Genomic DNA, 70,352 nt, shown 5'->3' on the forward strand with positions numbered 1-70,352 from the left:
CATCTTTTGTTACCATAATAGAACAAAGGCAACCAAAGAAGGAGAAAAAAAAAGAGACGAAAAGACAGAAGCAAAGAGACAAGATGCCTTGTGTCTTTCACATATAGAAAGCAAAAGAAGCTACCGCTAGACGCAGGAACGGACGCATTCCAAGATGGCTTTTTTACGCCTCTCCGTCCTCCTCTTCGCCTCGCTCCTCGGAGCTGTCGCATCTAGGAAGGTCCCATTGTCGGTGTACTACGAGGCGATGTGCCCCTTCTGCTCCAACTTCATCGTCAATCGCCTCCCAAAGTTGTTCGAGAGCGGCTTAATCTCCGCCGTCGACCTCGAGCTCCTACCCTATGGCAATGCCAGGCTCGATTCCAACGGCTCCATCTCCTGCCAGGTCCACGCTCTCACTCTTGTACTCACAATTATCTTCTTGTTGGAGGATCGATGTTCAATGCTCCTAAAGCTCTTATTTCTCCGTCACTGCGCTAGTATTACGCCTAAATCTAAACATAATGTTGTTCATGCTGTATGAAAATTACAATACTCTGTTCTTGAAGGGCCTAGTGAAATGCCAAGTCCTTTTCTCCAAGCATAAAGTTTACTGTTACATTTTGGCTTAAAAGGAAATGTCTAATATTTTTTAATTTATTGTCTTTTAAAATTGATTATTATTACCCTTATTTGTTTGCTAACCCTTCTTGCAGCATGGCCAATATGAGTGCCTACTGAACACTGTTGAAGCATGTGCTATAAGAATCTCACCCAGTGTGGTAAGGAAGACCAATTTCTAACATTCTACTCTTAGTTTTTTTCCCTTATTCTTCAATATATAGCTTCAATCTATCACAAGTGATAAAAATCCTTTCTTTTGTGTTTTTGGGGTTTGAAGATAATGAAGGCAACAAATGAATTGTCTAGGAAACCCATACATTTTCAATCAACTCGCGCATCTAATTTGTACCTAAAATTCGGCGAAGAAAAATATACGGATCCTTCCATAGGAGAAATTGAATTTTACCTCATTGCTCTATAATACTATGATGAAAATGTATTTCTTGGTAGCAACTATTATCGTCTAGGAAACTTGGATGCTGCCAAAGGAAAAGGATGTCTATAAGGTCCTGTGTCTCTACTATTTCTTATTTACAACTAATTTTATCTGAGTTCTCTCTTTAATTTACCTTGAGATTGTCCTGAATGCCATCACGCAGATTTATGGTTCAGTTTCATGTTCCTAATGACATCAAAAAATATTGTTCAGCTAGAACATTTCAGTTTCATTTACTGCGTAGAGCGCTCAGTAAAAGATGGTCGATATATGAACTGGGAAGCTTGTTTCCAGAAGACGGGTTTCGACTCAAAATCTGTCATTGATTGCTACAATAGTGGATGTGGGATCAAGGTTGGTTTCACCATGCTTCTCATTATAATTGTTTATGATCATTTCTTATCTTTGTTGAACAAAGCACAGAATGCTTACCGACAATCTTGCAATTCCTATCATCCAACCATTTTGAAATATGTCTCTTGTAATTGGATCTCATTTCAAAGCTTGTCCAAACACATTTATGGATTTTTCATAGTTTCAGCTAAAAAGACATCATGGAGTTTATTCAAGCATGTCATGCAACATTCTTTATCTATGCCATCTGAAACTGGAAGTCCTGCAGTAAAGAGAATGTACCTAATGCAACTTAATCTTTCTACCGATGATTAATATCATACCTTAGTGTCAGTTGACTCATTATTGAAGATGTTATTAGTCGAAGAGAATCTCCGAGTATATGCTTCAATATAATATGGAATTGATGTACGATTGTAGAAACCAAGAGATGGATTATATTCAGTAATAAGGTGAAAGAGATGCCATTTCTGTTCTAGAGAAATTCTCAAGCAGAGTTTAGACACAGCAATAATGAAGTTTTGATAATGGCACAATAAAGCCAGTGATAACTTTGACCTCAATCAGTAAAGCTCTAAAATTAGTTGATAGTGCACACAAGTGACAATCTCTTCGACCTCAGAGCAATCAATATATTAATAAAAGAGTGTAAAGAATGAAAGAATGAAGAGAGAGAACTAATTTCTTAAGTTGGCTTCTTCATGGATAGTGATTACATCAGCCCCACAACCACTAAAAAAATAGGAAAACACACAAAATCCTAGAGGGAAGACAATCTCATATAGGTAAATAGATAGTTAGAAAGCACAGTTTGGTTCCTTGCTAGATTTTAGTAACCTGAAAATAATGTGTTAAATTATTCCATAGTTGCGCATTCTACTCCTGTGCTAGTGTAACAAGATAGTTCATCTGGTACAATTGTTACGTTAATGGTTTGCCTTTATGCAAAAAATGCTTACAAGAATTATCGATACATTCAAGACTGATGTAGAGTTTCATAGGAGGTATATATTTCATCCACTAAATAAAAAATCAAAAGATTTGCTTTAGTTATACATTCATGAGCAAATTTGCTTGCAATATTCACTTAAATTCTGAACATGTACTCTCTTGAGTAAATAGTCACAATTACCCTGATATCTCAGCATTATATATACATGGTTTTCCAAACCATACACCTCTGAAGCTCTGGATATAATCAACTGATACTTTTCTCTTTATGTACTGATTATTTAAAACTATGTTTGCTTTTGTATGAAACAAGTTTTGATAGATGAAACTTTTCTGCAGCTTGAACTACAATATAAAACAAAGACAGAGGCACTTCAGCCCCCTCACCTTTATGTGCCTTGGGTAGTAGTTAATGGAAAGCCACTTTATGAGGTTTGTCTGCTAAATTCTGAAACAATGGACTATCTATTAGTTGGCAATAAAAAGAGTTTTCCTGCATCAAATTGTTGGTGTGATTAGTTTGAATATCCAGCACCATGAAAAATGCCATACAACAATATAAGACTTATCTATATTTCAGTGAAATGACAGTTAGAATGATATTACCAATTTAACTTCATCTTGCGTGTGACCTCTGCATACTATGCAAAATTTATGGAACAAATAATTATGGCTTAAAATCTTATAAACCCTGTAAGCATGCAAATATTTTCCTTAAAAATGCAATTTTTATCCTTTCAGTGGAATTCAGAAAGACAGAAACAACTTTAAGTCCCAAGGCAGGACCATTTGAGCAGCAGATTAAGTAGATAATAGAATACAAAGTTCAACTGCATGATTACATTTAGTACTTGATTTCCTCTATCAATCACGTATTTTATATATATATATATATAGATATATCGTCAACTGTATACTTATTCTCATTGCAGGACTATGAAAATTTTGAGCACTACATCTGCAAGGCTTATGGTGGAGCACCTCCTAAAGCTTGCGAAGGCCTTCTAACCATTTCCAAGAACACAATTAGTAAAGAAGAGGAGCCATTTTGCCTGGTTGAGGGAAGGAATAGCTCGTCGAAAACTAAAAGGAGGCACCAAAAGGAAGATCTTCACAGTTGACTCATGGCTTCTTGCTAGTCCTCTGGCGATAGAACAAGTCAACTATTCTTCATAGAGGATGACTACTTTGTTGCCACACAGCAATGCTAGATGGTGTTTGGCACTTTGTTGGGAGATAGCTACCAACTAGTCATTGAGGATTCAACTTGTTGAAGATGCTTTAAGTTCAAGATTTATTTTGACATTTTAGATGATTAGTGTGTTGTTAGAGCCTCTGAACATGTTTTTAGCTTAGATTGAATAATATAATTTCACTAATTATTCGTGTGTCGATGTTTTCCTTGATAAACTTCAATATCATGATTGGTCATCTACATTAAGTTTTCATCTCTCAAAATATAACGATTGAGTTTGAAGCTTTCAACCTCAATCCACTAACAAGCCGACTAATTCACCCAACGAGGTTAGGTGAACTTGCTCTTTGAATACGATTTAAATTGATGTACTTAAAAGAGTGCAACCAAATAAATATAGACCAATCAAAGAGTCGACTTTATAAGAGTCAACCATGAATTCACAAGAACAGCCGGGTCTCTCCTAAACAATAATAACCAACTCAATCAACTTCCAAATAACAATCTTAAAAATAAAATAAAATATTCGGCAATTGACCAAGGACACATCTAAAGTTGTGAAATTTTAAAAAGGCACAACTAATTCTAAAGGACACACTTGTTTGCATTTTACCTCTATCGCTAACAACTATAGTGCTGTATCCAAAAGAACTGCATCAATGTAGTATTAATTTTTAAAAATCAACATTACAGTAGTATTTGATCCTATCTAAAATCAGTGACGTTTGAAATACCAGTGAGCTGGCCTGGAGGTTGACAAGAAGAGGACTTCGAGCTAGGAATGCCTGTAAGGACATGAAGAAGGGAGGAAGAAGAACGTCAATAAGCGGGCCAAGGGGTCTCTGATGCAGTCACTCTAACGTTCAAGTCAGTGCAAGAGTGGAGGAAATGATAAATGAGCAGCGGAGGAGTGTTGAGTTTCTACATAGAGAAAAACATACCTGCTTCTGCGAGGAGGGACCTTTTTATAACACTTTGTAATTCCCGTATTAATTAGATATCATGTCTATAATAAAGAATATATCACGTCTCAGATGTCAGAGGGTTATATTGCTCATATCTTGTACGGAGATCAAGTGAGAGTTATGCTATGCCACATATACCATTCCATGTGTTTGGACAATTCACGTGTTCTGACAACTTATGTGTTCTAACAACCTACATGTTCTGACAACTCATATGTTCTGACAATCCATATAGGGCACATGTGCTGCTAGTCAGCCAGAATGATTGACGAATCGGCCTTGGAAGATTGGTTAGCTCTGGCAGGTCGGCCTTGGAAGATTGGTCAGTTGTCCCTGGCGAGTCAACTCAGCCGAGAAGACTGATTGGTCGGCTCTGGCGGGTCAGTCCTAGTGAGTTAACCTTGGAAGACTGGTCGGTCGGATCTAGCAAGTCGGCCTTGGAAGATTAGCTGGTCGACCCTGGCGGGTCAATTTTAGAAGACTGGTCGGTGGGTTCTGGCAAGTCAGCCTTGGGAGACTGCTAATCAGCTCTAGCGGGTCCGCTCAATAGAAAAGAGGTGATCCCATTGACCCTTCTCGACTTTAACCCAATTCAATATCTGATTGATTCTCGTTTGTATTTGTAACAACTTTCAATATTCCCTGTGTCAATATTGTATTTTAAAAATAATACTATATAAATCCTAAAAGCAGTACGATTGTAGTATAGATTTTTAAAAATCAACTTTTGTAATCCAACATCACAATAGTCATGTATTTTTTTAAGAATTCCGTAACTTGCTCTTGGTCCATTGTTAACATTTAGGTGGTGTTTGGTACATGAGTATAGGAATAGGGAATTGGATTTATTCTCAAACCTTGTATTTGACTGATGGGAATGAAATTAAGATTTTAGAATAAAATCTAAAAACTTAGGTATTGATGAAACTCACCTTCCCCCTTGGGTTTTGATAGAAATGGGAATGAGAATTAAGGTGACGTTTGGTTCTTTCCTAGGAATCAGAATGAGAATGGAAATCATAGTATTATAGAATAGGAATGGGTATGAACATGGATATCACTCTTAAAAATAATATTTGGTTAGTTGAATATTTTCTATCTGAATGAACTTAAATTCCTTTTTAACCTTTAAAGAAAAATAAGAGAAACAATTAGATGTGAGAGAAAATTTAATATGAGAGAAAAATATAATGAGAGAGAATGATGAGAGAGAAAGGGTGATGGGAAAAAATGAAGAGAAGGAAAGTGTGATAAGAAAAAATAAGGAGAATGTGTGTGATGGGAGAGATTGAGGAGAGAGAAAATGTAATGAGAGAGAAAGTGAAGAGAGGGAAAGTGTAATGAGAGAAAATGAAAAAGAGTGTGATGCGAGAGAATGAAAATAGTGAAAGTGTAATGAGAGAAAATGAGGAGAGAGAGTGTGATGAGAGAGACTAAGGAGAGAGAAAGTATAATCAGAGAGAAAGTATGATAAGAAAAAATAAGGAAAGAGTATGTAATGGGATAGAAAGCATGTGGCAAAAGGTGATTCACTCGCCCTTGCCAACCCGTCCCTATACCAAAAGGGAGGAGGTAAATCACGGATGGCTACTAGCCATTAGTGATGGGATAGAAAGTATGATAAGAGAGGATGAGGAGAGAGAAAGTGTAATGGAAAAGAATAAACAGAGAGAAAGTGTGATGGAAAAAATGAAGAGAGAGAAAGTGCGATGAGAAAAAATGTGTGATGAGAGAGAATGAGGAGAGAGAAAGTATAATGAAAGAGAAGGCATAATGAGAGAATGAGAAGAAAAAAGTATCATAAGAGAGAATAAGGAGAAAGAAAATAATATGAAAAAAAAAAAACAAATATATTAAGAGTATTTTTGTCTAAAACTTTGGTAGTGTTTGGTACATGGGTATGGAAATGGGAAATTGGATTCATTCAAAAACCTTGTATTTAGTTGATGAGAATGGAATCAAAATTTTGGAATGAAACCAAAAACTTAGATATTGATTAAACTCATTTCTCCCTTGGGTTTTGATGAGAATAGGAATGAGAATTAAGTTTTGGACGAAAATACCCATAAAATATTTGTTCATTTTTTTTATATTTCTTTCTCTCTCTTTATTTTTTCTCATTAAACTTTTTCTCTTCTCATTCTCTAATCACACTTTCTCTCTCATTATACTTTCTCTTTCCTTATTCTTTCTCATCACGTATTCTCTCCCGTTACACGCTCTTCACTCATTTTCTCTCATCGCACTTTCTTTTTTTTCATTCTCTTTCATCACATTTTATCTTTTATCATATTTTCTCTCTCCTCATCTTCTCTCATCATAATTTCTCTTTCTTCATACTTTTTCTCTCTTCATCCTCTATCACCATGCTTTCTATCCCATCACACACTCTTTCCTTATTTTTTCTCATTATATTTTCTCTCTCATCACACACTCTCTCTCCTCATTTTCTCTCATCACACTTTCCTTCTCTACACTTTCTCTCTCATCACACACACTCTCTCTCCTTAATCTTCCATCACACTTTTTTTTCTCATTTTCTCTCATTACACTTTCTCTCTCTTCATTCTCTTTCATTATATTTTTCTCTCATATTAAATTTTCTCTTACATGTATTGTTTTCTCTTATTTTCCTAAATGGGTAAAAATAAAAATAAAAAGTTCTTTCCAATAGAAAATATTACTAATCAAATATTATTTTAAGAATGATATTCATATTTATACCATAATATTATGATTTTTAAAAAGAACCCAACGTTATAAAAAAAACAAGTCAACTTTTAACAAAACTTAAAAAAAAAAACTCAGATAAAAGTAAGGAAGTATAATATACCTGACGGCATAGTAACATTAAACAAGTCATTCACTGTTTGACTGCGTCTAGTCTCTGATTTCGCTCGTCACTTCCTAGAACTTGCCTATAATTTTCTACGCATAACTCATCGATCGAGAAAGCAACGAAAAGGATAACATAAGAGTTATCGCGGAGAGGCGATCAAACCAAACCCCTGGCGCGTGATCCCAATAGGAACGAACATTTCAACGTCGCCTTCGCATGCTTTCGTTGGCCTGGAAAATCCTTCCCTTTGCACTCGTTTGATTGCTTGTTTCCAGCAGAATTTTGTGTAACGAAATCCGAGTAGAAGCTGGACGGTTGGTGGGTAGATTCTACGGTAAAGGCGCGACCTTTTGGCTTGAGGTTGGTAACCCTATTGTTTTGTTGGTTTTATTCTTGATTCTTGCAATCCAGTCGCAAGAGTCGGATAGGGTTGGCTGCTTTGGGCGAGAAGTGGAGGAAAAGGAGCCGTTTTTATTGCTGAAGATGGAGGTTTGGATGCTGTGTGTGATCTCCGTCTTGTTGTGGGTTTCGTCGGCACAGCTCGGCGCTTCTCTCAATCAAGAAGGTACCTTTCTATATCAGTAGTTTGGTCGGAGGACACTGGGCCTGGGTTTGATTCGGAGTTTTATTGTGTCCGTTGATTCTTGAGAGAGTCTATGCTTAATTATTTGTAATTTATATACAGGGATAGCTCTCCTGGCGTTTAAAGGGAGGATAGAGGCTGATCCTCATGGTGCTTTGTCGAATTGGGATGAAGGCGCCGATAACCCTTGCTTGTGGTTTGGCGTGGAGTGCTCAGATGATGGAGAAGTCGTTGTTTTGTAAGTCATCCATATTTTTTCCAAAGAAGAAATTTACTTTTTATTGCTTGTTTGGAATCAAATTGTAAACATGGAGAGGGAAACAACAAAGGTGATTTATATGATACAAGAATTGCAGTGTAATTTTTCATTGATAAATAAGAAGTATATGGAGAAGGACTAACAAAGGTATGCAACCTTAGTACTTTCAATCTTAATCATCGTCATACTCATTTGCCCAATGGCTATTTAGCTTAGTTGCTGTTTTGGCACACAAGGCATGACTATCTCTGCTTGCTTGTGTGCATAGGACACAATTATGGCTCTTGTGGGCTCCTCATCACCTTGTGCCTATAGCTCTCATGCACGCTGCCTCCTTCCATTCTCTATGTTTCCGGCTTTTGCTTGCTTGCATTGCACAGGGCACGTTTGTCACATCTGCTCGTGCATCATTTCTTACTTGCATGTTCTGCCTTCCTCTAAGAGATTTATATGTTCACTGGCCTCCAATCTTAGCAAACTTTTATCTAGTAGCTAAGATTGCTTTAGTTCTCAGTAATCACTTCACTAGTTGGATATCAAGCATGCCTTGATCCACAACGTCCTTATGGATGAAGCAATTATAAGTAGAGGAGACTACCAAGGGTGTTAATCCCTAATGTTTTTTTTATACTAATAATAACATCTTTTAAATATGCTACTTTTCCCATCTTTAATTTTATATGTTAAGAAACACCAATTAGAAATTGAAAGTAAAAAATGATATTTCATTGAGAATTTTTCTATATCCATGCATTTAGGCTGTTGTAGACTAACAATCTAGATAACGCCAATGAAATGACTTTTTGAAGTTGAAGGGCAATGATCTTATTTAATTAGCACTTTCAATTTTCTGTTTTGATGTTTCCTTGTTCCAGTGATCATTTAGCTTAATATTTTCTAAAATTGAGCGTCATTGTTGCAGGAAACTGAGAGATCTCCATCTCAAAGGGACAATCACACCTGAAATTGGAATGCTCACCCATGCCAGAGCAATGTAAGAATTTTGCAGATGGGAAAAATATTTGTAGTAAACTCTATTTGTTTTGTCATCAAACTTAACTAGTTCATCAGCTTTAATTGATTATTTATCTTCTAGTTATGTTTTTGTGATCATGTAATTCTTATATCTCTTCTTTACCTTGTGAAAACTAAAAATTGTTTGTTAGAGAATAATCAAAACTGTGGATCTTTTTTCCATAGAAATTCCCAGAAAGTTCTAGACATCTAATAAAGTTTTATGAATTCAAATTTAATTAGTTAAGCAGTGTTCTTGTGGAATTGAGATTTTGTAATTGATTATGTTTAACAAACAACATTATATACTCCATAAGATTAGGCATCACAACTCTACTCTATAGCATGAACTTGTTTGGTCTCAAAACAAAGGATTTTGAAATGACCAAAAAGGATGAATATAATCTGGAGAAACACTTGAGAAATGCTTTATGGAATAGCTCAGTGTTTCATGTCGATATGAGAAAGTATAGACCAAGAAAGCATGTGCAAGCTTAAAATACTAAGAAATATGAAAGCACTTGAAAGGTAATCTATTTCTTGAGAAGAATACCATCCTTGCTGACAAAAAAATTTGAAGGAAAAACATACTTGTATCAACTTTGCAACAGATATAGTAGTTAGTTATTAGGTAGTCACTTTGACATAAGTGAGCCAGATGAACATCTAATTCATTATATCATAATAAATTGTAGAACATAAAATATCTTAATAGCATAGTTTATTGATGCTGCATCCTTAATGATATTCATGGAAATAACTTTAGCAAGTATGGTAATATACAACATTCTTTAAATTACTCGGGAATAACTTAACGAGTGTCTACAATTCAAGGCACATATATGGATAACCAGCAATGGTTTTTTCTCCATGCCATAATGAACTATGCCGAACAGTTGAATTATTCATGCTGCATGTAAAACTTGTTTGTTCTTTCTAGTAACTTTTTGCTCTTGCTAACCAGTAACACTATTCTAGTGCGGACAGTGGGAGTATTTCACTTCATAAAAGCTTGCAATTATTGATGTATAGCCTTTCTAATAAGAAGTGAAGGCATTGCTTCTCAATTATTCTTTTCGAACATTATCCTTACTCATCTCTTTTTTATGTAGCATTTTACATAATAATTCCTTGTATGGGATGATTCCTGTGGAGATTGGGAGATTAAAGAATTTGGAATTGTTGGACTTGAGTCATAATAATTTTAGTGGACCACTTCCTTCTGAACTTGTCAAAATTTCATCCCTACAAATTCTGTAAGTACAAGAGTCCACCTAATTTAGCATTGATTTTGGTTTCCAAATAGTAGATCTGTGATCATTATCTTGGTAACTTACAGTTTACTCAGAAGCAATGCATTTTCTTGTTACCTGTCTGAAGGCAGCATGCTTTTGGAGACACAAATTGATGAAGTGCTGGTCTCTTCAAATAGACAAGTTACAAGGTAATTGCTCAATTATAGAATTAGTTTTGTATATTGAATAGCTAAAACAATCATTGCAGCTTAAATGATGAATTAGCTCTTTGGCATTTCATCTTTTGATTATTTTTTTTCATTCTGAAATAGTTAATATACTCTAATGATGTTGGTAACTAATCACTTCATATTATACTAGGTTTGTCTTCTTAATTACTTTGGATTTTGTAACTTTGAAGGTTTCCATTTTAATCGTTGGGTTATGGATAGGATACATCTAGCTTGAACTTTACATGTTTTGACTAATATAGCAGGATTTATTCATTAACAAATCTAAACATGTACTTTTGACTTCTAACAATGTCAAGTTGTAGTTGACTGTTAGTTGGTATAACTACATGGATAACATGACACTTTCTAATGGGTCAACATGCCACATCATACTTGGAGTTAATTATCATAATTATGAGTTAACAGAACCTCTAAACTATAGGTTAAATATTCAAACACTAAAATATGCCGTCTTGCATGCTCATTCACTAGAATATTGAATGAGTTGTGTCATTTTACTATTAATTTTGACAATTAATAGGAATGTTGAGAAGTTGACAATGGGCTAAAAAAAATATTTTAAAGAATGTTTATATCATCAACTATTTAGCATTCTTTCATTACTTTGGTTTGATGAGTGTTCTTGCATTAAATATGCTTGCAAGCTTGAAGTAGACGTTCTCCTTGAAATGCTAAACACTCTCAAGCTTCAGTTATAGCTGCTTCTGCCACTAATTTTTGCTCAAGGAGCAAGATTAGATTGAAAATAAAACTGAATTTTATTTCTAAAAGATTGTTACATTTTAATTTAGACTTTAGATATATATATCAAATAAGTCTTTTTTTATCTTTAAGTAGGAACGTTGAAAATGCAACTATCAGGAGGCTTCTCCAAGACGCCAGAACAAATAGCATTCATCCCACACAGACATCTCCTCCATCACCAGCGCCATCACCTACAACCCAGTCAAACGACGGAAACATTCATCTGCCAGCATCTCCAACCTCAAGTTCAACAGACGATAAATCGACCGCCCAGAAATTCTTGATTGTTTCTCTGTTGATTGTTGGAGCAATAGTGTCCCTTGTTTCCATGGCTGCGGTATATTTTCTATGTTATCGCGCAAACAAGGCTGTCACTGTGATGCCATGGACAACTGGATTAAGTGGGCAATTGCAGAAAGCATTTGTTACAGGCATGTTTATTTTTACAATATATCGATTTTGTAGTTGCCATTTTTATTCATTATCGTATTTGTCGATGGCAGGTGTACCTTCTCTGAAACGTTCAGAACTTGAAACAGCATGTGAACAATTCAGCAACATAATTGATTCATCATCTAATTGCACATTGTGCAAAGGAACACTTTCAAGTGGAGTTGAAATTGCAGTGACAATTGCTATCACTTCGGCAGAAGATTGGAAGGAACGTTATGAAGTAAACTTCAGGAATAAGGTACCTTGCGTCTTCTTCTTTCGGCGGACAGTTAATTGATGATGAGTCTAGATCGATTGTAATTGTTCTATTTTCAGATCGATACATTGTCCAAAATTAATCACAAGAACTTCATGAACCTCATCGGTTATTGTGAAGAAGAAAAGCCTTTCACTAGGATGATGGTGTTTGAGTATGCTTCAAATGGGACAGTCTTTGAGCATTTGCACAGTGAGTATCAATATTCGCCAGTTTTAATTAATTGTCATAAGAGAGATACTCTAAATCCATAAATTACAATCACAGAGATCATTAGTCATATTCGATAAATTGCTCTCAATTTCTTTTTATCATTTTGATTTATCAATAAGAAATCAGGAGTATAGAGGAAATACTTGAATTCACAGCAGAATTGAGTTTAGTAATTTAGAGAGAATTTCTTTTCGCCGTATAAACCTTCGGGAAATTTTATATGACATTCAAATAATTTGCAGTTAAAGAAGCAGAGCAACTAGACTGGGCCGCTCGTCTGCGTGTAATCATGGGCATCGCGTATTGCCTCCAGCACATGGAACAGCTGAATCCTCCTCTAGTCATTCGAAATTTGAGCTCGTCATCCATCTATCTTACCGAAGATTGCGCAGCAAAGATTTCTGATCTTGAATTTTGGAACGAAGAAAAAGAAGCAGAGCTAGCATATGAAACCGCAAAACAGAACATTGTCTACAAGTTCGGAATTGTTCTACTGGAAATCATTTCTGGAAGGCTTCCTTTTTCAGAAGATGATGGTCTACTTGTGCTCTGGGCTTCAAGTTACTTGAATGGGAAAAGACCCCTCATGGACATGGTGGACCGGACTCTCACGGCTGTTGGCATCGAACATATCACTGAACTGGCAGACGTGATACGATCCTGCATAAATGTTTCCCCTGAGAAGAAACCAACAATGACCGAGGTTGTGGAACGCTTAAGAGGGATTACATCGATTACGCCCGATGAAGCTTACCCAAGAGTGTCACCGCTATGGTGGGCAGAACTAGAAATCATATCTCAGTAGGATATATGGAGATACACTAAGCGGTTTGCCAAGATTTCCTTTTATCATTATTGTAAATGTTTTTTCTGAAAATGTACCACAATCGAAGAAAAATGTATTTGTTTTGAGTTTGTTGGTTTGAAAATAGAAAATGCAAGATTTTGTATGTATATTAGCTCTAAAAATGCACTGTCAACTGGCATAAAAGTGTTGCCAATGTACAAAAAATGTTTGTATGATTGTTTTGTATATTTCCTTAATGAACATGAGTTCTGCTTAAAAGTTCTACAAGTTTACTGCCCTTCTCTCAGTAGTTTATAATTAGTGTAAGTAGTCATTTGGGTAGCATTTCAGACAATTTTCCTTGTTAATTTTTGACTATGCGCTGAGTGATGAATTCAGCTATTTGGATATTTTTTCATGAACTCTATCTTGTATGTCTTAAGTGATATGTCAATATTGTTGATGATAATTATTTAATGTTAACATTCGACACCCTTTAACATATTTAAATAGAGATAATATTTTTTTTTTATTTTATAATCTTGCAAAAAATAGGATAAGATTACATACAATAGATCCTTCTCCGAGACTCCGCATGACGAGAGCTTCGTGTATCGAGTTGTCTTTTTTTTTTATTAACTATAATGTTATCTTTTTCCTTCTTCCACCTCTAGTTTTCCACCAACATCATACATCAAAACGTCAGTAAAATGCCAAAATAGTACTGAATCAAAGATCAAAACACCAATATGGCCCGAGAATTCAAACCCTGATTAGTGGTTGCTGTCAAATCTTTGGGATGAGTATTGTTTCAGGGTGGCCAAAACATTGAAACAAACTTTGGGATGAGTATTGTTTCAGGGTCAACAAAATATTGAAACAAAAGAAATGAGTATATTCTATTCATGAGTACAACCTATGCAAAGGGTAAAGAGAAATAGATGGATCAACCAGAAATGTGAATATATGTCACAAATAATAGTTAAGAGATCATATAAATCTGCTATCGGTAAAAATCTCAAAGGAAAAGTTGATTCATGCACCAAAATATAACTGCGTTCATTCATATTGCTACATTTATTTTGATAACAACTGCTACATAGAAGATAGCTTCTGTATAAGACTACAAAAACTACATAATACCTTTGACCAAAAAAAACACATAATATCGCAAGTCATCAAGATGACCTGAGATGAATTTATATAACATACAGCTAAAACCAACCAGCAGTTCCGTTGAACAGAACTGATATACAGTGGAAACTACAAGGAAAATATGAGTAACTAATAAGAATATAGCTCATTGGAGTAGAGACACTCATCCACAAGTTGACGGAGGCTAGGGTTTTCCAAAGCTGCAGAGACTCTCTCCTTGTCATTCAGCTGCTTATTAACTGCATTACCAAGGACTCCATGCTTAGTTTCTTTACAATTACAATAAATGCAACTGATTACAGTCTTTGTTTATTATACATATGGTTTGTAGGGGTATCTAGTGAATTCTGGTTGCAAAATGACTTATGGAATGTCAGATTGGGGTTCCATCTCTATCCTTGGCTATTTTTCATATCAAATTTGGGAATTGTTATGCCATCTAGAGTTTAAAAATGTATTCTTATCCAATGTAATGTAGGATTTAGGTAACCATTGAAGTGAAATTTATGCCATTAATATAGCTTTTTATCATCAACTTGAGAATATTAAAATAGATGTGTGCATCTATTAGAACTCATAAAATAAAACAAGAATACTGTTATCCCTAGATTGGACAATGGTTGGAACCTTTAATGTAGGTGTAGCTTGAAAGTTAAAAATAAAAATAGAATGTGAATTACATAAACATGTTCAAAAGTAACAGTGAGATCCAATACTTAGGTAAAAAGGGTAAAGAGAAGAAATCAATATAATTAGAAGAGATCTAAATGACTTGAGACATATAATGTTGACTTAATTAGAGCACAATGGCATTACAATATACTTACACCTTACTGTTTGATTTGATAGCTCATTGTCATTGTTGTATGTCAGTATTCTTTCACTTTAGCTTCTAAATATATAGAACTATCATGTAGTCTTTTAATGTTATGTACACAAATTTTCCATTGAAATTCATAATTTTTCCAGATTGGAACCATTACAAATCTCACAAAACCTATCAATCTTAGATTTGGGCTCTATGAGATGCATAAACATCAAGTATCCCTTCACATTTGTTAAGTTTCTTTGAAACCTTTAACGTTCAAAATTATCTATTTTTTCCATACTTTGACTTCACCATATCTATTTAGTTTCCTCTAAGCAGATAGCAAGGATTTTTTTTTGGCTATTTTTCTATCTCTATGTAGTATTTGCGTTCTTTGATTTAGTAATGAAACGACATTGCCCTAAAAGATGCAAATAATACTGATACTTCACAAAAAAAAAAAAATCTATAGACAGATAAGAAACTTTTGCATTCACCTGCTTCTTCATTTGCAAGAGAACCAGGAGATACAGTGATGTCAACCTGAAATTTCATTGAACTTGATAGTTAGTCATATATAAAAAACTATGTGCATAGTGATAGTTCATGTAAGTCAGGTGTGAAATAACTGGAAGATAAGATCTAAATAAATTGTAACTTACTTTTGTAGCTTGTTTGCTATTGTAGGCAGAATAATCGGTTAATCTAACATCAAAAACTTTGTTCGATATTGCTAGCTATACTTCTAAGTTTATCACAAAGTTCAACAATCAAATTTCACAACCTTGGTCGTATTTATAACAATAATTCATGAGCAAAATAAACTCTCTCTACACGTTGCACGACAGTGGTCCAGGCGCCGGAATGAATCCAGGCGCCTGGATTCATGCAGTAACATTTTTTCTTTTTCTTTTTTGTTTTTTTATTTTATTTTGGGGTGTGTGTATCAAACTCATTATAACTCAGCTCCTAAATCCTAAAATCTTGAACCCTATGTGTGTGTGTGTGTGCGCGTACATATATATATATATAGGGTTCAAGATTTTAAGATTTAGGAGTTGAGTTATAATGAGTTTGAGTCAATAAAATTTTCCCTCTAAGATTCAGGCTTCTCTCTTGGTATAGTATTCAAAATTAAAAAATTTAGATACTCACGGGGTATATTATATGTATTTAGGGTTTAAGATTATAGGATTTAGGGGATAGGTTATAATGGGTTTAAGTTAATAAGATTTTCCTTCTAGGGTTCAGGCTTTCCTCTTGAGTGGTTATAGTATTCAAGATTAAAAAATTTAGATGCTCACGGGGGTATAGTGTTCCTCTTGAAGGAAATGTTAATTTAAAAAAAAATAAATTAATTAAATCCAAGAGTTGGATCTGTGGCGCGCACAGTCATGCAGCATTTCGTCCACAGCAGGGCTTCCCTCTCTCTATATATATAATCCTAATTTAGTGAAAATAACATCGTTTACCATAGAAAACGAGACAATAAATCAAAGTGCCACGAATCTTTCTATCTCAAACTTGAGTTGTGTAAATATTTCTTTCAGTACCTGTGTTTATTTTCCCTTGTTCCACTACTTCAGTAAATCAATAAGAAAGTTTGAATTGCATTCTAATTACATAAACACAGAATATCAGATGAATTGCATTCTGATTCTATTTCTGTAAACTAAGAAAAACATATCAAGCATTCCACAACTGTAAATAGTGCCGATAATTAAACCTAGAGTGAATAGGTAAAAATAATAACTAACCTTAAAATGTGGGGGAAAGCACTGCATTAACTTAACCCTTAAACACAGACCAATGACTGTTGCCATACTGCAGTGTTTAACTGTTGGAGTGAAGGTTATCCTACACAAATCAAAGAAATTAGTTAGTGAAGATTAATATAAATGTTGGAGACAGTACTCAGAACATAATATACACTAGATATGATTATAGAGTTGTGATGATGATCAGAGAATGAAGATTCCTCTAAAAACCAGCAGAAGCCACCTTACTTCCAGTGCAAAAGAAAGACAACTCATCTTATTAGTTTCAAGATCCTTTTTTTTATCTTATTGCAAAGAGTCTTATCAATTTGTCGATTAACACAAGGCCATGAAAGAATCCACCTTATTTAAACTTTCAATAAATTCTCAGATATCATAGTGGATACTTTTGAGCCATAAATATAACAGCATCAGGATTGGATAAAAAAGAACAATTGACACCCACTTGATGCGGCCGAGCTTCTCATCAACGGCGATGGACTCTTCCGAGAGAACACTGAGCTGCTCCAAAGAATAAGGATGCTCCGGATCCTTGATATCCCTCACCGAATCTAATCGCTGAAGTCAAGAAACGACTCCAAAGTAGCATTATTCTTCAAGAACAAAATAAATCGGCAATGAATCCACGAAAACAATTGACTAAACATATATGGATTAACACAGAACAAATCCAAAAAAAAAAAACCTTGACGGCTAAAACTCATCGACAAAGAGAAGGAACTCACGCACAATAAAAAAGGGCAAGAGACACAAGTAATAAATGGTTCGTCCGTACTATCAAAGGCATAGGAGGACCCGGGAGTGAAGATCCATGAAATCCCTCAACCGATTGTCATAGAAAACAGAAAGAGACGCCGAACAGAACAATCAATGAATTGAAAACAAGTGCATTGAAGGAACGCAGGAGATCGATGACAAATACATGGAGGGCATCAGGCCGTTGGAGCAGTGATCCCCCCTTCCTCTTGGCAAAATATATATATATATATATATAAATATAAAAAAAAAATCAAACTTTCCCTAAAAAGTGGCATCACAAACCGAAATCGAGCAATTATATCAACAGATCGGAGAAGAAGGCGAGCCAAGGAAAGCACGATGGCAGGATACCAAAAACATCGAGGGCATCGAGGGCATCGTCGGAGTGTATATCCTCCGAGCGAATAATCCTCTCCCTCTTGGCGTGCACCACAGGGTTGGCGTTGATCATCCCCAGCGTCATGGCTCCGTCGGACCGTCGCTGAAGACTGCAGTCGCCACTCTTTCCTTGTCTCGCGCTCTTCTTCGCTCGCTACTTTCCTTTGACTGCCTCCGCCAACCGAACGATTCGACTCGTTCAGATAATATTATTGGAAAATACCTAAATATACAATTTACTATATATTTTTTTAATAAATATAATACTAATTAAATTGTTATAACAATATATATATATATATATAAGATGAAAAATAATATATAAAAAAACTATTTTAATGTTTTTTAAAATAACCCCTTGTTTTTTGTTTTATTTTATTGTTTTGACATTGAAAATTATATGAGCCATAAAATATAAATTGATTTGTTTGATTTAATAAGGCCTACGCATGTGGGAAGAGATACTGAAATTTTATCAAAATATCCTCCGAAAGTTCACTATTGTCAAAACGCACCCCCACGGGCTGGATCAGCTGGAAGAGCGTGACGCTTACAACAGAGGTTCAGGGATCGAGGGTCGTCAGTTGCACACGGACGTAAAACCTCAGTCTGCTGCGCTTTAAATTCCACTCGACCCCCAGTCACCCCTCCTGCTCAGCTTAATCGTGATTTATCCCCTCTAGATATCTGTGAGGTCGGACCCAGAGGACCGCTAAGGTGACGGTTCCACCTTTTGCAACTAATGTCAAAACGCCATTAATATTCTTATTTTATTATTAAAATGTCTCTTTTGCATTGTAACAATAAGTGCTTATGTTGCCCCCACGGGCTGGATCAGCTGGTTAGATGTCTACAACTTGTCAATGAAGTCGTGGGATCGAAGGTCGCCAGTTGCACTCGGAGATAAAACCCTGGTCTACTGCGCCAAAAATTCTTTCAACCCCCAGTCACCTATCCTGCCCAACATTAACCGTGATTTACTCTCTCTAAAATTTTGTGGGACCGGGGCTAAGAGCCGCTAGGATGACGATTCTACCTTTTTGCCAATAAGTGCTTATGTTTATCCATACGACCCTTAGGGTGCGTTTGGTTCAAGTTATCATGTATAACCTTGGTTATGTGATTATTAAGTAATCACATAACCAAGATTATGAGGAATAAAACATAACCAAATGTTGTTTGGTTCAACCTAAGTAATACAACAAAAATTTGTTTGTTTGAAGGTTTTAATGAATACACTAGTTTAATATTTCACCGTATTACCCTCAGTTACAAAACCAATTATACATAATATTATTATTATTATTATTATTTATTTTTTAATGTTTTTTTACTTTTCTTTTTCCTCTATATTTTTTTTACTTTTTTATGTGTTTTTTTTATTTTTAATGTTTTTATATTATTTATATGTTTATTTTTTATTTTTTTACATTTTTTTAATTTTTATTTTTATTTATTTATTTTATTTTTAATTTTTAAAAAAATAAAATTTTTAAATTTTTAAATTTTTTTAAATTTTTAAATTTTTTAAAATTTTTTAATTTTTAAATTTTTAAATTTTTAAATTTTTTAAAAATTTTAAATTTTTTTAAATTTTTTATTTTTAAAATTTATATTTTTGTTTTTTTTTAAATTATTTATTTTTTTTAAAATAAATTTTTAAAATTTATTTTTTTAAAACATTTTTTATTTTTTTATTATTTTTAATATTTTTTTATATTTTTTCTTTTTTTTCATGTTTTTCTTATCGGAGGGTATTTTTGGTAAAAAAAATTCGTTAACCCCGGAATCAAGAAAAACCTTAGTTTTCTGAGATTTTCCGATTCCAGGCTGCATGACCCTTTTACTGACATGTCGGGCATGGAACATTGCTTGGGAATCATCGAATACCTAAACCAAACAAGGTTTTTGTTGATAACCTTGGATGGATAATCAAGGTTATCAAGAATAATCCTGAACCAAACACATCCTTACTGCCTTACATACCTTCATCAAGTTACGTGAAAAAAAACAATAATTACGAAATCGATTTATAACTGACCACTAAATAATTAGTGATGAAGAAATTTTTTTCCGAATATATGCGTCGATCGAGGTTTGATCACTTCCTCAAATTGTATCTTTTTCATTAATATAATAGCTAAGTAAGTAATTTTAAAAATAATTTAAAGGATAAATAGATATTTTGATCTAAGTTAATAAAAAACACTTAATAAACAATATACATTTGAAAGGTGAAATATAGCCCTGGGGCTACTAGTTCGGATGCTCTATTTTCATTTCTCTTTATCCTCATGTTTCATTACTGATCGGACGGATCAGATTAAATTTCAATGATACTTTGCACATTACGAAAATACTACACATATTTTAAAAATGTCATGATATCTTAAGATTTAATCTGATCCATCCGATCGATAATGAGACACAGAGTCATAGAGAAATTAGGGCAGAGGATCTGAACGGGGCTACGGTACACTGCTTAAACCTCCCATTGCCGATCCCAAGAATCTCAAGGTCAAGACTAAACTATGACAAATTGTCAAAAATAAAAAAAATAAAAATAAAATCCAATGGATAGAGGACAAGAGAAAACAAGTAGAAATAGACGGCCACAAATTGCTTCTCGATTTAATAACAACGTTTGTTGAATTATCCGAAGCCTTAGTTTCGCACATTAATTAACTTGTTACATTGGTTCCAATGAAGTAATACTAAATAAATGAAAACAATCCAAACAATGAAACTAATGCATAAAAATACAAACAGGAAAAGCAGTATATGGTTAGGCATTAGCAAACATTAATATAAAATAACTGCATTATTTACATAGTTTAATACTTTTGTTGATGCTTTGTATACAGTTAATTTAGTATACAATAATTTGTTTTAACTGTGTAATATAAATATTGACGAGTGAGTGAAAAGAGATCGTACTAGACTATGGATATGCATATTATGAAAGTAAATTGGGCAAATAACTAACTCATCTTGCTCATGTCACCAAGAAAAAAAAATCCTCTTTGTTGGTTAAAACATCAACTTAGGCAACCAAAATGCTTATCAAGTTTGGAGATAGATAATTTGGATCGACTAATGGAGGAAGATGCATAATCTTATCTGAAACCGAAACCAGCTAATTCCGAAGGCTTGCAGTTCCATGACGCCTCTCTTTCTTGTATCGAGATTGATATGGATCAAATCCACCTTCTTCGGCACCATAGATAGCCCAGGATGGTGTGCGAGCCATGTAGTCTTCTGTCCTAAATGGCTTTCCTGAAACCACCTGTTTCCAGTTTCAGAAAAACTTAGCAGATGACAGTGAGTTAAGAGGTATTACAAGAGTGAGCTCTAAGGAATGTACCAGCTCATGAAACCGGTCGTAGTCTATCCATGTGTGCCATTCACCATTTATCTTGAACCTGTCGACTTTTGCCAGAAGGACGCAGCAAGAATGAGCATGCTCACAGGCAACTTCATATTCACCACTGCTTTTCCTGGCCAAAGCCTCTGAAAAGGCTTTAACATCAGAATGCCAAGGGACGTTATCCATTGTCAACTTTGATGTAGCAGACCTGTCGCAAGCAAGCAGCAGTTAGTGTCGTGAGCAAAGAAATTGCACAATTTATAAAACTTGAGGATAAACTCACGAGCCACAGTAAGTCACTCCTTTGATTTCAATTAAGTCAGGCTTCCCAACACTCAGCAAGTTTGCATATGCATCTAAATCTTCTGCATTCCATCCTTTAACCAAAGTTAAGCGGTAAACAGTCCGTTGTTCTTTGTCTCGCAATGCTTTTAGTGAATCCTGATAACAGTTAATCAAAGCAGATCAAAAGCGAATTCGAAGTAAAAAATTTGCATTTATCTCTCACATGAATGCAACATTTGATAAATTTAGCAAGATGGTTATTGAACAGCCTTTTTGATGGTTATGGTCTCAAACAATAAACCAAAACCCAAAAATATATATGCAGGAAATACGAATATTGTGGCGGAACCTTATAGCACTACAGATAATCAACTACTTTTACTGCAATAAACATGCAACATCATAACTGGACATTAGATAAATAAATTGGCAAATTAAACAAACAGAACATGAAAGAGCAGACAAATTGTTCACTATCAAATATTCCATGTAATAACGTCGAGACTATAAAAAAGATCGCATACTGCTGATTTCAATTATTCACGTTTAAATTGGGATTCCACAACTCTCTTCCTCTTGCAAGACCTCCAATAGAAGCACACAATCATGAGATATTTGACAAACACACTTGGATTTAACTTCCCCTTGCTTGTGCAGTGCCAAGTGATTATTTTGTTCTGATCCCAATGCACTCAACAATTGCTGCATCTCCTTTCAAAGGTACACCATCAAAAATCCCTTTCTTCTGCTATTGCCCACATCACAAGAATCCAACACACCGTGGTATATGACCTGCTCAAATGTCAGTCTACAAAAACCAATGTAGATCAATAAGAGACTCCTACGTAACACTCCGCAGCACTTCAGAACCCAATCCCATCTTGCCAACTTGCAAAAGCCTTCACCATTGCAACCCAATCTGGCAACCCAAGTCTCCTTTCAATGATAAAGCAGGAGCCCTCCCACAATAAACAACACCTTTCTGCAACTTTTTGCTACCTCTACCTACAGCAAATCTGCTAAAGCATAAAACTAGGAGATGCAAAGATGGGATTGGGTTGCAAGTGAGGAGAGAACTTCAAAATGTGAGTTTTCAGCCATCAAATATCTTAATTATTTGGGGAAAAAAATGAGACCATAAAAAAGGCATTCTCTATCCCTTGATTTAAGTTTGTGAAGTTATTGTTCTTAGTTAAGAATTTATTGCAAGTTTGGATAGAACTTTTTCGATAATGAAATTCATGAAAAGTGATTTGTACAATGGTATAGGGGATTAAATGTCAAATACTTATTTGGCTACTTTCACTGATGAAGTCTTTCAATAGCTTCAACACTGAGGCCATTGTGCAAAGATTTCAATTGATTACATTATGTAGAGGACAATTATGACATGTAAGTATTTTCTTTTGGCACTTATGGAATATAAAAAATTAAATGCCAAATTTCTGTTTGTTTACTTTTAGGTTGAACATTTCCTTTTAGGATATATTCAATATTGTCAAAGCTAAAACAATTATGGAACGGTTTAAAGCTTTAAAGTCCAAATTACAACTACTGTGAAAAGTATGTTCTTCTTATGCATTCTAATTAATTATAAAGCATTATAATAATTATTCTAGAAAACAACATTCTTGATAATATAATTACCCATGCACATGAGTGTATAATTTCTTTTATAATATAACATTGCACCTGCACAATTCCGCCCCACCACTATGTTTTGATTTGCTAGAATTATTTGGATGGCAAATAAAAAAAACAGTAAGGTATATCTAGTATTATTTCCTAATAATCCCAAAATCTAATAGGGTCAACCTACAATCTGAATGAGCAATCTAGCCTGTTCAAACCTTCATTCTAAGTTTCTAACTTCAAAATCTGGACTAGTCATAATTGTGAATGTTTATTTTAACCAGATTATTCCACATACACCTGACGAGGAAGAATTCAAAATTTTCAAACTTATATCATGTAGCATGCTAAGCATTTGAGAAGGATATTACAGCAATTGCTATTTAATTATGCAGATACTCACCAGAAAACGCTCCCAAAAGTCACCAAAGAGTGGCCTATCAATAGCCTTAAGGCTATCTTTTGTAGCTGCATCTACACTGACATATAACTGTAACCATAGAAATAGAAATCAAACATTATAGCCTACCTTCTAGCTATATAAGTTAATATCAAATTCTATATCATATTTATGACATAGGAAGAACAACACCTGAGTGATGGGCTTCAGCATCCTTATCGTATCCGGAAATTGAGCATTTGTGACAAGGAAAGTAGATATATGTCTCCGATGTAACTCATCAACAAGTGCATTAATCTCAGGATACATGATTGGTTCACCAACAAGTGACAAAGCACAATGTCTAGGAGAAAGACCTTCAGACAAACGTTCCGTCTTTACACCTGCAGAAAATGGAGAAAATAGCATCAAGTTATTCCCACTTTGATGAAAGAAATAGGATGAATCACTAAATTAGCAAGCCTTGAATTAAATGAAAACTTAAGCTATATATGACATAATATTGCTGAAAAAGAGAATCCAAAAAAGACAATAATAGACAAACACATATCAAGAAAAATAAAATTAAAGACTATACTAGACAAACATATATCAAGGAAAAAAATTAAAGACTACTAGACGAACATATATCAAGGAAAAATTACCAAATGATAGAGCACTTAACACATGAGTTCAGATAAATTTATCTACACAATATGTGCATACATATATACTCATAACAGAAAGTACAACATTGTGTAATTTGTATAAATTGATAAGTAATTGGAGAATAGTAAAGCAATATATTATAATGTGAAAAAAAAAATCAAGAAAACAATCAGTCAAGTGCTTTCAGGAAATGGCCTTATGATTTAATTGACCTGGGCATACTAGCAATATAGCTCCATGAAGCTGACACCAAATAGTTGGAATTGTTCCATGGCCTTATGAGGATGATTATGATACATTGTGAACAAACATGCAAAAGGGGAAATATTTGTACCAGCTGCACTCAAACAATAGGAAAGCAAGACACACCTGGAACACCTTTCATTTGCTTAATCATTTTGGTATGCTCACTGACTACAGCATCTACAATCTCAAGAGGATTGTCCATTTTCCATTGCCAGCTCTTGCCAACAGGATTTGTGTGGTGCCTCCAACAGAATACACATTTGTTTGCACAAGCCAAACTAGGAGTTGCTTCCATACATCTGTAGAATATGCAAGGAAATAAAACATTTCCACCAGTTCAGCAAAAATGAAAACCATTTCTATCTAATAAGAAGTGTTCTGAAGGTGCATCTCTACATTCCATTTTTTTTTTATAACTTGATTAGTGAAAAATTGTTCAAATCATTTTATCTCAGAGGCTACCATCCTCCTACTTAGCTAGCAACCTATACAATTTCCTCAACAGTTAGCCAAGAGCCTTGCTACTTCAATCATGCAAAGTTCAGAATCTTTTGTTCATTGCAACCTGTTGCTAAATGAAAATTTCATTTGACTCTGCTCTAAAAGCATTCACATAGCTTCATTATCCCATGCTAACGAGATAAAACAAGCATAAGAATAATGTCTGACAACTGTATTTTACATATCGATATCTATCTTGAAACCAATAATAAGCCAAATAATGAATGGACTTCAACAAGAAAGCAAACAAGAAGATTTATTTTTTCATGAAGTTTGTCTACAACATTAAGATAGGTTGATTTCTAACAGGAAACAGATATTTATATATGATATTGTTAATTGTTACATTATCAACAAGAATTGACTCCTAACTAGTGTCAAGCTATGTTCAAATGCATGATTGCATGTTGAAGAGAAAAAGGTACAGCAATTACATTTGGCAAAGATCTCTTGCTCAAATATCTTAGTTACTAATTCTCTTATATCTACCTCCAGCATGAATAGAAACAACTATACAATGCATCAGCCACTGCACTAGTTAAACTTTCTTGCACCCAACTTGATAGAATTCCATGTCTAGACTTTAGTGAATTGGTGAAGGACAATGAAAAATTACAACAATTAAGTATCTGAAAATAAAAATTAAATGATTCAAATTTTCTTCAAGTAAATATTGCACTGTGAACTAGTCGAAAACTATGAAAACCAGAAGCAAGATTCAACAGGACAAGGGAACAACCAAATTAGAGAAAGCAAACAAAAAATGAGAGACAATGTATGAGAACCAACAAGAAAGACAAAGAAATGAGAGCTTCATTTTACCTATGACTCTCGATACCATAAAATGAATGCTTGTAACAACCCCCACGGCCACGAAGCTGTGACTTTGTCCACCTACATAGTTTTACCCCACTATGTGAACCAATAATTTTATATCCCTGCAACAATAATGTAAGCAATGGGCATATAATTATGCTAGTTCTAAAAGTTTGGTGAAGGAAATAAAAGACATATGATTACATAAACCTACATTAATGTAAATGCAAAAGAAGTCAATTTAACTGCATAAACCTGCATTAATGAAAATGCAAATAAGTCAATACTGAAGATAGATCAACATAGTTTACCTGCTTCTCTAAGTTAGTCCTAATAACTGGTGTCACCATGTCTCTGACACCATTCTCCCTACCATTGGTCGGAGCAACAGCAAGCTTTCTTGAAGGAGCTTTACCGGCAATATCCTCCATATCTACCACAGCCGATTCGAGGTCCTCCACCTCCGTTTCTTCGTCAGAATCTTCATCAGAAACTTCAAGCCCATTGTTCTCTGCCATAGAATCAAAATGTCCATCCTCCGCTACAGAGTCTCCCTTGAGCAATCCCACAATTTTCCGACACCACAACTCAAATACATCGTCAACATCGCCAGAATCCATGTCTCCCTCCCACAATGGCGCCATCTCCGAGGCCCCGAGCGCCCTCATCCACTTAGAGAAATCCTTCGCCGCTGCGTTAAAACTGTCCCCGTACGACCTCGACCCGACCCCGAATACCGCGAACCGGCACCTGGCCAGGAGCAGCGACCCGACCCTGAAGTCCGCGGCGCTCTCTGCGAGCCATCTGGAGAGGAACTGGGCGTCAGGCGGCGGCCTTCCGTCCTCCCACGTGGATGCCACAATCAAGACGACGTTTTCCTTGGGAAGATCCTCTGGCTCGTAGCGGCGGGGGTCGACGAGGTCGAAGGGGAGACCGTGGGAACGGAGGCGAGCGGAGAGGCGGCCAGCAAGGGATCTGGACGTGCCGGTGGCGGATGCATAGAGGATCTTGCCCCTGGGGCTTGGGTTTGCGGGTTTCAGCGAGGAGGCAGAGGGCTGAAGGCGGCAGCGGCGTGACTTCCAGAGGAAATAGAGGGAAGTGGCGGAGAGGAAGGCGAAGAGCGCGAGGCGAGGAGAAGGTAGAGAAGCAAGGACGATGCCGACCATTTCGGCGGCGCTTCTCTACTCTGTCGCCGCCGGAGGCGGAATGCTCTGAGGCGAGTACGGAACTAGGAAGATGAACGACGGAGGTTATTAGACGAAAGTGATTAGCCGGCCCGGATTCGGGTTAAATCAGGGGATTAATGGAATGGGCGGTCCGGTTAGAAGAAAAGAAAAATTAGCCGGGTTTGGCAATTTTTCCAAAGAAATTCCCCAAAATGCAAAATTTTGACTCGAGGGACGGAATTGAACATATGACGTCAAAAGATAAATACGAACGACAGTTGTCTTTCTAGTAAAGATACATTTGACAATTCAACGAAGAAAAACAGATACAGACAAGAGGCAAAAGCACGGACAGGACAACCAAATCTGCTCCTTATCAGCATTGCTGGGGAGGAGCGATGTTGCACTTGGCTGGGAGCTGCATCGCCAGCTTTGGATCGATGCCCAAGAAGGGCAGCAGGTCGGAGTTCTTGTACGAGCACAGGCACGTCAGGTTGGCCTGCTTCAGCGCCAAGCAGCAGGCCTCCGCCGGCTTCTCCTCCGGCGCCGGCGGCCTCGCGGCGCTGATGCTCGGCCTGCACGCCGTCATCCCGTCCTCGCTCATGTTGCACAGGCTCGTCTGAGCCCACCCTTCGCGTGCCACCGCCAGGAGCACCACGGCCGCTACGAAAGCGAATGGCACGCCGGCGCTGCTACAGAGCTTTGACGACGCCATTTTGATTGGCTATTTGCTCACAGTGAGCTGTTGCAGTAGGGGTGAGGTTTATAGTGATGATGTGCAGCCCGTGAAGGGGAATTTGTCGTGATGTTCTTCGGTCACGGGTGGTGAATTCGTGGATGAGGCTGAGGAATAGGTCGAGTTTGCAATTATTAGGGAAAGATCGTACTGATTGGAAAGAAGGATTTTTAAATGTGATTTGCCTAGTTAATTTGCTCAACTTCCATTTCATCCTTGTGTAGCTTGGTTGATACAAGTTCTCATTGGCGATATTGTAAAGTGAATATCACCCGTCTTAAATATTAAAAAGTCTAGTATGGATAAGATATAAACAGATAAATTGTATAAAAAATCTAATATCATTGATTATAAGATATAGACAGATAAATCGTGAAGACTAATTTTGATATTGTATTCTTACCAACTTAGAAACAGTTGCTCCTGCGTCCATATTTAATCTTTGTGCTTATGAGGAGGAAACATTCAAACTTTAGAAAATTCTCTCGTTTGACTTGTAAAACAAAGGTGCCTGCAGACAATAAAGCTATTTATTTATTGATTGATTGAACGAACAAACTAATCTTCTATTTAATTATAACAGCAAAAAAAACTTAACTCTGATGCTACTGAATCATTCTCCTCCATCAGCCATCAGGTTCCTCGACCGGAGTTAGAAGGTTGTAACACAAAAGTTTTGTAAAATACATATTACAAACAGAAACAAAGAGTGGATAAAAATGGTGTATAAGGCAGACAAGCAATGCAATAAATGGACAGTGGTTCCTCTCTTGCGTACGGTTCCAAAAGCGGCATTTTTATGGAAGGCATTGATCCAAACTGTTAGTTCTTTCAATGAAATAAACAAACTGTATTAGATGACAAAACCTGCAATGCAACTTTTATACTTGCTAGCTAGCATTCCATACATTTGGACAGTGAAAGTGTGAGGAATGGTATTCCTCTCATCAGGGAATTAAATTTTCCCTTTCTTATATCTTTAATCTATTGACCTAGCGACATGCTACTTGGTTAAACCCTCCTCTTAGAAGAGAAAACAAAATCTTTGATCGAGTATGACATGTGCAATTTATCAACATCATTTGCTATAGGAAGTGGGGAAAAATCCAAGATAACTCTGAGCCACAGTGAGTTCAAATCAGAAACATACACCACCGTCATCATTGAGCTCGGACGAAAGTATTGCAAGGTTAGTGCAAAGGCAAACTAGTAATATGGATCAATATTCATTTCAAGGCCCCTTTCTCTTGCAGCCTCTATAACTGCATCTGTCTTTCCCATCAGTTTAGCGAGATCAAAGTAGGATTTCCAGAGCTTAAGGGAGAAAGGATAGACTGAAAGAGCCTGCTGATAGAATCTTTCAGCAACTCCCTTTGCTACCGAATTTCCCAAGAGATCAGCAGCTTCAATCCATACATTTTCTGGTGCTGCTGGGACAGCCTGAAATATTGAGTTTAATAAAATGGAGCTAGCCCAGAATATAATTCCATCATAAGCAGTGCCAGAGTCACAAAAGTTTCTAGTAGTGAACCTGTATACTGACAATGCTAACTGGTAGTTTGCTGGTGTAAGTGCCATTAGGGTTTCAACAAAATCAACAAGTTCCTTGGATTCAATTGTTTCAGGAATAAATGTTGGGCCATAACATACTTCAAGCACTGAATTGATAAGAGAAAAATCACCGGGAACTGAACCCATGATCTCATCAATCAAATGTCTTATTCTTGGTTTCCTAATAGTTTTGTAATATTGTCTAGATAACAGTTCTAGAGTACGAAAAAAGCGAGTGTCAGCTACATAATTTCTTAAAAGACACAACATAGTGAGACGAGTATTGCTTTGGAACTCTGACTCTTTTAAGAGAGACATTGCAGTGTGCTCTCTCAAACAGTGGTCATAGTATTTTGCAGAACACAACTTTAGGGCTTCATCAACTGCACTAAAAGCTCTTTCAACATCATTATTTGACAACCTGTGAAGAGAGAGATTTAGTAATGCAAACATTTTTTCATCCACCTCAGTGTGATTATCAGTAGACTCAACAACTAACTGCTGTTTGGATGACCTGCAAAGACCAACATTTTCATCGCATATAATTCTAAATTGGGGGTTGTTGAGTTCCCCAAATTGCTGAAACCACTGTGCGATCAGCTTTTCTGCACAATCATTTCCTTGCAACAAGGCATGCTCTAGGCATTGGTTCCAAAGACATTGAATACCAGGGACTTCTGCTGGCCAGATATCAAGTATTTCCTGAAAACCTTGCCAAAATGCATCAAATTTGCAATTTCCTTGTGACCGTACTTTGAACAAAAGAAGTTCGAGACAAGTTGGGTATAATTCTATGTATTTTACCAACAATTCCTCAGAATGTTGAAGACCATAAAGTATAGCAGAAAGTCTGACGTGGCTAACTGCTAAGAAGTGCAGAGATCTAAGAGCAGTTCTATCGCTTCTCTGAGGAGCTGCATCTGCATCAAGACCCACCTTTCCTATAGCAAATTTCATCAGATTGCCTACCATATTTGTTTCTTCAATTGTTAGCTGGATCAAAGGCCATTCAATACTGAATGGAAAATCCTTTTCTAACTCAAAATTATGTACAACTTCTTGTGGGAGTTTCTTATACATCACCACATATACACAACAAATCAAAAAAATGCATTTGTCGGGAACTGTCAAAAAAGACAGAAGTTCAGGGAGCATTGAATCACTAGAAAGGTCAGAATCTGATGAACTAACAAGTTGGCAAATTCTCTGAACTGCCTTGTCCACATTGCCACACATACGCAAACAATCAACCATTTGCAGGAAAATATCCAAAACATGTGCACTTCTACTTCTTTTTTCCTTGTCGCACGTCAATTTCACCTGGCATAAAGTTCTCAATGCATTATTGTATGCATTCAGCCGATCATCAAGTTTCACTCTGCTGTTAACATACATTAGCCAAAGGTCATATGAAGATGAATTGTGTTGCACCTGAAAAATAAGTCATGAATAAGTAATCTGGTAACCAGTGTAATAAACATGATGAAGCAGGAAGTGACAAATACAATTATGTTCATATAACAAAAAGAAATGGAGAAAGGTCATTATTTTAACCAAATGAAAGGTCCATTCTATGATAGAAGTGTGACTCAACTTTTACAAGACTTGCACCAATATAATAAGCAGGGATGGGAAGAAAGTCTTTGCTGATATCATGAGTTGGCTCCAAGCTGATTTTCTCATAGTAGTTGCTACTGGTAGGTTGCAGTTTTCATTGCATTAACTGCATGGATTGCTCATTAGATTGCTTGTAGAATTTTTAGACACTTATAAACTTCAAGAGAAGATGTTCCTTAAAGAGTGGTGCCACCACTACGTGTAATCATATCAGAACTTTTACAATGCCAATGATATTGATTCTCTAGACGATGTGTACGTTTTCCAGATAAATCATGAGATCCTTGTTTTGGTGTTATGTCATCAATACATCATTGGAACATCATGTGATTAATTTTAACAATATTTGAATGGTGAACGAAAGGCAAGAAAATCCTCCCCTTTAACAAAAATTAATAGTTTGAGATTAAAAAAAAATCATATAATACTTAAAAATTAAATTATTAATTTAAAATTGTAACTTCATGATAATATATATATATAACATTCAATAAAAGTATAATAATTTATATCTTATATAGCACGTCATAGGAACAGGCAACTAGAATTTTCTTGTCATAATTTGGTGTGAGAAAATTCCATCAATCTTAGCTATGCAACCAAGACAAGACAAGATTTGGTACGTGGGCAATTGTTCCAATATTGGCAACACAAGGTATAGATATACCACCGAATTTCATATTTCAATAAGGTTCTAAAATGACTAATTTTGGCCATCTCACTCATCACGACATAAAATTTAAAGACTTGTCTTTACTAGTGCCAAAGATGAAAAATGGAGTGTGGCTAAGGGATAAGTCGAGTGTAGTCTTATTTTTCAAGCTTGTCTAAAATTCAAAGCTACTGAATTTTTCAAATATTGTTATGCAGGAAATACTTACAAATTGATCAAACATATTGATTGATTAGCACATCCCTCCAGCTAACAAGGTTAAATACTTAGATGTGACGATAGCAAGGTAGTAGGTGAAATAAAATCATAAAACTAGGTACATTGCTTAAATCAGATTAACATATTCTCTAACCTTGAGAGTTGAGGCAGAGGATCTATAAACGACTGCTTATTTCTAGTGATTAAACATACTAGAGAATACTTGATAATAAAAACAAACAAAACAATAATTTAAAAGAAACAGCTACCAGATTTTGACATAATAAAAAAATTTCCCAAGACATACAGCATGGAGAAGCATATCATCTTTCCCGATGCCCTTCTCCTTCATGTAAAAAATATGCAAATAAACAACCCAAAGGATTGTAGAACTGGGATCAGACTCAATTGCTCGTGATAAGATGGCAAAAGCCTGCAAGGACATTTATACAACCATGTTAACAATCTCTGCACAACTAAGTATATAATACTATGATGGTGATCAATTCATGGGTAAAGAAAGTCACATAACCTTCTTCTTCTCAGATTTATAAAATTTTCCACAAAAGAGACTAAGTGCTAACTCCAAGGATTGATCAGAATCTGGTAGCCCTTGTATTATTCTTTTCTAAAGAAGACAAGAAATTAGAGCAAATCAATGCTTAACCAATCAATTACAGTTCTAACTATTCTACAAAATACAAAATAATAATAATAACTACAATAATAATGTCAATAAAGCTGGAAAAACAAACAAACTGCAATTACCATAATGTGCTGATGAATTTGCATTGCAAGATGCAAAACCTAATGCACACTCTAGAAAATAAAAACTCGATAAAAACAACCAATCAAAGCAAACCAATATAACTAACAAGTCCTGGTAAGGAAAACATTAAGTCATACATAAATCAAACTTTTCACGATTTAGCATTTTTGACCTACTGTCTTAGCATTGTGGCTCTGAAGATACCAGGACTGACTACTCCAATTATCATAATCAACCATGGCACCATCACCTATTTGTAAGAATGGAGCATCTTGAGGAAGAATTCTCTGGAATGAGAAAGGTATAGCAAAGGAGGCAGAAAATCCTGGTTGCCAATATTTCCACATGCTACGAGCCAGTACTGAATGATAGAAGTGTGACTCAACTTTTACAAGACTTGCACCAATATAATAAGCAGGGATGGGAAGAAAGTCTTTGCTGAAACCATGAGTTGGCTCCAAGCCGTTTTGCAACATCTCAGCAGTTAGAGTGTGGAAATAGGAATCTGCATCAGATGATTTTTAATGAGATAATATGTCTATTTACCAAGTAATAAAACACATCAAACAATGAACCTGATTTAGGAGCAACCAGAAGTCCTCGTTTTAAACTTCTCTTAGTGTTTTGTTTGACATGTTGCCATGGGCATTCATCATTATTGCATTTTCCTCTGAGCTCAAACATGCAAAATGGCCAGAAAGGATCAATTAAAATATCACACATGCTGCCTGTACCACTCTCTCTTGTGTAAGCATCAATTTTATCTGGCTTACAAAAAACTTTTTGAGATTCATGCACTGGCCAAGCACCTTTTTCTTCGGTATCCCGATTATGATAAGAAATGACAATAAACTTCACAAGTGGCAACACGTTATGCAGAATTGAGGAAGATGGCGATAAAATAGACCGGCAAATTAACCAGTGAGATACTTTTAGAAAGCTACTTCCCTCTTTAGGATTATCAGTCTTTTGAGCTTCAACTTCAGAGGAAAATTCATTTCGCTGAGATTGATCACAATGCTTAACAGAGCTCAATTTCATTATTCCTTCCACCCTAGCAGGATCTGCACAAATTGAAGCATAACGGCATGAAAATTTAAAACTTCGTTCGCCAGTTGGTTGCAGTTCATGCTGCAAAATGGCACCTGGTGTGAAAAAACCTTAGCATTTGTACAATTTCTTAAACTAGTTCAAAAGTCTTCATAGAAATATAAGGGTGTAAACTAGCCAAGCAGCTCACAAGCTATTCGAGTCTCGGCTCAAAAAAAAGTTAATTCGAGTTTGTTCGATTAAGTTAACGAGCCGAGCTCGAACCTAAATTCGAGCACGAAAATATTATCGAGTCGAGCTCAAGCTTAACAGTATTTGGTTCGTGAGCTCGCGAATATGTTCGTTTAGAAGCTTGTGAACGTGTTCGTAAAGAGGCTCGCGAACATATTTGTTAAGAGACTCGTTTATCTTATATATATATATATATATATATATATATATATATATATATATATATATATATATATATATATATATATATAACATAAATAATAAATATAATAATATATTATTAATTATTATAGCTAATTATTTTAAACAAGCTCGAACTAAGCTCGTTTAATTTTTAAACGAGCTTTTTTCGAACTGAGTTTGAGCCGAGCTAGAGCTATTTAATTTTATTACGAGCCAAGCTCGAGCCTAAGAACTAAAGCTCGAATCAAACTCGAGCCAAGCTCGAGCTTAGAGATAACTAACCAAGCCCGAGCTCGAGCCTCTTACTATTTGACTCAGCTCAGCTCATTTACAACTAGCCCTATAGAAATATAACCATATCAAGCATAATTTCTTTTAAGATCATATTTTAAAACTCAATCATTAGATGAATATCCGCTTCTGAAACAACACTTGGGAACTAGTTCCACTTCTTTCAAGTAAGTATATTATGGTTGCTGTTAGAATAAGTAAAAGGGAATTTGAGTCTTTTGGTGTATATTTTCTTTTCTATATAAAGGCCTAACTCGTGGGGTTCCGTTAACACGAGATTTTAGGTTTTGCTTTGAACATGGTATCAGAGCCAAAACCCTAATTTCTTTTTCTCTTCCCCGCGCCGAATTCTCTTTTTTTTTCTGCCGCGCGACGGGCCTCTCCAGCAGCGAGCGCCGCGCGAGTTCTCTCCAGCAGCGAGCGCCGCTTCATTCCTCGCGTCGCCTCCTTCCGCGCGAGTTCTCACCAGCGCCAACTGGCATCGACCTCTTCCTCGATCGTGCGGCTAGGGCTCGCGACAACTCCCACCGCCGGCTTTCTTCTTCTTCCTCACCACTGGCCAGCAGCTTTCTTCGCTGCCTCGATCGGTGTCGGCGCACGCTTTCTCAGAGCTTCGAGCCTCTCTTCCCAAGCCTGCCCTCGTCGGTGGAGTTAGCCGCGTTGAGGAGGACGAGGAGAACATCGACCCGGCCCTCAGGCGCGCCTGCACTGCTGACCACGCCCTCTTCTCAGGTACGACTGTTCTGAATACCTCTGGTAGCCGAGTCGCTGAGGATCCCTTAGCCAGCGACGTGTTCTTCCTCCACGTCACTGCCGCCATCGCTGCGATCTTGATCTCCTTCCGCCTCTTTGCGATCGTGATCTTGAGTTTCCTCTGCGCGCTCGTTATTGTGCTCACGACTCAGCTATTAGGTGGCATTCTGTGTGTGGTTCCTCGGCCTGGCGTCTTGCAGCCTCCTGCTTCTCAAGTGCCTGCAGCCTCCTGCTTCCCAAGTGTCGGCACACCGGCTGGAATCCAACTCCAGCTGATTTCCTCTGCGTCAGCAAACCTAACAGCACTCTTTATATCCGCATATCCGCTCCAAATTAGCTACTAATATCAGTTCATGTTCCTCCTCACTTCGTATATTCCAACAGCCGGGTTCACAGTTCTATTCATGGCTACATCTAGTGTCCCAAAACCAGATACTTCAATTTTTACCAACCATATCACTGCACCTCTCTCTTCCGAGCAGTTGGATGGTAAAAATTATATCTCTTGGGCATCTCACATTGAGCTTTGGCTTGTTGGACAGGGTTATGAGACACATCTCACTCAAACTAAAGAAGATGTTCAAGACGTCGATCGTCCTCTGTGGAAGAAGGTCGACGCTCAGTTATGTTGTATTATCCGAGCCACCATCCATCCATCTCTTAGGAATGTCTTCCGTACTCACAAAACCTGCAAAGCTGTTTGGACACAAGCTCAACAACTCTTTACAAACACCTCTCGGCGACTCTATCAAGTCTGTGAAGATCTCATGACCATCCTCAACGCCAATCAGATTAAGGATTCAATGTCAACTTATCTGGGTTCAGTTTCTAGCCTCCTTTGTGACTTCAATGAACTGCTCCCACCTGCGGCCGATCCTGTTGAAGAGCTTGAAAATCGAAAGAAATTTTTTATGTCTTTAGCTTTATATGGTCTGCCCACGGATTATTCTCATGTCCGTGACCAGATCCTGGGCAGCCCCACAGAAGCTACCATGGAAAATACCTGGGCGACTCTTCTCCGTGTCCCGGCCAAAGTCTTGACGATGCCTTCCTCTGTTCCTGTCGACTCGTCAGCTTTGGTCTCTCGACACAAAGGACCTCCACCTCGCAAGGGTGGCAAAGGACGACCTTGGTGTGATCATTGCCACCGACCGGGACACACGATTGATAAATGCTGGAGTTTGCATGGTCGTCCTCCTCGTGCTGCTCAGATTGTTCAGAGTTCTGTTGCTCCTTCAGCTTCCACTCCACAGTTAATTCCTGATTCGACTTCAACACCTTCCTATACTGACTTTCTGAAATGGTTTGAGGATCGACAGGCTTCGGGTTCCACTGCTACCATTGCAGACGCTGGTACTTCCTTTGCTGGCATATCTCGTTCTTCGGGTCCTTGGGTTCTTGATTCTGGGGCCACCGATCATATCACTGGTAATAAATCCCTTTTTTCCTCTCTCACTACTTCTGGTAGTTTACCAATGGTCACCATGGCCAATGGTTCCCAAACTCAATCCCAGGGTATTGGTATTGTTCATCCTTCTTCATCTCTTTCAATTCATAATGTTCTTTATGTTCCCGGAGCTCCCTTTAATTTATTGTCGATAAGTCAACTTACTCGATCTCTTGATTGTGTCATTTCTTTTACTAACACGTCTGTTTCCTTACAGGACCGGAGTACGGGGAGGATGATTGGCTTCGGATGTGAATCTCATGGCCTATATCGGCTTCAACAACCCTCTTTTGTTGGTTCGGCGGCGGCATCTCCACTTCTTATTCATGCTCAGTTGGGACATCCAGGTCTTAATAAGTTGAAACAGTTACATCCTAGTCTTTCTCACTTAGAGTCTTTATCTTGTGCGTCGTGTCAATTAGGTAAGCATGTTCGTAGTTCTTTTTCTCCTCGTATTGAGAGTCGGGCTATGTCTCCTTTTACTTTGGTTCATTCTGATGTTTGGGGTCCGAGTCGTGTTTCTTCTACAATGGGGTCAAGGTATTTTGTTACTTTTATAGACGATTTTTTCCGTTGTACATGGTTATATCTAATGAAGGATCGCTCAGAATTGTTTTCTATTTTTGAATCCTTTTTCCTTGAAATAAAAACTCAATTTGGTACTTCTCTTCGAACTTTACAAAGTGATAATGCACGCGAATATTTGTCTACTCAGTTTCGTACCTTCTTGACATCTCATGGTGTGTTGCATCGCACGTCTTGCCCTCATACCCCTCAACAGAATGGGGTTGCAGAGGGCAAGAATCGTCATCTCCTTGAGACCACTCAGACTCTTCTTCTCCATTCTCATGTCCCTCATCAATTTTGGGGTGATGCCGTACTTACTGCGTATTATCTCATCAATCGCATGCCTTCATTCACTCTCCAGGGTAAAATACCTCATCAGGTACTTTATCCACATCAGTCCCTTCATCCTCTGCCACCTCGGGTCTTTGGTTCTATTTGTTTTGCTCATGCTCTTGATCCCGGCATTGACAAACTATCTCCTCGGTCTCATAAGTGTGTCTTCCTTGGGTACCCACGGTCTTAGAAAGGGTACAAGTGTTATTCCCCTACTCTTCGTCGGTACTTCATCTCTGCTGATGTCACATTCTTTGAGTCGGTTTCTTTTTTTGGTTCTTCCGCTTCACAGGCCAAGGTTTCTCCCTCTCCACCTGCACCAGTGACTATCTTTTATCCTCCGGAGGCGCCTCTATCACCTCCAGCCTCGTCTCCTCCTTTGCAGGTTTATCAACGTCGTCCTCGCTCGCTTTGCCACCGACCAACACCGACACTGCCGTGGGCACATCTTTGGAGCCATCTTGACTCTGATGTTCCTATTGCACTTCGAAAGGGCATGCGTTCCACTCGTAATCCTTCTCCTCACTATATTTCTTTGAGCTATCATTGTCTTTCCCCATCCTATTATTATTGTCTGTCTTCCTTGTCGTCTGTTTCTCTTCCAGCAGGTGATGCCTTTGCCCATCCAGGATGGAAACAGGCTATGCTTGATGAAATAAGTGCCCTACAAAGTAGTGGGACTTGGGACCTCGTTCCTCTACCTCCTGGGAAGTCAGTGGTTGGTTGTCGATGGGTGTTTACGGTGAAAGTTGGTGTAGATGGCACGGTTGATCGGCTTAAGGCTCGTCTTGTCGCTAAAGGCTATACTCAGGTATTTGGATTGGATTATGGCGACACCTTTTCTCCTGTTGCCAAGATGTCTTCTGTGCGTCTTTTTCTGTCTATTGCTGCAATTCGCCATTGGCCCCTTCATCAGTTGGACATCAAAAATGCATTCTTACATGGTGACCTGCTCGAGGAAGTCTACATGGAGCAACCTCCGTGTTTTGTTGCTCAGGGGGAGTCTTCTGGTCTTGTATGTCGCTTGCGGAAATCTTTATATGGTCTCAAGCAGTCACCCAGAGCATGGTTCAGTAGATTTAGTACCATAATTCAACAGTTTGGCATGACTCGAAGCGAGGCTGATCATTCTGTTTTTTATCGCCACTCATCTACTGGTTGCATCTATGTAGTGGTTTATGTTGATGATATTGTCATCACAGGTAATGATCATCTTGGAATTTCACAAGTAAAACAACATCTTTTCAAACATTTCCAGACAAAAGATCTCGGCAAACTCAAATATTTTCTAGGGATAGAAGTGACACAGTCTAAAGATGGGATCATTATATCCCAAAGGAAGTATGCAATGGATATTCTGGAAGAAACAGGAATGTTAAACTCAAAGACAGTCGACAATCCCATGGATCCTAATGTCAAGCTCCTACCAAATCAGGGGGAGCCTCTTTCAGATCCTGAACGGTATAGGCGATTGGTAGGGAAACTAAGCTACCTTACTGTCACTCGTCCGGATATCTCATTTGCAGTAAGTGTAGTAAGTCAGTTTCTTAGCTCTCCATGCAAAGAACATTGGGATGCAGTAACTCGCATTGTTCGATATATCAGAGGTGCACCAGGAAAGGGTCTTTTATATGAAGACAAAGGACATACTCAAGTCGTAGGGTATTCTGATGCAGATTGGGCAGGATCTCCCTCTGATAGAAGGTTTTGTATATTTGTCGAAGATAACCTTATTTCTTGGAAAAGTAAAAAACAGAATGTTGTGGCAAGATCCAGTGCAGAGGCAGAATATCGAGCTATGGCTATTGCTAGTCAAGAACTTATATGGTTAAAGCAGTTGCTTCAGGAACTAAGGTTTGGAGAGGTTACACAAATGTCACTCATATGCGACAACCAAGCCGCTATGCATATTGCCTCAAATCCAGTCTTTCATGAGAGAACAAAGCATATTGAAGTTGACTGTCACTTTGTCAGAGAGAAAGTCATATCTGGAGAAATATCTACTAGCTTTGTCAACTCAAATGATCAGCTAGCAGATATATTCACTAAATCACTTAGAGGTCCCCGGATTGACTACATATGTAACAAGCTTGGTGTATATAATCTATATTCTCAAGCTTGAGGGGGAGTGTTAGAATAAGTAGAAGGGTATTTGAGTCTTTTGGTGTATATTTTCTTTTCTATATAAAGGCCTAACTCGTGGGGTTCCGTTAACACGAGATTTTAGGTTTTGCTTTGAACAGTTGCTAATGGAACTTTATTGTTAAATGTTCTTCTAATGGTAGTGAGGATTGCTCAAAGTGTGCTTGATGACTAAGAGGCGCTCTCATATTTATGGTGCAGACTATCTGGATACTTTTTCTTCCATCACCAGGATAACTTCATGGTAGGTCTACGAGGAGCAACTTCCTACATTTGTTAAGGGTAGACTAACCCAACAATAAGAATTATTAGTACAAATTGAAGGAATCTCTTAGGGCATGATTTAAAATTTTGTAATTCTGCTCTTCTTTAATTCGAATTACTAGGTGTAGTAGATCACTCAAATTTGAATGACTAAGAATTTAACAGATCATTCACTCTCTATTTCATCTCTAAGTCATGAAGATGTGCGCCCTTAATGTCAATGAAGACATCACCATAACTAGTAGTGATTCTAATGAGATCACACACCCAGTTGGACTTCTATCAACAATTTCAGATTTAGGAGATCTTTATGTGCTTCTTTGATATAAAAATTGTCAACTCAAGGGGAGACATTAGCATATCTTAATATGGAAGTATACTTGATGCGCTTGATGATGTTGATACACAGGAATTGAATCAGTTAACACTAATGGATACCAAGAGAAGTGAGCCATTAACTGATCATGGGAGATGCACAACCTTCATAATAAAGAGTATCATCCATTTAGTAATTAGTACTTCCATCGGATGAAACAAGAACATGCTAGACAGCAATCTGGGTAAGAGTTCTAGATCATACTCCTTATGGAAAGCTACACCTCCAATTTGGAAGTCATTTTTGCATTGCTAAGTTAGTGAGTAATTCTATAAAATGATTTTGGCATCAAAATCCAGCTAAGCAACCCCTTCAGTGGCAGAGGAAGCACAATGCTATTTGCAACTCCACTTACACATACCTAATGCTCACATACTTGGGAGAAATTATAACCCAAACAAATAAATCCAGCTATGATACAATGCAATCTGATTTTTTGCAGAAATTTTTGCAGTGGTTGAAAGTTGGAACATAAAGGTTATAACCAGACAGTTTTGGCCTATATCTCATTTAAGATCTCCGCACTATCTTTACAAGCTTGGTTAAGTGCTTACATACAAATAGCAAAATTGAGTATGACATCGAAGTTCTTTGTATGTCTATCTAGAAGAAAAGGAACTTCAAATGATTATTGGGAGTAAAAGTTTGAAACGACATATGATTTCCCTCACAGCATCTGAGGCATCCTTAAAGGTTAATTGCCTGATTGGATTTAAACATGTTACAACCATAAAATGAAAATTAAAAAAGCATTGAATTTTAATGTTTTTACCTTGTCTTCAATGTACTTATTGTAGCACAAAAATAATATAAGATGCAGCCTGTTTTTTCTTCATCTCAAAGGAAAATATCCCAGGACCAAAATATTCAGTCAGCAATTAGAGATAAAAGAACCATAAGCTAGAAAACAAGAGATGAAAGAACCATAAGCTAGAAAACAATATTTTTCAAGTTTTATGAAGTTATTAAGAAAGTAGGATAATTTACAAAATCTTTTAACTGCTAAATCATTGTGTATCGTCCACATCTTCAGAAGAAAAGGGCATCCTATTGAAAATGAAAATTAACAAATCAAAAGTCAAACAAGTATGTAAGTTGTAAAAGCTGCAAAATTTCCGAGTGGGACAAGCAAATGATTTCCTCAACTACTAAAAATTCTTATAAAAAATATAAATGACAAATCTTCAAGATTGAACACCATAATAAATGCTTAAGAAAAAAGAAACAAAATACCTTCAGAATTACAAATTTGAATGATCGTCTGCTGCTGTATTTGCTGATTGACAGAAGTATTGGATCTCTTTTTGTTATTGTTAACTGCATGATGAACTTGGCATGGAACACTGCTCATGTCATCATTCTTACAAAATGTCTTCATACCGAACTTAGCAACCAGTTTAGACCTTAGGACAGCTTCCAGATCATAATCATGAGAATTTCCCTCTTTCTTGGTATCCAAATCATAACTTCCTTCTGCATGATTTTCAACATTTGGTGAGCAAGCCAAATTTGACTCCACGTCTCTCTTATCAAAAACTAGATTTTCTTTGTCATCATCTGTAGACATATTTGGAAATGAAACGGGAATGCTAAGTCCATTGGTAGCATTTTTCTCTCTATGGTCCGATTTGTTATCATCATGTTCTGAATACTGGTTAGAACAAGAGCCATGCTTATTCATCATTCTTAAAGATACATCAAGAGAAGCCTCATTTAGCAAACCATGATTTTTGTCATACAAAACCTCTGATGCCTGACCTTCAGCTGGTACATGGTAGCCAAATTTAGAATGTATGCGTTCAGCATGACCCTGTTTGCTTGATCGCCACACAGAATTGGAAGACTCCAGCATCAAAGTCTGAAGCTTAGCTGTGATAGTTTCTCTATTCCTATATAGAATGGCACATTTCTTGTTAGCATTGATCAAATCTTTTTGTGCTTTCCTATAAGCCTTGAGTGCAAGCCTTTCTTTTAGTTCACACCTCCGTCTAAACTCCTGTGCCTCTTCCAACTCCCTATCTTGCGACTGCTCCAACTCCAATAAAGATTCCAAACTAAAGATACCCCATTCAGGAACCCTCTCCTGATCCATGAGAATAACAAAATCAAGCAAATTATTCATACAAATCTTAGATATAGAATATGCAACATTCTGTACAAGAGATTTATACATTGAGGTAATTCTCATAGATAATGTACAGGAAATGTACATACAGCATTAGACAGTTGTCAGAGAAAATTTGCAAAGAAATATTGCTTAATAAGTTGTAAATAACCAGGAGTGCTTTATAATAAAAAGCGAAAGCTAAGGAGAAGGATCTCTAGACAAGCAGAAAGCAAGCAATTGAGTAATGTTTCTTCCACTTGATTGTTAATATCATATCCCATCTCTAAACAGTTTGCTCGCTAGCAAAATGTTTTACGCCAAAAAACAATAACTGGCAGTTCTACATTTGCTCAGTCCTAGAGTATTTCTAGAGACTCTTGGGATAAAAGGAACAGAGAAGTTGACAGAGAGGAGAAACATAGGAGATGGGGAAGAAATCCCTTACTAATTAAGCAAGAAATGAATGAGAGAAAATTCAGGAGAGTATTAGATCCAGGAGGACTAGGTGGCAAAAAAAGGTTAGCTCCAAACAGTAATTGAATTGGCTGGTTTTGCACGTGAAAACCTTCCTCCAGCTAATTAAAGACATAACTGAATTAGTTTGCGCTAGATATACTCTATTATACAACATCCAAAAGACAAGGTTAACAAATCCATCACTAAATAACAAATAACATAAAGAGTTTCTTACATTGCACTATTGCAGTTTCTCACAGACAATCAGAAATCTACTCCTATGTATTTCTCACTAAATAACAAAATCTACTTTAGTATTAAAGTGGGGAAACTCTGCTTAGGTGCAAGGTGATAAGGCACAAGCTTTTTAGAAATATCAAAAAAGCATGCCTGAAAGTAAAAATATCAAATATATTTTATCTTCCTCCATGCATCATTGTTATATGGCTTCCTATGCACATGTTTCTGTAGCCATTTCTGCTTTGATATTTCTCCTCCGTGACCAATCGCAAATAAAAGGAATGACCAGAAAACAAGTAGTGTATAACAAGAATGCCTAGGATTATGATTGTAGCAAAACACTAGGGTTTCATATTAGTGTGGTGAGGTTGATACTTTTGAGTAAGATATTATATTACCTTATATAGATGTTTCATAATATTAAACACTTCGAGTAATTGCTACACTCAATATTTTAAGTGTTACTTTATGGATTTAGGTGATACATGGCATGTATTTAAATATGTTGGAGATGCTCCCCCTCTCCTTGCAGCACCCTTTGATTCTTTGTTTATGGTAATTCTCACACTCTTATTCTTGAAGTTATTTGCCTTTTTCTTAAATCAACAACTCAGGTCAAATTACATGATTTTCACCAAGTTCATGAGGTTAAATGACAAATCTAATTTGACCGGGTTTGTCTGGAACTCTGGATGTTTATTCTCATTCATTCCGTTTGGAAGCAGACCAGATTAGACATCAATTTTTTATCAAACCACTTGAATTGGCTGGTTTGGTGTGACACTAAAACCAGAAATTGGATCCAATCCGGACACTTGGGTTGACACTTGTATACCCACACTAGGCACTCAAAATGTTTTTCAAACATTATCTCCAGTAAATTTACAATTGTTACCTCAAGTGAACACATTTGGAGTAATCAGTGTAGAAAAGCTTCTTAATTCACATTACCAATGCTTGAATTAGTTGGTATCTTTTCTGGTTTCTCAAAACAAAACAATAAGCCAATAATAAATAGGAGCAAAGAGATCCATTCATAGAAGATTTGTCTCTATTTGACGTTGGCTGGCAACCTAGCGCATCCCTCAACGTTTTTCAACCGGGCTTGGGACCAGTATTGGCAGTTTTATTAGGAGCAAACAGAAACACCAAAAAATATGTGATATAGCAATTAGAAGAAAAGATCAAACCTCGACACCAGGTACTTGTTGAACCAAATATGAGCTTTGATCTAAAACATCCGAAGCCAACAACACAGGCCCCATTGCAGACTTTGCATAGCTGCATGAGGCATCAGCAGTGATATCATTCTTGGCTTCTTGCTTGGAATTCATATCAGGGTCTGAATATGGAGACAATGTAGCACAAGACAAAGGTAAAATGGTTTCTTTTGCTCCTATATGTGGAGCTTTAAAACATATAGCTGCATTTTCATTCACTTGACCATGCTTCCTGCCAATTCCTTCATTACTTAAGGACAAAGTTTTTTTTGTTTCATCACAGTTAAGTCCACTTCTCACTGCAAAGAAACCACTTTGTCCCTTAAGTAGAGGCTGATGAGATCCTTCTAGATGTGTGTTAGAATATTTTTGAAATCGAAGGGCATCATCAGAGGCATGGACAGGCTCTAAAGGTCTATCAACCTTCAAGCGTTTTGTTGGTCGAACACCAAGGGGAAGTCTTTTAGCATTAGCAGCTTTAGCTCCATCACTATGTATTGCTTGGTTGCCTAACTTCTGATTTGGCTGCTCAAAACCATTATTTGTGGAACCAGAGACTATATCTACGCTTTCAAATAGTGTCTTTGTTTGAACCTTACATTCATTTTCCCTTGGAGAAATTTTATGGCGCAAACTTTCTGCTGCAGTATCAGCTAAGCTTGTATCCTGAAAGTTGCCATTTACCTGTCCTATAGAAGTCTTTAAGGCAGCAATTTGTTTTTGAATGTCCTCCACCTTATCAGATGAAGAAATTTGATTACCGAACTTAGAACCATTGGTTTTCCCAATATTTGAAAATGCAGGCCCTGCTACTCCTTTCTTTGACATGAATCCTTCATCATGTAGTGTTGATTGTTGCAGCATTTCTTGTCTATGTGAAGAGGTTATTGGCATCTTAAACTTGAGTAATCTAGCTGCATGATCATTCTTTTCAATGGATGCTACAGATTTAGAATCTCCAGAGTCAGTTCCACTGTCATCATCTGAAAATCTTATTACAAGGTTATCATCTGATACTTTTTTGTGCCAAGAAAGAGTACGGTTATTGATTGATTTGAAAGGAATCTGCTTTGTCTTCAATGTTTTCCTATAATACTTTTTATTGGAAGTGTGAAACTTTGTATTGGGTACAAGGGAAGTATGACCTGGAAACCGACCAAAGAATAAGAACCAAGGTTCAAGATCATACAAGGTAAAATGTAAATCTCTTCTTATCAATGCTTTGCAAAACCAACTACTTAAAAAATAAAGCCAACACATATCTTTCTGAAATGTCTCAGAAAGTCTCATCATATGGCAAATTGTCTGGTTACCAATGCATAAGAGCCGACCATAATTATTGGTTTTGCCTACTTTTGAAGTACCAGGAGGAGAATGTAATAGTGACTATATAAAGAATTACCTATCATTGTTGCTATGCTATTTTTTTAACATAGGGCAGGGTCCTATATCATTCATTTTTACCTTTATAAGTAGAATATACGAATAAAAATATATTAAGTTTTCACACAAGCACAATTTTGTGATTGTATTATATATTTGTCCAAATTTTATGTTAGATTTGTATATCTTGTATCTGGCTCTATATCACCTGAATCAATCCTAGTATCGTTTGTATCAAGTTCTATATCACCTAGCATCAGCCATAATAAAAGTGTTACCAGCTGTGCTTCAGTGTTGTCACATTGTTGTAAAGATATGCTTTACCTTTATCACTCATTAAGACAAAAGATTCAAATCCATGTCATGTCTTCAATTATATGGTTAATAATCTATGACAATGAAAACATGAACATGAAGTGGTCAATGATTGACTTACCTGTCGAAGAATATCTAACAAGTTTGTTCCTTGATGAAACAAGAATTGGTTCAGATATCTCTTTGTTATTAAATGCAGCAATTATAGTAGGCAATTCCTAGAAGAAAGAAAACAAGTATCAAATATATGAAAAAAAAAAAAAAAGCCATTTGTTTAGGAAGTTTGTTAACAGACAATTGTATAAAAGAGACCCAGATGTGAAGTTACTATAGAAGAGGAATCGATAAAAGACAATTTTTTTGAGCCATCACAGCCACCAATTACAACCAATTGGTGTTTTTGAAGAATAAACTAAGCATACAAAATATGTGCTCGAGTCACAGAAACAACCTTTTACAATGCAAGATATACGATAGACCCAATGTGGTCCGACTATTTCTTGAAATCCCACATTGGTGGGGAGCTTCATGCACCAGGCACCTTAAACTAAGCATACGAAAGACATGAATAAATGTCCATTGTCACAACTTTGTCCCTCACATAGTTTACGATCTATAGTGACCCAAGCATGGATCCTTCATTAAAGCCCATCCAAGAACCTTTTGTAGTTTAAAACTCATTACTTCAATCATTAGCCCCTTATCCCTAGTCATTCTTCTCCATCAGTAGTTCTCCTTCCTCTTTCTCCTCATCTTGACCTTTCAGCATCTTCTTATCTTTCTCTCCTCATTATTCTGTCTCTTTCTAATCTTCATTTGACTCCTGCCCTTCAACATTGCACCAAGGCTGGCATGACTAATCTATGCTATCTGTTGGCACAACTAATCTACGCCATTTGATTCAAATTGGATCAAGTTAAACTGAAGATTTGAATTTTGAACTTGGTTTAGTTAATTATCCTATAGTTATGTTTGGTTCAGACAGGTCTATAGAGAAGAAGAAAAAAATTGCAAATCCAAATTAATTCGGTTGTCTTCAATGTGAACCTGAGAGGACTGATGGTGGCTGGTGGCCATAGAAGTGATTAGAGTGTTAACCTGGTTGTAGAATACAAAAATATTCATTTTCTTGAAGAAGACGGCAATTATCAAACTCAAAAACCTGACACTACTTACAAATTGGACTTTGAAACTATTTATGACAAGCTAAAAAAAAACTAGATATAGAGCATGATTGAGATGATAATGCATTCGGTAGCTTTTGGATGTTTCATCATCAATCCGTGTTTGTCCCAATTATCTGGAGTTGGCTTAGTTTTTGGGTGATTATGAACTATTTTTCTTGTTCTTCTTCATTTTATGTTTCCCTCTCCATCCCTCTCCTTACTATGGAACCCTTTCACCCTTCCAGTTTTTACAGCAAATATTTTATTAACGAGAAGTCAAGCACGAACAGAAGATAAGTAAAACGGCCAACATCAACCGTGGGAAATTAACAGAGGCAACATCATGCACAAAACCAGACCAGAAAGTTAGTAATTCCACACTAAGACCTAGACATAAGATTAAAAATCACGGTACAAACAGTGAGATGATGATGATGATGATGATGATATAAAGAGAAAAATACAGCGTTTTCGCCAGAGGAAATTTCGCCCTCCTCTTTGGCGCTAGGGTTCGCAGGTGAGGCTACACGAGCAGATGGTGCGCCGGGATTCGGCAAGGGTAGATCGCCTGCGACCACCATGGCTGATGCCTCTCTCTTGCCACGCCTCTTTGGGGGCGGTCGGAGGGAAGACAGCGCCGCGGCTTACGGCCGTCGCCCGATGGCTGCTGCAACTACCGTGGGAGCCGAGAGATGCAGAGCTCTGGCAGCACGTTCGCAGCTTAACAGGAGCGCCTTTGTTGACTCACGTGTAACGCTCATGGCCGCCACCGTTGTGGGCGATGGCTATTGGCGAACAGATGGGGGCCAGCTGACGCAAAGCAATAAACAATAAGATAAATAGAAATTTACCATGCGTTTTCATCTCTTTTAATTTCAGAAATATTATTTATAAAAATAGATAATTTCATTCGGAGGATTATAGCATAAATTTAAATTTAAAAAATTGAAAGAGAATATAATATAAATAGCTTTTTAAAAAATAAAAATATATTAGGATAGTAATTAATTTTACATAAGCTAGTGTGAATATTTTAACAACATCCATATCAATTTCTCTATAATATTTTTAAAATTTATGATAAATTATTTAATTTATTAAATTTAGATAATTTTTTTATTATACATTATATCAGCTATCCTAAAATTTTCATTATCTATAATTTTTTTATTATTTTCTTCTCTATTCTATTTTTTTTATTTTTCTCTCACTCTATATAATATTTACTTTTCATTATCCAATTCATTCCCTTATGATATTTAAATTTAAATAATGCTAAGGTGGCTAATGCAAAACTTTTTTTACATAAAATATAAAATTTAAAGTAAATTATGATTTTAGGGAAGCATGTGGATGAATGCTCTAATATATATAAAATTTAGGATAAATCATATATATATTAAAATTAGACAATCAATTTTCACTACACACTATATTAGTTATCCTAAAATTATTATTATTATTTCTCTCTTTTCCATTTTTACATTTATTTTATTTTTCGCTCTCTCTATATAATATCTATTTTTCATTATCCAATACATTCTTTTCATTTTTTTCTCTCTCAAATTAAATGATATTTTAATATTTAGTGAATAGATTTTATTTATAAATTTAGAAAAGTATTATATAATAAATTTAAATTTAAGAAATAAATAAAATAGTTGATATAAAAGTTTTTTTTATTTAAAATATAAATTTTAAAATAAATTGTATGTTTGAAAAAACTGATATAGGTGCTGTGACCATTACATAGTTCTGAGACTCTTTTACTTAATTTTTTATCACTTCTCAAAAAGTTCGCTTACTTCTTTCCTTCAATTATTTTTATTTCACTACTTTCTCATTTTTGCTAGTCCGTAAAACACGCCATGTTTTTTTACCGAACAAATGTAAGATTTTTAATGATAAACTATTTTAAATTATTTTCATAATTATAAATTGAAAAAATATTTTTTAAAAATAATAAATAACCATAGTAAAATAATTTCATTCTATTTTTTAAAAAAAAACTATATGAGTTGTTTTTAAAAATATATTCAATTTTGTTAAAGAATTACAAAAAGTTGTTTTTAAAGTTATAAATTAAAATATTTTAAAATTCAGAAACAATTATCATAATATACACATTTTTAAAAATAATAAATTCAAAAGTGATAGAAGAATTAGGAGTAAGTAGATTAATATACACATTTTGTATTGTCATTTTGTGTCATTAGATTACAATTGAAAAATCTGAAAAAAAAAACTTGAGGAAAAAAATAAATTTTAAAGGCTGCAACTGAAAAAACATTTATATGGGCGTTAGATAATCAAATGATTGAGAAATGAAAATTGAGTTACAATGTAAAACTAGAAAGAGAAAAAGGAAAAGTGAAAAAAAAAATAATGGTGTGAAGTTGTAGATGCTTGTAAGTCTTGGGCCAAATTTTTTTCTAAAAATTGAAATAAAAATAAAATATAAGGGGTATAATTGTAAGGATGAAACTACTAATTTATAAGTTCAGAAGATTAAAATAATAAAAAATATCTCTGAAAAGAAATTTCAAAATAGGTAACTGTAATAGTTGGAATGCTCAATCCAGTTAATTTTATTGATTAATTTTGAGATGATCAATTCGATTCTATGTAAATTTTTCATCAGTTATCAGGATAAATTATGAAACACGTATGATAAACAGTCTAAAAATTTAGCATCCTTTAGTTACACACTTTATTTAGAGGAAAATTTTCAATAAATACATTATAACTAAGAATTAAACCATAAATTTCTGGATAATAGCTTAGATATCATATCGTAACACTATAGCCCAAGACAACTGTAGTAGTAAAAAACACCTTCAAATTTTGGCTTATTGACTTAATAGTAACATACCTACATAATGAAGCTCTATAATTGTATATGTATTCTTTTATTATATATCTTTCATTCATGTTAAATTGTCCCTGGGGTCATGGTACCACAGTAAAATATTCAGATTGTTATCCAATCACCCACGGTTTGAATCCTAGCTATGGCGTATTTACAAAAAAATTTCTCCAAATGAGGGGCGTAATCAAAGGATGCTAAGTTTCTGGGCTGGTCGTCGCGTGCGCTTCTCGATTTACCCTAATGGCTGGTGAAAAACTTCCGTAGGATCAGACTGATCAACCCAGAAATAATCAATGAGGCTAATTGAGATTATCATATTTTTTCATTCAGGTTAAACTAAAGCTCAACCTTTGTTTTGAAAAAAAAAAGTGATGATGCTTTAGTTGTCAGCATTTTGATTTATTCGGAGCGGTGCAATATTTAAGATATAAAGTGTTGTCATATTAAGTTATGGGATCAAAATTTGACACATGCCTTAACCATTGCATTAATGGCTAATAGTCATCCTTAATTTACCTCTTTAGTATTGGCCTAGAAACGGATTGACGGAGATACTAGAGATAAGTAAATCACCTTTTGTCATATTTAGTTGTCAGCATTTGGTCAATAACCTAAATTATCTACATAAATTTTGGCTTCTCATAAAATATTAACCTTCATGTTCCACGAGTAATCCACCAAGATTATAAATTGATTTTTTCTAAACATTAGCTTTGCTAAAATAAGGTAAGAGATCAATTCTCGATAAATTGACTATAAACTCAGTCTAAGATTTACCAAGCTACAATGAGATAAGGAATCAATTCCCGATAAATCAATTATAAATTGAGTCCATAATTTACCTACCTTCATATACCTGGGATGGGACAGATTAAGAGGGACAGCTAGGATAACCTACAATCCACCAAGATTATAGTCTCACGGGTTAATAAGTCATAATAGTTAGAGCCTGCAACCACAGAGTTAATCTATTTTCACATCCTACTATTTTCAAGTCTAAAATATGTATGACATGTGTATAATTAAACTAAAAATCAAACACACAGAGGTAAAACCTAGCTCTGATACCAATTGTTGGTTGCTACTCAGAATACCATTATAGTTCCCCTTACAAAAAATTTATATAAGCATAGAACTATCCTAGCTACCCATGTGCTCTACTGAAGTTAAATTTAAATTGCAAACGATGCTTAACATTATTAATCCAAATTGTCCTTCAGAAGTTAAATTTGGATTGAAAACGATACTTAACATTTTTACTCCAAGTTTAACCGATGTGTTCTTCATAAGTTAAATCATATTATAGAAGTTAATTAAATATTTATTTCAAATATCTCCTTCCAGGTTAAACATGACGAGACACTAGGCTTTCTTGGGTATGGGATCATCCACCACTTCCTAACCAAAGCCTTTCAAAGAAATCGAATATTTAACTTCTTACAATAAACTAGGTTTAACTACAGAGACCTCAATAGAAGCACATATTGAAAACATGAAATCGAAAAATAAAATCGATAACAAAACGATAACCTAAAATCGATAACCTCTTGTGTTTGGGTTTTCAAGATCTATACAAAAGGATGAGCTAGTTATGATGCGGAAACAAATAACTAGTTATACCTTTTTGTAGCTTATAGACCTCTTGACCTTCTGTTGTATTCCTCTCCTTCTCTTAGACGTCGTGTGGGCGATGGTCTACAAAGATGAAATCCACCAAAACCTCTTCCTTTGCTTCCAAGTTTCGGCCACCAACTAACCTCCAAGGGATGTTAGACAAAAGAGCTTCATTCTCTTCTTTTTCTCCTTCAAGCAACCGACCACCAAGAGAAAACCAAGCTTGATGTCGTTGGCCATCAAGAGAGAAAACAAAAGGAGAAGAGAGAAAGAAGAGGGTCAGCCACCAAGGGAATAGAAGAGAAGAGTTTTGACCACAATAGAGAGGATGCAAGGTTTAGGTTATTCTCAATGAAGCACCCTCTCCCTCCTTTTATAATCCTTGGTGAATCAAAAAAAGAAAAATTTTAAAACAAAAAAATTAAAACTTTCTTTTATTCCTTTACATGGCAGGCCACCACTTGTGTATCAAACAAGGAAAGATTTTAAACAAAAATTAAAATCTCTTTTAAAACCCCTTTTGTGGTTAGCTATAAAAGACATGTTTTATAAAATTAAAATCTTCTCTTTTAAATCCTTTTGTGGATGTCTATAAAAGAAAAGATTTAAAATAAAACTCCTTATATATCATGGTTTCAAAAAAGGAAAGTTTAAAATTAAAATATTTCTTTTAAACATTATAAATAACTACAAATAAGGAAAGATTACAAATCTCTCTTTTAATCCTTTGTAGAAAGTTATAAAAGGAAAGATTTTAAAATTTAAACTCTCTTTTAAAATCATATGGAAAGCATCATTGATCCGGCGGTTAGAACAGGGGACCCCCATTCTGAGGGGTCACTGCCACGCTGGAGTCAAAAGGCCAAGTGGCCGACCAGAGAGGGAGGGGCCAACCTCCCGACCGACCCCTGAAGACCGACCGGTGAATAGCCAAGGCAATAGGTGCCCCCACTGAAGTCGTAGTTCCGAGGCTCAATGGAACAGTAGCAGGGAGCTGAGCGGAAGCCCTAAGAGAAGGTGACATACTGCTAACAGGGCCCTGCATAGTTCCCTATCGAAAATATCCCCAGCAGATCGATGCATACGGCAGGCCGGCGAGAGGGGAATTCCGTCCGGCTGGCGCATAAACTGAGGGCCGTCCGGACATCACTCCCCGTCCGGACGGACGTACCGGCCTGTGGGGTAGGGAAGGGCAAGGACACCTTCTGATAGCTGTCAAGTCCTATGGCTAGGCCATATTCTAAGTCTGACAGCTATGTGTTCTATTGTCCCATCGAAGACGTGCTTGGACTGTAGCAGTATGGCGTCAGGTAAGTTTTCTGACAAACACATACCGAGGTATGGGCTGCATACACGTAGGCGCCTCGGTGGATGTGCAGGAGCTCTTTTCACCACTCTATATAAAGAGCCTCATACTTCGCCGGAGGTACGCGTTCAAGACCTTTGGAGCTACTTTTTCCACCACCTGCTTACCTGACTTGAGCGTCGGAGGGTCGCCGCTGGGAACCCCTTCCCGGCCCGACTTCTGTGCAGGTCCTCCGGAGCTGCGTGTCACCAGTCGAAGATCCACGTCAGCAGTCGGAGAGCGCCCCGTGCCCAGCGTCCGTTGATTCAGCATTCGGACAGGATCAATTTGGCGCCGTCTGTGGGAACGCTCCTGCATCCGACCGGAAACAATGGACGAAGCTGGACGACAACACACGATGACGCTTTCGACGGAGGAACTCGACGCCCTGATCGAGATAAGGGCCGCCAAGCTTGTGGAGCAAAAACAGAAAGCCACAGCCGAGCGGCCGGAGCAGCAAGCAACGTCAGCGTCTGGTGGTCGAGCGGAAGCACCGCCGGCCACCGTTGCATTTCATCGAGCCCTATTCCGCACCCCTGAAGCCGCAGCAGCTCATAGAGATCGTGGATCTTCTTCGGACGAAATGCCTAGACGAGATGACAGAAAAGGGAAAGCCCCCCGAGCGGATGCATCGCCCGAGAGGATTAATCGCCAATTTTCGAAGACTATCTACGAGATCCTCTGCCGAAGCACTACATTCCTCCGACGATCGGCGAGTATAATGGGACAACCGACCCAGACGATCATCTGGGTAAGTTTGATAACACAGCTACGCTCCATCAATATACAGATGGAGTAAAATGCCGAGTTTTTCTTACTACTCTCGCGGGATCGGCTCAATAGTGGTTTCGGAGGCTGCCGGACGGATCCATCACAAGTTTCAAGGATTTCCGGACGGCCTTCCTCCACCACTTCGCAAGCAGTCGGCACTATCAGAAAATCAGTGTTAATCTGTTTGCCATCAAACAGGAGCCGAGAGAGCCGCTCAGAGCTTATATCCAGCGGTTTAATCAGGTAGCCATGGATATTCCAACGGCCACCTCAGAGACAATGATGAACGCATTTACACAAGGCCTCGTGGACGGGAACTTCTTCCGCTCACTCGTTCGGAAGCCGCCTCGAGACTATAACCATATGCTACACCGAGCCAAGCTAAATATGGAGTCAAGCTAAATCCTCAGAAGTGCCTGTTCGGAGCAAAAGGAGGTCGTTTCTTAGGTTACATAGTGACCGAGCGGGGTATTGAAGCAAATCCCAGCAAGGTGAAAGCTCTACAAGACATGCCGCCTCCAAGAAATACAAGGGAAGTGCAGCATTTGACCGGTCGGATAACTGCTCTGTCCAGGTTCATCTCCAAAACTGCCGACCGGAGCCTTCCTTTCTTCAAAATCTTTCGCAAGGCCACTAAATTTCACTGGGACAAAGAATGCGACTGGGCGTTCGAGGATTTGAAGGCATATCTGAATACCCTCCCGGTATTAGCCAAGTCGGCTGCGGGTGAGCCACTTTGTATCTACCTATCTTCGACCGAGCAGGCAATCGGCTCGGCACTAGTGAGGGCGAGCGGAGAGGAGCCTGTGTATTTCCTTAGCCATATTTTAAAAGATGTTGAATCTCGCTACACTGGGCTCGACGCTGCTCGGCGCCTTCGCCCATATTTCCTGGCGCATACCATCATTGTCAAAACCAATAGCCCGCTCGGGCGTGTGTTACTAAATCCAGAAGCATCCGGGCGGCTCATCAAATGGACGACGGAGTTAAGTGAATTTGACATCCAATACCAGCCCCGCTCGGCAATCAAAGTGCAATCCTTGGCCGATTTTGTGACTGAGGTGCAAAGGCCGGAGCCGGAAGCTATGTGGAGAGTATATGTGGATGGGTCGTCCACTCGGCTCGGAAGCGGGATTGGAATATTGTTGCTCTCCCCTCAAGAAGAAAAGATGCACTTATCCGTCCGGCTGGATTATAAAGCGACCAACAATGAAGCAGAGTATGAAGCCCTCATAGTCGGCTTGTAGGCAGCTCGACATGTTGGCACCGGTCGGGTAATACTTCATTCAGATTCGCAGTTGGCCTCGCAACAGCTCTCTGGCACTTTTGAAATTAACAGCGCCCGGCTCAAGCTCTATGTTGAAGCGTTTGAGAAACTTAAAGCCAATTTTAGAGAAGTTATTGTCCAGAAGATACCCAGAGCAGAAAATCAAGTAGCCGATGAGTTAGCCAAACTCGCGAGCTCAATAACGACGGTCGCCATTCAGCAGCCAATTGAACAAGTACTGTTGGTGGCGCACGTCGACCGGATGGAAGGCCTCACGTTTCCAAGCGACTGGCGGATACCTATCATAGAGTTCCTCCGCTCGAGCGCCACACCATCCAATGAGAATGAAGCCCAGCTGCTAAGGAGGAGAGCCGGTCGGTTCACACTCATCAGCGATCAGCTTTACAAAAAGGTTTTCTTGTTGGAACCCCAAGGTTGTTTTGGTGTGATCAACAAGTTAAGTTAGGTCCTGTGTATTTAACCTTGTGTCTAAGTGTGCAGGAGCTTAGGAACACAGGTACTCGAGTGGAAGACGCAGCTAGTGAGAAGGACGGCACGCTGTGCGTCCGAGGGACGAGGCGCTGCGGAAGAGTACACCGGCGGACGAGAAGGAAGCGCGCGGTGGTTCCGAGGGACGAAAGCCGGAGCGGAAGATTGCTCGGGGAGCAAGAGACGCAGCTAGCGAGAAGGTCGACGACCGAGGGACGAAGACTGCGGATGAGTACGCTGGCGGACGAGAAGGAAACACGCGGCAATTCCGAGGGACGAGAAGCCGAGGAAGCACGCCCGAGAAGACCGGAAGTTGGGTTGGGTGAGCCCTTTTCCGGAGAGATCACCCAAACGAGCGGATCCGGAGCGGAAGAACCGGACCGGGGCGGGACTGAACCAGAGAAGCCCGATGAAAAAGTCAACTATGTTGATTTCGGTCCGGCGCCGAACTAACCGGGCGCCGGACCCATCCGGCACCGGAACCCTTCCGCGCCGGAACGATGTTGACCAGATCGAGAATTATCTCGATCTCGAACGCGTGGGGATAAATTTTATCCCCCCCCAGGGCGCCCGGAACCTTTCCAGGCGCCCCGACCAAGGCTATAAATACAGCCTTGGTCCAGAAGCTTTAAATCAGTTCAGAAATTGTAAACAACACTTGTGTGCTTCCATTTCTTTGATTAGCTTCTTTCTTTTTGTGCCTACACTGCTGTAAACGAGGCTTCTCCGCCTGAAGGAGTTTTTAGTGCAACAATCTTCCTTGGATTAACAACCTCCCCGGTTGTAACCAAGTCAAAACCGGTGCCTCGTTTTTATGCTTTATTTTCTGCTTAATCTATTCTTTTCAAGTGTTAGCTTAATTGTCCGAGAAAGGGTTGTGTTTTACTCAGGGCTATTCAACCCCCCCTTCTAGCCGGCCGCATCGGTCTTACAAGTGGTATCAGAGCCGAGGCGCTTCAGGAGGACTAACCGCCGAACGAAGCAACAAGATGGCCGGATCCAACATCCACGCACCAAAATTCGAAGGGGACTTCGCTAGCTGGAAAAAGCGAATGGAGGTATTTCTTGAAACAGATTATGATTTATTACTAACAATGGAATTTGGCTATGAAGCACCAGAGGGCAAAGCAAGAAATCAATGGTCAAAGAAGGAGCAGGCTGACCACGTGGCAAACAAGAAAGCAGAATTTCATCTGCTAAGTGTACTTCCAACACAAGAAGTCAATCGAGTCGGTACCTACAACTCGGCAAAGGAGCTTTGGGATAAATTCCTTGAGTTACACGAAGGAACATCCGAAGCCAAACTTGCAAGACGGGATTTACTTCGTAACCAGCTTACAAACCTCCGATTTGAAGAAGGTGAAACAATTGCACATCTACACTCGAGGATTCAGGAACTCATCACCAGACTTACGAATCTTGGAGAAGAGGTAAGTAACCGAGATTCGCTAAGGTATGCCATAAATTCCTTTCCTACAAACTCAAAATGGGCATCACTAGTAGATGCCTTTTACATTTCAAAAAATCTAGAAAAAATTTCATTAGATGAATTATTTTCAACTTTTGAAGTGCATGAGTCAAGATGTGCAGGTCCGAAGGAGCCCAAGAATAATGTCGCTCTTAAAGCTTCGAGAGACGAACCTGAGTCAGAATCTTCTCTCGACGACGAGGAAATGGTAATGATGGTAAGACGATTTAAAAATATTTGTAAATCTAGGAAATCTAACCATCCGCAGGGAAGAAAGAAAAGAACCATCCGCTGCTACCATTGCGATGAAGAAGGGCACGTCAAGGACAATTGCCCTAAACTGAAGAACAACGGGAAGGACAAGGGTAAGAAGCCTATCCAAAATCGCAAGGCCCTAAAAGCGACGTGGGACGATACGTCGTCGGAATCAGAAGTCAAGGAGTTCTCCGGGCTCGCGTTAATGGCGAGTCATCAAGACGACGACTGCGAATCAAGCTCTTCCGAAATGAGCATCGAAAGCATCAATGAAGGGGGAGCCACGTCCGAAGAGAGCAGCAGTTCAGGGGGAGAAACCGACAACGAGATCGACAAGGTAAGTGAGGTACGATCTCTTCCTCCTAATAAAATGTTTAAATTCATTAAAATTTTAACAAAAGATTGCTGCAAATTAGAAAATGAAAATAAAAATTTAAAAGCAATATTAGCTACATCTTGTCCGTTAGAAATGCTAGATAAATCAAATTTAGAAAATGAAAAATTAAAATTAGAAATTCAAAATTTAATTTTTCAAGTAGAAATTGAAAACTCTGTTGCTCATCTAAAACCAATTTTAGAAGGTTCAATAATTTGAATTGGTATTATAGATATCACTAGGGACAAATTAAAAATATCTCTAGAAAATATGTCCCTAAAAACTTTTTAGTTAATCCAGTAGGTTGGAACCTATATTGGGTTCCTAAATCATGCTTAAATTAATTTTAAAAGTAAAATTAGCGCTTTAAGTGAGAAAATTAAATAAAGAATTTCTTTATGAGGCTTTCTCTAAGGAAGTGGTTGTTGCTCCAATAACCAAGAAGGCCTAGTGCCTCGCCACGACCTGGAAGCCAAAATATTGAAATAAATGTTTAATTAACTTACTAATGAAGCATTAATACAAGAATTAATTAGTGCTTGAAAAAGGTTATTCAAAACATTTTATTTCAATTTACCTACTTAGAATTTTGTTATTTTTATATTCTCAAAAATTATTTTTTCCTAAGTTAAGAATTTTTTTTGAAACTAGAAATCTCAGCTTTAATTACTTAGAAAATTTTCTAAATTTCTTAAAAACTTAGATTTTTTTTATATTTTCTAAGTCTTTAACCCTTAGATTATTTTTCTTGGAACCCCATTTTTTTTGTGATCAAAGGGGGAGAAGGGAAAGTATAAGTCTAGGGGGAGGTACATAGAATTTAATTTTTTTTTCTATCTTTTTGCACTTAAATTGCAATTTAAGTTAATTTACTTAATTCAATTTTATGTATATTTTAACCCTAGCTTAACTTGGGTTGATCACACCAAAAAGGGGGAGATTGTTGGAACCCCAAGGTTGTTTTGGTGTGATCAACAAGTTAAGTTAGGTCCTGTGTATTTAACCTTGTGTCTAAGTGTGCAGGAGCTTAGGAACACAGGTACTCGAGTGGAAGACGCAGCTAGCGAGAAGGACGGCAGTCCGAGGGACGAGGTGCTGCGGAAGAGTACACCGGCGGACGAGAAGGAAGCGCGCGGTGGTTCCGAGGGACGAAAGCCGGAGCGGAAGATTGCTCGGGGAGCAAGAGACGCAGCTAGCGAGAAGGTCGACGACCGAGGGACGAAGACTGCGGATGAGTACGCTGGCGGACGAGAAGGAAACACGCGGCAATTCCGAGGGACGAGAAGCCGGAGGGAAGCACGCTCGAGAAGACCGGAAGTTGGGTTCGGGTGAGCCCTTTTCCGGAAGGCAGAGATCACCCAAACGAGCGGATCCGGAGCGGAAGAACCGGACCGAAGCGGGACTAGAGCGGTCCGGATGAAAAAGTCAACTATGTTGACTTGGTCCGGGCGCCGAACCGACCGGGCGCCGGACCCATCCGGCGCCGGAACCCTTCCGGCGCCAATAAGATGTTGACCAGATCGAGAATTATCTCGATCAGCGTGGGGATAAATTTATCCCCTGTGCCGGAACCTTTCAGCGCCCACCAAGGCTATAACATCTGACCTTGGTCCAGAAGCTTTACATCAGTTCAGAAATTGTAAACAACACTTGTGTGCTTCCATATCTTTGATTAGCTTCTTTCTTTTTGTGCCTACACTGCTGTAAACGAGGCTTCTCCGCCTGAAGGAGTTTTTAGTGCAACAATCTTCCTTGGATTAACAACCTCTCCGGTTGTAACCAAGTCAAAACCGGTGCCTCGTTTTTATGCTTTATTTTCTGCTTAATCTATTCTTTTTCAAGTGTTAGCTTAATTGTCCGAGAAAGGGTTGTGTTTTACTCAGGGCTATTCAACCCCCCCTTCTAGCCGGCCGCATCGGTCCTACATTTCTCACGCCCGCTGTTGAAATGCGTGAGCTCGGAGGACTCGGCTTACATCCTCCAAGAAGTACATCAAGGATCGTGTGGAGGGCATCCGGGCGGACGATCACTAGCTAAGAAGATCCTGCTAGCTGGATACTTTTGGCCAACTTTACAAGCGGACGCCGCTCGGACCATGTCGACGTGCCTTTCGTGCCAGAAGTACCATAACTTCTACCACCGACCGGCAGAGGAAATGAAGGCCGCCACTGTGTCTTGCCCGTTCGACCAATGGGGAATGGATATTGTGGGTCTGTTCCCTATGGCGACCGGACAGCGGAAATTTCTATTAGTGGCGGTTGATTATTTTTCCAAGTGGGTGGAGGCCGAGCCGCTAGCTAAGATCATCGAGCAGATGGTCAAGAAATTTATTTGGCAGAACATCATCTGTCGGTTCGGCATCCCCCGTCGACTTATCTCCGATAATGGGCGGCAATTCACAGGAAAGTTGCTCGAGGATTGGTGCCAAAGCTATGGCATCGAGCAACACTTCACGTCCGTGGCCTATCCCCAAAGTAACGGTCAAGCCGAGGTAGCCAATCGGGAAATTCTTCGCATTCTGCGCGCTCGGCTCGATCACTTGGGAGGAAGTTGGGTAGATGAAGTGTCGGACGTCTTATGGGCCATCCGAACGACTCCAAAGGAAGGGACGGGCGTCACGCCTTTCCACTTGGTGTATGGCGGCGAAGCGGTCATTCCTGTTGAAGTCGGCGTCGAGTCCGCTCGGATCCAAAATTACGATGAGGACAACGCCGAGCGGAGGAACATGGAGCTGGATTTGGTCGAAGAAGAAAGAGCCAAGGCGTCCGTTCGGCTGATGGCGTACCGGCAGCGGATGAAGCAAAACTACAACCGCCGCGTAATCCCTAGATCATTCCAGGTCGGCGATCTTGTCTGGAAGAAAGTCAAGTCGGTCGGCGACGTTGGCAAGCTAGAGGCACCGTGGGCGGGCCCCTTCAAGGTTATTGAAAAGCTCCGCTCAGGCGCTTATTATTTGGAGGATGAAGACGGGCGTCAACTGGACCGGCCGTGGAGCGCGAATCATCTCCAGCCTTATCGGGCTGGGTGAAAGGTGCACTAATGTAACTTATTTTTTTCATATATTTTGGTCGCCCGTACCCTTGTAATGCAGGAAGCAAAATTAATTCAAAGGATGGTCAATGGGTTTGCCGAGCGGCTGTATTGAAGTTAGCCTTAAAAAAGGCCGTCGAGCTCCGACGTTAAAAATCGAGAGACGAGCCGGCGTCTATAAACGTCCGAGCGGAAGGCCGTCGAGCTCCGACGTTAAAAATCGAGAGACGAGCCGGCGTCTATAAACGTCCGAGCGGAAGGCCGTCGAGCTCCGACGTTAAAAATCGAGAGAAGCGCCTATAAGCGTCCGGCGGAAGGTCGTCGAGCTCCGGCGTTAAAAATCAAGAGACGAGCCGGCGTCTATAAGCGTTCCGACGAAAGTCGAGCTCCGACGTTAAAAATCGAGAGACGAGCCGGCGTCTATAAACGTCCGAGCAGAAGGCCGTCGAGCTCCGACGTTAAAAATCGAGAGACGAGCCGGCGTCTATAAACGTCCGAGCGGAAGACCGTCGAGCTCCGACGTTAAAAATCGAGAGACGAGCCGACATCTATAAACGTCCGAGCTGAAGGCCGTCGAGCTCCGACGTTAAAAATCGAGAGACGAGCCGGCGTTTATAAACGTCCGAGCGGAAGGCCGTCGAGCTCCGACGTTAAAAATCAAGAGACGAGCCGGCGTCTATAAACGTCCGAGCGGATAACCATCCACGTGATACATTCTGGCGGTAAAAGCCGACCGACGACAGAGCCTGTTCTTGAAGGCCTACATACGGCCGAGCGGCTCGCTTAACGAAAATATATGAAAAACCCTATGAGGTAAGGTGCAAAGCAATAGATGGTTAATAGGAATTAAAGATGTGAGCACATGAACGAACGACGTTCGCGCGCCGAGCGGCTGCGCAGTTGCATGGCGAAAGACTTTTTGAAGACAATCGGCTTGAGTCCATGTTAAAGTATGATGCCGAGCGGAGGAGTTTTAAAGAACACTTTAGACATGACGAGAGGAAAATTTCTTGCCAAAACAAAAGTTGAAGGAACGGAAAAGATAATCTATTTATGCTGATCCTGTCCGAATCGCCGAACCAAAGGACGCTGGGCACGTGGCGCTCTCCTAGTCGATGACGCAGGCCTCCGAAGCTCCGGCGATCCTGCACAGAAGTCGGGCCGGGAAGGAGTTCCCGGCGGCGACCCTCCGACGCTCAAGTCAGGTAAGTGGCGGAAAAGGGAGCTCCCAAGCTGGTAGAATGCGTACCTCCGGCGAAGTCTACGGTTCTTTATATAGGGTGATGAAAAAGCTCCTACACGCCTATCGAGGCGCGTGCATGTCCGCAGCCCATGCCTCGGTGTGTACCTATCAGAGAGCTTACCTGACGCCATACTGCGACAGTCCCATTACGCCTTCGATGGGACAACAGGACATCCCGTTGTCAGACTAGGAGTATGGCCTAGCCATATGATTCGGCCAAGATGTTCCCCCTCTTTATCGTTCATAATCCGGGCGTCCGAACGGCGGATGAGTCCGTCCGCCCTTCCTCCTTTAGGCGTTAGGGCGCTCAACTCTCCGCCCGCCGACATGGTGTGGGGAAATTTCAGAGGGCGCTATGTAGAGGCAGTTATTGTTTCTGGTTCTTCCGCTCGGCTCTTAACCATCTTTGACAGAGGCGTGGAACCCGACCCGTGCGCCTTTACTACCGAATGTCTCTTAGTCAGTCGATCGGTCTGGTCCATTTCTTCCAAGTCCGTCGGCTTCGGGCTGCTTTGCCATTTGACCTCTACGTGGCGTTGACCCCTCGTTAGGGGTCCGGCCTACCACGGATCACTTGCCTTCCTTCGAGTCTAGTCGGGAGGCGAAGTCCGACCGATCGTCCGAGAACAACGATCATTGTATTGGGCCGCTCGGCCAGGCCTAATGATGCGGTATCTGATCCGTTTCTTGTGGTCTCTTGGACCCCATGTCTGATGCTTTCCCCTACTATTCATCACGTGCACTGCGCACGGTAAGGGGAGCTCATTAAATGCGGCTAGTATCCCGCTGACACGTGGCGATCATGCGTTTGTCAGCGTATGGCAGTGGCATCGCTTCTGATGGGACAGCCGCCGTTTGAAATGGACGACTGGATGATGACCTCGTTATCAACGACCTGGATCGGACGGTGGAGGTTGCTCCCGGGCGGCGATATAAAGCCCGCGACTCCGTTTCCGCCGCCTCGTTGCTTCATCCTCCTAAGGCGCTTCTCTGCTCGTTTCTTTCTCCGGCGACCTCGCCCCTCCGTTCTTCGGCAAACCTCAGGCCCTCGTCGATCATCTTTCTTGCTTGTAAGACCCTCTTTCTTGTTCCCCAACGTTTTCTGCTCTTTGTTACTCGTTTCCTTCAGTCGGTTTTCCTCCATTCCTTGCTTGAACCTTCTCTTTCGGTCCCGTATTCTCGTATTTCGCCCATGACTAGCACCTCGCAATCAACCGGCGGCGCTCCGGGTCTATGGTACGCGACCATGGAGAGCCGCTTTGATGAGGAAGACGCATTGCGTCTTGTTCGGACTTACGACCTGCCGACCGACCACCAAATAGTGTTAGCCACACCGGCGATCGGCCTCATGAACCGCCGCCCGACACTGTTCTTTTCTTCCGAGACCAATTTCTAGCCGGATTGCGTTTTCCACCCCACAAGTTTTTCTTAGAAGTTTGCAATTACTTCCGCATTCCGCTCGGCCAGGTAGTTTCCAACTCTATTAGGCTGCTGAGCGGAGTGATAGTTTTGTTCAAACTGAACGACATCCCCTTAGACCCAAAAATTTTCCACTACTTCTACTATCCCAAGCAGGTCGAGTGGGGTACTTTTGTTTCTCAATCTAGGATAGGTTTCGTCCTTTTCGATAACATGCCGAGCTCCAACAAACATTGGAAGGAGCATTTCTTCTATATACGTTTTCCCGAGTGGCCAACTTTTCGCACCAAGTGGCAGACGACAATGCCAGCGCAACCGGAGCTCGGCAAATTTAGAGGCGACGCGGCCTACCTTCATGCAGCCGAACGGCTAGTTGGCCAGCGCTATCATATTGACAAGCTACTCCTCCCGGGAGTAATGCACATATTCGGCTTGTCCTCTACCACCGCCGACTGCCCTGCAGCATGAGTAAGTTCCCTTATCTTCCCATTTGTTTTGTTCTAACTGATTTATTTTTTGCTTCTGAGCTGAAGTCATGTGGCGCGCCAAAGCTACCGAGAAGCTCAAATTGAAGGTTGCTCGGATCGAGGCGGTGACAAGCAAGGAGGCCGCCAACTTTCCCAGTGATCCGGCCGGCGAAGAAGGTGAGGGACACCAACTCTCCGAGCCTCGGGCCCCCGCCTCTCACGATGGAGGCGGGCGTACAGAACCTCCCAAGCCGAGGGTGGAGGGTCGTTCGCCGATGACGTGCGCTACACACTCAAGGGCCTGCGAGAATCCGTGTCTGCCTCAACTACACTTGATGAGTCCGGCCCGGGGGGCGCGGATGCACGGTCTCCGGGACGGTTTCCCTCGAGAGTACTCCGACCCCTCGTGGTTCTCCGAGGGCCAGCTCTGAGGTGCCGCCGTCCGACCCTTCAAGAACTTTGCGCCGTATCAGGCGCTTGTCCATCCTCGTCCACCGGTGGGCCGTCCGGTAAGGCCGACGCTTCCAAGAGCGGCCGGCGCGAATTAATTAAATTCTGCGCCTTCCTTCGAGGCGTACTGCCGCCTTGCCGATCGGCCTGTGGTCCCGAGTGATTACACTTTGACAGGCCCTCTCGGCCTAAGCTTGGATGGAGCCTTGGCCGAATAGCGTCGACTCCCGGGCGACTCGGCGGCGACAATCTACAACGAAGCCACCGGTATGCTCATTTCTTTGTTTGCGTATTTAAATTATGTTTTTAACCTGTCTACATTTGCTAGCGAGCTGGTGGAGCGATCGCCATTAGCGATCGATCGGCCGAATCGGAGGAGTTGAAAAAACAAAAAGTCATGGGCAACGATCGCAGCGGCCGCTCTGGAGAAGGCCAAAAAACTACTGGATGCCGAACGGAAAAGGGCTTCCGATTTAGCGAGCAAGGTCGTTCGGCTTGAAACGATGATCAAGCAACGAGATAAGGAGATCAAAACGGCGACCACTCGGAAGCAACAGGCCATCAATGATATGGACCGCATGAAGGTGGAGATCAGGGGGCTGGAACAACGCATCAAAGATTTGGACGCCCTGCTAGCCACCGAGAAAGAGAGCCGCTCGGCCGATCTCCAAAGATTTGATGGAGATTTGAAGGATCTTCAGGCCGCCAGCGATGCTGCCCACGCCGCACTCAAAGAGTATCAAGAGGGGGAGTCGGCCCGTTCTGACGAAGTGAGGAAGGCGTTCCTCCGCTCGGAAGACTTCGGAGAGAAGTTTACCGACAAGATATCCCTCACTTTCGAGGAGGCGATCAAGGCGGCGGTGGGCTATCTGAAGACCAAAGGCCACCTGCCTGCCGAGCTGACCATCCCCCCCGAGGATCTCGCGAGTGTGATGGACTCCATCCCCGACGCTCTTTTTGATTTTGATGTGTGAGAAGCGTTTTTATGAACTTTTTTGTATTCCCGCCGTTCGGCCCAACTTATTCCTGTAATGACTTGTTTGATTTACCTAATGAGTAATAGATGACCTTCTGCTCCTTTCACTTCTGTTTTAGCAAGGCATTTTTCCCTCGTCACGTCAAAGTGTTCTTGATATCCTTTCCGCTCGGCACCACGCTTCTGTCCGGCTCAGTTCGATCGTCTTAATGACATCTATCATGCGACCGCGCAGCCGCTAGGCTTTCGAATGTAGCCGCTTGGCATTTCCATGCTAATATCCTAGCTTCCACTGACGAACTTTTTCTTTGTGCCTTACCCCCAAAGGGGTTTTCCGTACATTTTTGATAAGCGAGCCGCTCAGCCGTATGACCAGGCTATCGTTGATCGTATCATGTGACTAGCTATCCGCTCGGACGTTTATAGACGCCGGCTCGTCTCTCGATATTTAACGTCGGAGCTCGACGGTCTTCCGCTCGGACGTTTATAGACGCCGGCTCGTCTCTCGATATTGCCGAGCTCGGCGGTCTTCCGCTTCGGACGTTTATAGACGCCTCGTCCTCTCGATATTTAACGCCGGGCTCGGCGGCCTTCCTTCGAGGCGTTTATAGACGCGTCGTCTCGATATTTAACGCCGGAGCTCGGCGACCTTCCTCGGACATTTATAGCGTCGGCTCGTCTCTCGATATTTACGCGAGCTCGGCGGCCCGCTCGACGTTTATAAACGGCGTGGCTCGTCTCGATATTTAACGTCGAGCTCGACGGCCTTCCGCCGGGCGTTTATAGGCAGCGCCGTCTCGATATTTAACGCCGAGCTCGGCGGCCTTCGCTTCGGGCGTTTATAGACGCACTCGTCTCGATATTTAACGTCGAGCTCGGCGGCCTTCTGACTAACCGACACTCGCCGATCGGCGAACCCTTAGCCATCCTTTGCATTAATTTTGTTTCCCGCATTACAAGGACATGGGCGACCAACATATACAAAATGATTTACATTCGTGCACCTTTCACCCAGCTCGATAGGATGGAGATGATTTGCACTCCACGGTCGATCTAGCCCGCCCTTCTTCATCCTCCAAATAATATGCGCCAGCGGAGCTTTCAATAACCTTGAAGGCCGCCCACGGTGCCTCGGTTCCGCGTCACGTGGCAAACGACTTTCTTCCGAGACAAGATCGCCGACACGGAATGATCGGGAATTACAGCCGTTGTAATTTTGCTTCATCCCCGCGACGCCATCACCGAACGGACGCTTGGCTCGCCTCGTTGACCAAATCCTCCATGTTCCTCCGTTCGGCGTTGCCATCATCATCTCTGAATCCGGACGGACTCGAGCCGACTTCGACCGGAATGACCGCCTCGCCCGTACAGGAAAGGCGTGACACCCGTCCCTTCCTTTGGCGCCGTTCGGATGGCCCATAAGGCCGACACTTCATCCGCCAACTTCCTCCCAAATGGTCGAGGAGCTCACGCGAAGAATTTCCGATTGGTTACTTGCTGACGGCGTTGCTCGGGGATAAGCCACGGACGTGAAGTGTTGCTCGATGCCGTAGCTTTTGCACCAATCCTCTAGCATCTTCCCTGTGAATTGCCGCCCATTATCTGAGACCAATCGGCGAGGGATGCCGAACCGACAGATGATGTGTTGCCAGATAAATTTTTTGACCATCTGTTCGGTGATCTTGGCTAGCGGCTCGACCTCCACCCACTTGGAAAAATAATCAACCGCCACTAGCAAAAATTTCCGCTGCCCGGTCGCCATCGGGAATGGACCAACAATATACATTCCCCATTAGTCGAACGGACATGAAACTGTGGATGCCTTCATTTCTTCTGCCGGTCGGTGGCTGAAGTAGTGGTACTTTTGGCATGAAAGGCACGTTGACACTGTCCGAGCGGCATCCGCTTGTAAGGTCGGCTAGAAGTATCCAGCTAGCAGGATCTTCTTAGCTAGTGCTCGTCCGCCCGGATGTCCTCCGCATGATCCTTGATGTACCTCTTGGAGGATGTAAGCCGAGTCTTCCGAGCTCACGCATTTCAACAGCGGGCGTGAGAAAGCCTTTTTGTAAAGCTGATCGCCGATGAGTGTGAACCGACCGGCTCTTCTCCTTAGCAGCTGGGCTTCATTCCGGTCGGACGGTGTGGCTCCCGATCGGAGGAACTCTATGATGGGTGTCCGCCAGTCGCTTGGAAATGTGAGGCCTTCCATCCGGTCGACATGCGCCAGTTTTTTCAATTGGTCGTTGAATGGCGATCGGCGTTATTGAGCTTCATGAGCTTGGCTAACTCATCATTGCTTGATTTTACTCGCCCGGTATCTTCTCGACAATAACTTCTCTAAAATCGGCTTTAAAAGGCTTCAGCGTAGAGCTTGAGGCGAGCACTATTGATTTCGAGGTACCAGAGAGTGCTGGCGAGCGAATGAGTCCTAGTGGAGTGTTAGGCCCTCCCACACGTGTCAGGCGACACGCAGCCACTATGAGGGCTCATACTCCGCCTCATTGTTGGTAGCTTTATAATCTAGCCGGACGGATAGGTGCATCTTCTTGTGGGGAGGCAATATTCCAATCCCGCTCCAGCCAGGTGGACGACCCATCCACATATATTCTCCATATAGCTTCCGGCTTTGCACCTCATGACGAAAATCGCCAAGGATTGCGCTTTGATCGCGGGGCTGGTATTGGATGTCAAATTCACTTAGCTCTCTGTCGTCCATTTGATGAGCCGTCCGGATGCCTCTGGATTTAGTAGAACACGTCCGAGCGGGCTATTGGTTTTGACAATAATAGTATGCGCCAGGAAATATGGACAAAGGCACCGGCGGCGAGGACGAGGCAAGCTAGCTTTTCGAGTCCAATGTAGCGAGATTCCATCCTTTAAATGTGACTAAGGAAATACAGGCTCTTCTCCGCTCGCCCTCACGGCCGAGCCAATTGCCCGTTCGGTCGAGGATAGATACTGGCAGCGGCTCGCCAATAGTCGGCAGCTAATAACGGAGCGAATTCAGATATGCCTTTAAATCTTGAACGCCGTCGCATTCTTCGTCCCATTGAAATTTTGTAGCCTTGCGTAAGATCTTGAAAAACGGAAGGCTCGGCGGTTTTGGAGATGAAACGGACAGAGCGGTTATCCGACCGGTCAAACGCTGCACTTCCCTTGTATTTCTTGGAGGCGGCATGTCTTGTAGGGCTTTCACCTTGCTGGGATTTGCTTCGATTCCCCGCTCGGTCACTATGTACCCCAGGAAGCGTCCTCCTTTTGCTCCGAACAGGCACTTCTGGGGATTTAGCTTGACTCCATATTTGCGCAGCGTTTGGAAGGTTTCCTCCATATCTTTGAAGAGATCGACCGCTCAGACGGACTTTATGAGAATGTCGTCCACATAAACTTCTAGATTCCGCCCGATCTGCTCTCTGAATACTTTATTCATCAAGCGCTGATATGTGGCCCCCGCATTCTTCAATCCGAACGGTATTACATTATAGCAATAAGTGCCGTCGACCGTCACGAAGCTGACTTTTTCCTGATCTTCTTGGGCGAGCGGCACTTGGTGATAGCCCTAGTAGGCGTCGAGCATACAAATTAATTCGCAGCCGGCCGTAGAGTCCACCAGCTGATCTATCCGGGGCAGAGGATAAAAGTCTTTCGGCCAAGCTTTGTTGAAATCCCGAAAATCTATGCATACTCTCCACTTGTTGCCCGGCTTGGAGACTAATACTACGTTAGCCAACCAGCTCGGGAACTGCACCTCGCGGATATGGCCGACCTCCAAGAGTTTCTCCACCTCCGCTCGGATGATAGCATTCTGCTCGGCGCTGAAATCTCTTTTTCTCTGCTTCACGGGCCGTGCGTCCGGTCGGACGTGTAGTTCATGCTGCGCTATACTTGGTGAAATTCCGGGCAGCTCATGCGTCGACCAGACGAAGACATCATGATTTCTTCGGAGGCTTTGGATCAATCCTTCTTTTTGCTTCTCTTCCCGATCGGACGCTATAAAGGTTGTGGCCTCCGATCGGGTTGGGTGGATCTGCACTTCCTCTTTTTCTTCATAAATTAGAGAGGGTGGCTTTTCGGTGATGGCGTTTACCTCGATCCGGGGCGTCTTCCGAGCGGAACAGACCTCTGCTCGGACCATCTCGATGTAACATCGCTGAGCTGCCAGCTGATCTCCCCGTACTTCTCCTACTTTGTCCTCTACGGGGAACTTGATCCTCTGGTGGAAGGTTGAGACGACCGCTTGGAATTCGCTGAGCGCCGGTCGTCCTAGAATGACGTTGTAGGACGAGGGAGAGTCGACCACCACAAAGTTTGTTGTCCTTGTCCTCCTGAGCGGCTCTTCTCCCAACGAGGTAGCCAGCCGGATCTGTCGCACCGACTGTGCGCACTTCGTTACAGTAAACAGAGCGGAGTTGTCATGGGTACTGACTGCTCGATCAATTGCACTGATCGAACGCCTTCTTGAAGATGATGTTGACCGAGCTCCATCTACAAAAACGCGGTGGATAGTATAATTCGCTATTACCGCTTTGATGAGCGGAGCATCGTCGTGGGGTACTTCACCTTCCAAGTCCCCTGCCCGCGATTTCCGGTCCGTTCGCCGCTCTTTGGGTCGCAACCAACGACATGGATTGGAGCTGCGGACGCCGCTTTCTTGGTCTTTGGAGTCTCTCCGGTCGGCCCGACAATAACATTGATTTCGCCGGAGATATTGCTTTATTTTCCTCTTCCGGCGGACGGCCGAGACCGTTCTCTGGACGCCTTCTCCTGCCTTGGAGAACGGTGCCGATCGGGCGTTTGTTCTTGCCGCCATCATTTCGCGTCCGATCGGCTTTGAATTCTCCGCGCGCCGACGGGGAGACCGCCATCGGCATTAGTGTGCAGGATGAGACACGAAGGAAGACTTCGACAATCCCTTGTGTTGTGCGTGTCCGTCCGGTGGAAGGAGCGAACATCGGGTCCATTTTTTTTGGCTTGGGCGGTGGCTACCTCGCACGTGGGACCGGCATGGGGATCGGATTGCTCGCCCTTGGTCCTCCGGGCGGTGAGCGGCGTGTTGCTTCCGCCTCGGCTTGAGGGCCCGCCGGTTGAGGTTTCTTTTTCCTAGCCGCTTGTGCCTCTTCCACGTTGATGTATTCACCCGGTGTAACATGTGATCATAGTCTCGG

At 40.0% G+C, this 70,352-nt stretch overlaps 6 protein-coding genes across 9 annotated transcripts; 2 read left to right on the top strand and 4 right to left on the bottom strand.

The window, feature by feature from the left end:
* Positions 1 to 103: 103 nt before the first annotated feature.
* LOC122040677 (gamma-interferon-responsive lysosomal thiol protein-like) lies at positions 104 to 3,723 on the top strand. The gene is made up of 5 exons (XM_042600097.1): positions 104 to 385; positions 696 to 761; positions 1,253 to 1,393; positions 2,684 to 2,776; positions 3,277 to 3,723. The coding sequence occupies exons 1-5, from the start codon at positions 155 to 157 to the stop codon at positions 3,463 to 3,465; spliced, it is 720 nt and encodes a 239-aa protein (XP_042456031.1). The 5' UTR covers positions 104 to 154; the 3' UTR covers positions 3,466 to 3,723.
* A 3,712-nt stretch (positions 3,724 to 7,435) lies between these two features.
* On the top strand, positions 7,436 to 13,398 carry LOC122040678 (protein MALE DISCOVERER 2-like). Of its 3 annotated transcripts, none has more exons than XM_042600099.1 (10): positions 7,436 to 7,677; positions 7,755 to 7,908; positions 8,029 to 8,164; positions 9,108 to 9,179; positions 10,312 to 10,455; positions 10,539 to 10,643; positions 11,523 to 11,863; positions 11,936 to 12,123; positions 12,201 to 12,333; positions 12,597 to 13,398. In XM_042600099.1, the coding sequence occupies exons 2-10, from the start codon at positions 7,827 to 7,829 to the stop codon at positions 13,157 to 13,159; spliced, it is 1,764 nt and encodes a 587-aa protein (XP_042456033.1). In that variant the 5' UTR covers positions 7,436 to 7,677; positions 7,755 to 7,826; the 3' UTR covers positions 13,160 to 13,398. The 3 variants fall into 3 exon arrangements, with proteins under 3 accessions (XP_042456033.1, XP_042456035.1, XP_042456034.1); XM_042600101.1 differs by having other exon boundaries at positions 11,526 to 11,863; XM_042600100.1 differs by having other exon boundaries at positions 7,436 to 7,661.
* A 781-nt stretch (positions 13,399 to 14,179) lies between these two features.
* Positions 14,180 to 18,240, bottom strand: LOC122040679 (protein AE7-like 1). Its single transcript, XM_042600102.1, has 5 exons — positions 17,993 to 18,240; positions 17,328 to 17,433; positions 16,862 to 16,961; positions 15,602 to 15,647; positions 14,180 to 14,535 (listed from the first exon to the last, which is right to left on the bottom strand). Exons 1-5 carry the CDS (start codon positions 18,102 to 18,104, stop codon positions 14,426 to 14,428), a joined length of 474 nt encoding a protein of 157 aa, XP_042456036.1. The 5' UTR covers positions 18,105 to 18,240; the 3' UTR covers positions 14,180 to 14,425.
* A 2,727-nt stretch (positions 18,241 to 20,967) lies between these two features.
* LOC122040681 (S-adenosyl-L-methionine-dependent tRNA 4-demethylwyosine synthase-like) lies at positions 20,968 to 27,208 on the bottom strand. The gene is made up of 8 exons (XM_042600105.1): positions 26,226 to 27,208; positions 25,921 to 26,036; positions 24,721 to 24,896; positions 23,896 to 24,086; positions 23,707 to 23,793; positions 21,670 to 21,827; positions 21,384 to 21,594; positions 20,968 to 21,305 (listed from the first exon to the last, which is right to left on the bottom strand). The coding sequence occupies exons 1-8, from the start codon at positions 27,078 to 27,080 to the stop codon at positions 21,156 to 21,158; spliced, it is 1,944 nt and encodes a 647-aa protein (XP_042456039.1). The 5' UTR covers positions 27,081 to 27,208; the 3' UTR covers positions 20,968 to 21,155.
* A 134-nt stretch (positions 27,209 to 27,342) lies between these two features.
* On the bottom strand, positions 27,343 to 27,841 carry LOC122040682 (putative lipid-transfer protein DIR1). Its single transcript, XM_042600106.1, has one exon. It carries the CDS (start codon positions 27,793 to 27,795, stop codon positions 27,457 to 27,459), a length of 339 nt encoding a protein of 112 aa, XP_042456040.1. The 5' UTR covers positions 27,796 to 27,841; the 3' UTR covers positions 27,343 to 27,456.
* LOC122040680 lies at positions 27,343 to 47,877 on the bottom strand. Of its 2 annotated transcripts, XM_042600103.1 has the most exons (10): positions 47,613 to 47,877; positions 46,104 to 46,200; positions 44,255 to 45,429; positions 41,495 to 42,344; positions 33,200 to 33,688; positions 32,801 to 33,129; positions 32,388 to 32,483; positions 32,163 to 32,288; positions 28,415 to 30,798; positions 27,343 to 28,327 (listed from the first exon to the last, which is right to left on the bottom strand). In XM_042600103.1, exons 1-9 carry the CDS (start codon positions 47,727 to 47,729, stop codon positions 29,023 to 29,025), a joined length of 5,055 nt encoding a protein of 1,684 aa, XP_042456037.1. In that variant the 5' UTR covers positions 47,730 to 47,877; the 3' UTR covers positions 27,343 to 28,327; positions 28,415 to 29,022. The 2 variants fall into 2 exon arrangements, with proteins under 2 accessions (XP_042456037.1, XP_042456038.1); XM_042600104.1 differs by lacking the exon at positions 46,104 to 46,200 and having other exon boundaries at positions 47,613 to 47,873.
* Between the last annotated feature and the right edge of the window lie 22,475 nt (positions 47,878 to 70,352).

This window comes from Zingiber officinale, chromosome 2A (genome assembly GCF_018446385.1).
Source record: "Zingiber officinale cultivar Zhangliang chromosome 2A, Zo_v1.1, whole genome shotgun sequence".
Classification (NCBI taxonomy): Eukaryota; Viridiplantae; Streptophyta; class Magnoliopsida; order Zingiberales; family Zingiberaceae; genus Zingiber; species Zingiber officinale.

What these genes read in the sequence shown, in the direction of transcription:
- LOC122040677 (XM_042600097.1), top strand. Translation starts at nt 155, where the DNA reads ATGGCTTTTTTACGCCTCTCCGTCCTCCTCTTCGCCTCGCTCCTCGGA. An exon ending in ACGGCTCCATCTCCTGCCAG is followed by an intron (nt 386 to 695) that starts GTCCACGCTCTC and finishes CCCTTCTTGCAG; the next exon opens with CATGGCCAATATGAGTGCCT. An exon ending in ATAGTGGATGTGGGATCAAG is followed by an intron (nt 1,394 to 2,683) that starts GTTGGTTTCACC and finishes ACTTTTCTGCAG; the next exon opens with CTTGAACTACAATATAAAAC.
- LOC122040678 (XM_042600099.1), top strand. Translation starts at nt 7,827, where the DNA reads ATGGAGGTTTGGATGCTGTGTGTGATCTCCGTCTTGTTGTGGGTTTCG. An exon ending in GATGGAGAAGTCGTTGTTTT is followed by an intron (nt 8,165 to 9,107) that starts GTAAGTCATCCA and finishes TCATTGTTGCAG; the next exon opens with GAAACTGAGAGATCTCCATC. An exon ending in CTCACCCATGCCAGAGCAAT is followed by an intron (nt 9,180 to 10,311) that starts GTAAGAATTTTG and finishes TTTTTTATGTAG; the next exon opens with CATTTTACATAATAATTCCT.
- LOC122040679 (XM_042600102.1), bottom strand. Translation starts at nt 18,104, where the DNA reads ATGACGCTGGGGATGATCAACGCCAACCCTGTGGTGCACGCCAAGAGG. An exon ending in CGATGCCCTCGATGTTTTTG is followed by an intron (nt 17,434 to 17,992) that starts GTATCCTGCCAT and finishes TTCAGCGATTAG; the next exon opens with ATTCGGTGAGGGATATCAAG. An exon ending in GCTTTCCCCCACATTTTAAG is followed by an intron (nt 15,648 to 16,861) that starts GTTAGTTATTAT and finishes ATGAAATTTCAG; the next exon opens with GTTGACATCACTGTATCTCC.
- LOC122040681 (XM_042600105.1), bottom strand. Translation starts at nt 27,080, where the DNA reads ATGGTCGGCATCGTCCTTGCTTCTCTACCTTCTCCTCGCCTCGCGCTC. An exon ending in TGCTGAAGCCCATCACTCAG is followed by an intron (nt 23,794 to 23,895) that starts GTGTTGTTCTTC and finishes CTATGGTTACAG; the next exon opens with TTATATGTCAGTGTAGATGC. An exon ending in ACGACCGGTTTCATGAGCTG is followed by an intron (nt 21,306 to 21,383) that starts GTACATTCCTTA and finishes AACTGGAAACAG; the next exon opens with GTGGTTTCAGGAAAGCCATT.
- LOC122040682 (XM_042600106.1), bottom strand. Translation starts at nt 27,795, where the DNA reads ATGGCGTCGTCAAAGCTCTGTAGCAGCGCCGGCGTGCCATTCGCTTTC.
- LOC122040680 (XM_042600103.1), bottom strand. Translation starts at nt 47,729, where the DNA reads ATGGTGGTCGCAGGCGATCTACCCTTGCCGAATCCCGGCGCACCATCT. An exon ending in TCTGGTTGCTCCTAAATCAG is followed by an intron (nt 33,130 to 33,199) that starts GTTCATTGTTTG and finishes CATCTGATGCAG; the next exon opens with ATTCCTATTTCCACACTCTA. An exon ending in ATAAATCTGAGAAGAAGAAG is followed by an intron (nt 32,289 to 32,387) that starts GTTATGTGACTT and finishes ATGTCCTTGCAG; the next exon opens with GCTTTTGCCATCTTATCACG.